The following is a 60,948-nucleotide window of genomic DNA, read 5'->3' on the forward strand; positions in this document are numbered from 1 at the left end:
TATCAGATCCAAGGAAGCACCCTCACAATCCTCCAAGGATGCCACCTGAGATATTTCTGACCTTCTGACAAACTCTCCCACCTCCACAATCCAACCAAGATCCCTCCCAGAAACAGACTGGAGTCTTTTCAACTCTGCTTTAGGGAGGCCTAATCCTGGGTAGCAGCCCCAGACTCCTCCAAGGAAGATACCCAGACCGATTTTCTCCCTGAAGAATGGTCTATTCTCTGGGATCTGACCAAGATTCCTCCCAGACATGTCCCAGACTGTCCTAAGAGCTGCTGCAGAGCCCTCAGACCCCAGCTTGCAGCCCCAGACTACTCCAAGGATGATACTCAGATGTATTTGTCTCGCTCTTAGCACATGCTCTTCTCAGGGATCTGACAAAGATTCCACCCAGACATGTCACACACTGACCTGACAAGGACACAGGGCTCTGAGATCCCAGGTACAGCCCAAGAAGTCTCCAAGGAGGCCACAGGAAATGGTTTTTACCTTCTGGAGACACCTCCTCTCCAGCTTCCACCCAGATCTTCTGACAGGCATCTCCTGCTCTCTTCTCTCTTTGGTTTAGGGCCATCACATTGCAGGCAGCAGCCCCTGACACCTCCAAAGGAGACAACCGAGATCTGTTTTCTCCTGTAAAGAAAGATTTTGGCTTCAGCATTATCCCACGCTTCCTCACAGGCACATTCTGGTGTCTTTTCGCGGGGATTTCGCAAGCCTAATCCTGGGTAGCAACCCCAGACTCCTCCAAGGAAGGAACCCAGATGATTTTTCTCCCTGATAATTCACTCTCCTCTCTGGGATGTGACCAGGATTCCTCCCAGACATGCCCCAGACTCTCCTGCACCCTGTTGCAGGGGTATCAGATCCAATGAAGCACCCTCACACTCCTCCAAGGATGCCACCTGAGATACCTCTGACCTTCTGACAAACTCTCCCACCTCCACAATCCAACCAAGATCCCTCCCAGGAACAGCCTGGAGTCTTTTCAACTCTGCTTTAGGGAGGCCTAATCCTGGGTAGCAGCCCCAGACTCCTCCAAGGAAGATACCCAGACCGATTTTCTCCCTGAAGAATGCTCTATTCTCTGGGATCTGACCAAGATTCCTCCCAGACATGTCACACACTGTCCTAAGAGCCGCTTTAGTGGCCTGAGACGCCAGGTAGCAGCCCCAGACTCCTCCAAGGAAGATACCCAGACCGATTTTCTCCCTGAAGAATGGTCTATTTTCTGGGATCTGACCAAGATTCCTCCCAGACATGTCCCAGGCTGTCCTAAGAGCCGCTGCAGTGGCCTGAGACGCCAGGTAGCAGCCCCAGACTCCTCCAAGGAAGATACCCAGACGTTTTTTTCTCCCTCATAGCACAAGCTCTTCTCAGGGATCTAACCAACCTTCCTCCCAGACATGTCACACACTGACCTGACAAGGACACAGGGCCCTGAGATCCGAAGTACAGCCCAAGAAGTCTCCAAGGAGGCCACAGGAAATGTTTTTTACCTTCTGGAGACACCTCCTCTCCAGCTTCCACCCAGATCTTCTGACAGGCATCTCCTGATCTCTTCTCTCTTTGGTTTAGGGCCATCACATTGCAGGCAGCAGCCCCTGACACCTCCAAAGGAGACAACCGAGATCTGTTTTCTCCTGTAAAGAAAGATTTTGGCTTCAGCATCATCCCACGCTTCCTCACAGCACATTCTGGTGTTATTTCGCGGCGATTTCGCCAGCCTAATCCTGGGTAGCAACCCCAGACTCCTCCAAGGAAGGTACCCAGATGATTTTTCTCCCTGATAATTCACACTCATCTCTGGGATGTGACCAGGATTCCTCCCAGACATGCCCCAGACTATCCTGCACCCTGCTGCAGGGATATCAGATCCAAGGAAGCACCCTCACACTCCTCCAAGGATGCCACCTGAGATATTTCTTACCTTCTGACAAACTCTCCCACCTCCACAATCCAACCAAGATCCCTCCCAGGAACGGCCTGGAGTCTTTTCAACTCTACTTTAGGGAGGCCTAATCCGGGGTAGCAGCCCCAGACTCCTCCAAGGAAGATACCCAGACCGAGTTTCTCCCTGAAGAATGCTCTATTCTCTGGGATCTGACCAAGATTCCTCCCAGACATGTCACAGACTGTCCTAAGAGCTGCTGCAGTGCCCTCAGACCCCAGGTAGCAGCCCCAGACTCCTCCAAGGATGATACCCAGACGTTTTTTTCTCCCTCATAACACACGGTCTTCTCAGGGATGTGACAAACCTTCCTCCCAGACACGTCACACACTGACCTGACAAGGACACAGGGCTCTGAGATCCCAAGTACACCCCAAGAAGTCTCCAAGGAGGCCACAGGAAATGTTTTTTACCTTCTGGAGACACGTCATCTCCAGCTTCCACCCAGATCTTCTGACAGGCATCTCCTGCTATCTTCTCTCTTTGGTTTAGGGCCATCACATCGCAGGCAGCAGCCCCTGACACCTCCAAAGGAGACAACCGAGATCTGTTTTCTCCTGTAAAGAAAGATTTTGGCTTCAGCATCATCCCACGCTTCCTCACAGGCACGTTCTGGTGTCTTTTCGCGGGGATTTCGCAAGCCTAATCCTGGGTAGCAAACCCAGACTCCTCCAAGGAAGGAACCCAGATGATTTTTCTCCCTGATAATTCACTCTCCTCTCTGGGAGGTGACCAGGATTCCTCCCAGACATGCCCCAGACTCTCCTGCACCCTGCTGCAGGGATATCAGATCCAAGGAAGCACCCTCACACGCCTCCAAGGATGCCACCTGAGATATTTCTGACCTTCTGACAAACTCTCCCACCTCCACAATCCAATCATGATCCCTCCCAGGAAAGGCCTGGAGTCTTTTCAACTCTGCTTTAGGGAGGCCTAATCCTGGGTAGCAGCCCCAGACTCCTCCAAGGAAGATACCCAGACCGATTTTCTCCCTGAAGAATGGTCTATTCTCTGGGATCTGACCAAGATTCCTCCCAGACATTTCCCAGACTGTCCTAAGAGCCGCTGCAGTGGCCTGAGACGCCAGGTAGCAGCCCCAGACTCCTCCAAGGATGATACCCAGACGTTTTTTTCTCCCTCATAGCACAAGCTCTTCTCAGGGATCTGACCAACCTTCCTCCCAGACATGTCACACACTGACCTGACAAGGAAACAGGGCCCAGAGTTCCCAGATACAGCCCAAGAAGTCTCCAAGGAGGCCACAGGAAATGTTTTTTACCTTCTGGAGATACCTCCTCTCCAGCTTCCACCCAGATAATCTGACAGGCATCTACTGCTCTCTTCTCCCTTTGGTTTAGGGCCAGCACATCGCAGGCAGCAGCCCCTGACACCTCCAAAGGAGACAACCGAGATCTGTTTTCTCCTGTAAAGAAAGATTTTGGCTTCAGCATCATCCCACGCTTCCTCACAGCATGTTCTGGTGTATTTTCGCGGGGATTTGGCAAGCCTAATCCTGGGTAGCAACCGCAGACTCCTCCAAGGAAAATACCCAGACCGATTTTCTCCCTGAAGAATGGTCTATTCTCTGGGATCTGACCAAGATTCCTCCCAGACATGTCACAGACTGTCCTAAGAGATGCTGCAGTGCCGTCAGACCCCAGGTAGCAGCCCCAGACTCCTCCAAGGAAGATACCCAGACCGATTTTCTCCCTGAAGAATGGTCTATTCTCTGGGATCTGACCAAGATTCCTCCCAGACATTTCCCAGACTGTGCTAAGAGCCGCTTGCAGTGGCCTGAGACGCCAGGTAGCAGCCCCAGAAACCTTCAAGGATGATACCCAGACGTTTTTTTCTCCCTCATAACACACGCTCTTCTCAGGTATCTGACCAATCTTCCTCCCAGACATTTCACACACTGACCTGACACGGATACAGGGCCCTGAGATCCCAAGTACAGCTCAAGAAGTCTCCAAGGAGGCCACAGGAAATGTTTTTTACCTTCTGGAGACACCTCCTCTCCAGCTTCCACCCAGATCTTCTGACAGGCATCTCCTGCTCTCTTCTCTCTTTGGTTTAGGGCCAGCACATCGCAGGCAGCAGCCCCTGACACCTCCAAAGGAGACAACCGAGATCTGTTTTCTCCTGTAAAGAAACATTTTGGCTTCAGCATCATCCCACGCTTCCTCACAGGCACGTTCTTGTGCCTTTTTTCGGGGATTTGGCAAGCCTAATCCTGGGTAGCAACCCCAGACTCCTCCAAGGAAGGGACCCAGATGATTTTTCTCCCTGATAATTCACTCTCATCTCTGGGATGTGACCAGGATTCCTCCCAGACATGCCCCAGACTATCCTGCACCCTGCTGCAGGGATATCAGATCCAAGGAAGCACCCTCACACTCCTCCAAGGATGCCACCTGAGATATTTCTTACCTTCTGACAAACTCTCCCACCTCCACAATCCAAACAAGATCCCTCCCAGGAACGGCCTGGAGTCTTTTCAACTCTACTTTAGGGAGGCCTAATCCTGGGTAGCAGCCATAGACTCCTCCAAGGAAGATACCCAGACCGATTTTCTCCCTGAAGAATGGTCTATTCTCTGGGATCTGACCAAGATTCCTCCCAGACATGTCACAGACTGTCCTAAGAGATGCTGCAGTGCCCTCAGACCCTAGGTAGCAGCCCCAGACTCCTCCAAGGAAGATACCCAGACCAATTTTATCCCTGAAGAGTGGTCTATTCTCTGGGATCTGACCAAGATTCCTCCCAGACATGTCACAGACTGTCCTAAGAGCCGCTGCAGTGGCCTGAGACGCCAGGTAGCAGCCCCAGAACCTTCAAGGATGATACCCAGACCGATTTTCTCCCTGAAGAATGCTCTATTCTCTGGGATCTGACCAAGATTCCTCCCAGATATTGCCCAGACTGTCCTAAGAGCTGCTGCAGTGCCCTCAGACCCCAGGTAGCAGCCCCAGACTCCTCCAAGGTAGATACCCGGGCCGATTTTCTCCCTGAAGAATGGTCTATTCTCTGGGATCTGACCAAGATTCCTCCCAGACATGTCCCAGGCTGTCCTAAGAGCCGCTGCAGTGGCCTGAGACGCCAGGTAGCAGCCCCAGACTCCTCCAAGGAAGATACCCAGACGTTTTTTTCTCCCTCATAACACACGCTCTTCTCAGGTATCTGACCAATCTTCCTCCCAGACATGTCACACACTGACCTGACACGGATACAGGGCCCTGAGATCCCAAGTACAGCTCAAGAAGTCTCCAAGGAGGCCACAGGAAATGGTTTTTACCTTCTGGAGACACCTCCTCTCCAGCTTCCACCCAGATCTTCTGACAGGCATCTCCTGCTCTCTTCTCTCTTTGGTTTAGGGCCAGCACATCGCAGGCAGCAGCCCCTGACACCTCCAAAGGAGACAACCGAGATCAGTTTTCTCCTGTAAAGAAAGATTTTGGCTTCAGCATCATCCCACGCTTCCTCACAGGAACGTTCTGGTGTCTTTTCGCGGGGATTTCGCAAGCCTAATCCTGGGTAGCAACCCCAGACTCCTCCAAGGAAAGGAACCAGATGATTTTTCTCCCTGATAATTCACTCTCATCTCTGGGATGTGACCAGGATTCCTCCCAGACATGCCCCAGACTCTCCTGCACCCTGTTGCAGGGATATCAGATCCAAGGAAGCACCCTCACACTCCTCCAAGGAGGCCACCTGAGATATTTCTGACCTTCTGACAAACTCTCCCACCTCCACAATCCAACCAAGATCCCTCCCAGGAACGGCGTGGAGTCTTTTCAACTCTACATTAGGGAGGCCTAATCCTGGGGAGCAGCCATAGACTCCTCCAAGGAAGATACCCAGACCGATTTTCTCCCTGAAGAATGGTCTATTCTCTGGGATCTGACCAAGATTCCTCCCAGACATGTCCCAGACTGTCCTAAGAGATGCTGCAGTGCCATCAGACGCCAGGTAGCAGCCCCAGAATCCTCCAAGGAAGATACCCAGACAGATTTTCTCCCTGAAAAATGCTCTATTCTCTGGAATCTGACCAAGATTCCTCCCAGACATTTCCCAGACTGTCCTAAGAGCTGCTGCAGTGCCCTCAGACCCCAGGTAGCAGCCCCAGACTCCTCCAAGGAAGATACCCAGACCGATTTTCTCCCTGAAGAATGGTGTATTCGCTGGGATCTGACCAAGATTCCTCCCAGACATGTCACACACTGTCCTAACAGCCGCTGTAGTGGCCTGAGACGCCAGGTAGCAGCCCCAGACTCCTCCAAGGAAGATACCCAGACCGATTTTCTCCCTGAAGAATGGTCTATTCTCTGGGATCTGACCAAGATTCCTCCCAGACATGTCACAGACTGTCCTAAGAGCCGCTGCAGTGGCCTGAGACGCCAGGTAGCAGCCCCAGAACCTTCAAGGATGATACCCAGACCGATTTTCTCCCTGAAGAATGGTCTATTCTCTGGGATCTGACCAAGATTCCTCCCAGATATTTCCCAGACTGTCCTAAGAGCTGCTGCAGTGCCCTCAGACCCCAGGTAGCAACCCAAGACTCCTCCAAGGAAGGGACCCAGATGATTTTTCTCCCTGATAATTCACTCTCATCTCTGGGATGTGACCAGGATTCCTCCCAGACATGCCCCAGACTATCCTGCACCCTGCTGCAGGGATATCAGATCCAAGGAAGCACCCTCACACTCCTCCAAGGATGCCACCTGAGATATTTCTTACCTTCTGACAAACTCTTCCACCTCCACAATCCAAACAAGATCCCTCCCAGGAACGGCCTGGAGTCTTTTCAACTCTACTTTAGGGAGGCCTAATCCTGGGTAGCAGCCATAGACTCCTCCAAGGAAGATACCCAGACCGATTTTCTCCCTGAAGAATGCTCTATTCTCTGGGATCTGACCAAGATTCCTCCCAGACATGTCCCAGACTGTACTAAGAGATGCTGCAGTGCCCTCAGACCACAGGTAGCAGCCCCAGACTCCTCCAAGGAAGATACCCAGACCGATTTTCTCCCTGAAGAATGGTCTATTCTCTGGGATCTGACCAAGATTCCTCCCAGACATGTTCCAGGCTGTCCTAAGAGCCGCTGCAGTGCCCTCAGACGCCAGGTAGCAGCCCCAGACTCCTCCAAGGATGATACCCAGGCGTTTTATTCTCCCTCATAGCACAAGCTCTTCTCAGGGATCTGACTAACCTTCCTCCCAGACATGTCACACACTGACCTGACAAGGAAACAGGGCCCAGAGTTCCCAGATACAGCCCAAGAAGTCTCCAAGGAGGCCACAGGAAATGTTTTTTACCTTCTGGAGAAACCTCCTCTCCACCTTCCACCCAGATCTTCTGACAGGCATCTCCTGCTCTCTTCTCTCTTTGGTTTAGGGCCAGCACATCGCAGGCAGCAGCCCCTGACACCTCCAAAGGAGACAACCGAGATCTGTTTTCTCCTGTAAAGACAGATTTTGGCTTCAGCATCATCCCACGCTTCCTCACAGCACATTCTGGTGTCTTTTCGCGGGGATTTGGCAAGCCTAATCCTGGGTAGCAACGGTAGACTCCTCCAAGGAAGGTACTCAGATGATTTTTCTCCCTGATAATTCACACTCATCTCTGGGATGTGACCAGGATTCCTCCCAGACATGCCCCAGACTCTCCTGCACCCTGCTGCAGGGATATCAGATCCAAGGAAGCACCCTCACACTTCTCCAAGGATGCCATCTGAGATATTTCTGACCTTCTGACAAACTCTCCCACCTCCACAATCCAACCAAGATCCCTCCCAGGAACGGCCTGGAGTCTTTTCATCTCTGCTTTAGGGAGGCCTAATCCTGGGTAGCAGCCCCAGAATCCTCCAAGGAAGATACCCAGACAGATTTTCTCCCTGAAAAATGGTCTATTCTCTGGGATCTGACCAAGATTCCTCCCAGACATTTCCCAGACTGTCCTAAGAGCTGCTGCAGTGCCCTCAGACCCCAGGTAGCAGCCCCAGACTCCTCCAAGGAAGATACCCAGACCGATTTTCTCCCTGAAGAATGGTGTATTCGCTGGGATCTGACCAAGATTCCTCCCAGACATGTCACACACTGTCCTAACAGCCGCTGTAGTGGCCTGAGACACCAGGTAGCAGCCCCAGACTCCTCCAAGGAAGATACCCAGACCGATGTTCTCCCTGAAGAATGGTCTATTCTCTGGGATCTGACCAAGATTCCTCCCAGACATGTCCCAGACTGTCCTAAGAGCTGCTTCAGTGCCCTCAGACCCTAGGTATCAGCCCCAGACTCCTCCAAGATACGCAGACCGATCTTCTCCCTGAAGAATGGTCTATTCTCTGGGACCTGACCAAGATTCCTCCCAGACATGTCACAAACTGTCCTAAGAGCTGCTGCAGTGCCCTCAGACGCCAGTTAGCAGTCCCAGAATCCTCCAAGGAAGATACCCAGACCAATTTTCTCCCTGAAGAATGCTCTATTCTCTGGGATCTGACCAAGATTCCTCCCAGACATGTCCCAGACTGTCATAAGAGCCGCTGCAGTGGCCTGAGACGCCAGGTAGCAGCCCCAGACTCCTCCAAGGAAGATACCCAGACGTTTTTTTCTCCCTCATAACACACGCTCTTCTCAGGTATCTGACCAATCTTCCTCCCAGACATGTCACACACTGACCTGACACGGATACAGGGCCCTGAGATCCCAAGTACAGCTCAAGAAGTCTCCAAGGAGGCCACAGGAAATGTTTTTTACCTTCTGGAGACACCTCCTCTCCAGCTTCCACCCAGATCTTCTGACAGGCATCTCCTGCTCTCTTCTCTCTTTGGTTTAGGGCCAGCACATCGCAGGCAGCAGCCCCTGACACCTCCAAAGGAGACAACCGAGATCTGTTTACTCCTGTAAAGAAAGATTTTGGCTTCAGCATCATCCCGCGCTTCCTCACAGCACATTCTGGTGTCTTTTCGCGGGGATTTGGCAAGCCTAATCCTGGGTAGCAACCGCAGACTCCTCCAAGGAAGGAACTCAGATGATTTGTCTCCCTGATAATTTACACTCATCTCTGGGATGTGACCAGGATTCCTCCCAGACATGCCCCAGACTCTCCTGCACCCTGTTGCAGGGATATCAGATCCAAAAAAGCACCCTCACACTTCTCCAAGGATGCCACCTGAGATATTTCTGACCTTCTGACAAACTCTCCCACCTCCACAATCCAACCAAGATCCCTCCCAGGAACGGCCTGGAGTCTTTTCAACTCTGCTTTAGGGAGGCTTAATCCTGGGTAGCAGCCATAGACTCCTCCAAGGAAGACACCCAGACCGATTTTCTCCCTGAAGAATGGTCTATTCTCTGGGATCTGACCAAGATTCCTCCCAGACATTTCCCAGACTGTCCTAAGAGCTGCTGCAGTGCCCTCAGACCCCAGGTAGCAGCCCCAGACTCCTCCAAGGAAGATACCCAGACGTTTTTTTCTCCCTCATAACACACGCTCTTCTCAGGGATGTGACAAACCTTCCTCCCAGACACGTCACACACTGACCTGACAAGGACACAGGGCCCTGAGATCCCAAGTACAGCCCAAGAAGTCTCCAAGGAGGCCACAGGAAATGTTTTTTACCTTCTGGAGACACCTCCTCTCCAGCTTCCACCCAGATCTTCTGACAGGCATCTCCTGCTCTCTTCTCTCTTTGGTTTAGGGCCAGCACATCGCAGGCAGCAGCCCCTGACACCTCCAAAGGAGACAACCGAGATCTGTTTTCTCCTGTAAAGAAACATTTTGGCTTCAGCATCATCCCACGCTTCCTCACAGGAACGTTCTGGTGTCTTTTAGCGGGGATTTCGCAAGCCTAATCCTGGGTAGCAACGCCAGACTCCTCCAAGGAAGGTACCCAGATGATTTTTCTCCCTGATAATTCACTCTCATCTCTGGGATGTGACCAGGATTCCTCCCAGACATGCCCCAGACTCTCCTGCACCCTGCTGCAGGGATATCAGATCCAAGGAAGCACCCTCACACTCCTCCAAGGATGCCACCTGAGATATTTCTTACCTTCTGACAAACTCTCCCGCCTCCACAATCCAACCAAGACCCCTCCCAGGAACGGCCTTGGGGTCTTTTCAACTCTACTTTAGGGAGGCCTAATCCTGGGTAGCAACCATAGACTCCTCCAAGGAAGATACCCAGACCGATTTTCTCCCTGAAGAATGCTCTATTCTCTGGGATCTGACCAAGATTCCTCCCAGACATGTCACAGACTGTCCTAATAGCCGCTGTAGTGGCCTGAGACGCCAGGTAGCAGCCCCAGACTCCACCAAGGAAGATACCCAGACCGATGTTCTCCCTGAAGAATGGTCTATTCTCTGGGATCTGACCAAGATTCCTCCCAGACATGTCACAGACTGTCCTAAGTGATGCTGCAGTGCCCTCAGACCGCAGGTAGCAGCCCCAGACTCCTCCAAGATACCCAGATCGATTTTCTCCCTGAAGAATGCTCTATTCTCTGGGATCTGACCAAGATTCCTCCCAGACATGTCCCAGGCTGTCCTAAGAGCCGCTGCAGTGGCCTGAGACGCAAGGTAGCAGCCCCAGACTCCTCCAAGGATGATACCCAGACGTTTTTTTCTCCCTCATAACACAAGCTCTTCTAAGGGATCTAACCAACCTTCCTCCCAGACATGTCACACACTGACCTGACACGGATACAGGGCCCTGAGATCCCAAGTACAGCCCAAGAAGTCTCCAAGGAGGCCACAGGAAATGTTTTTTACCTTCTGGAGACACCTCCTCTCCAGCTTCCACCCAGATCTTCTGACAGGCATCTCCTGCTCTCTTCTCTCTTTGGTTTAGGGCCAGCACATCGCAGGCAGCAGCCCCTGACACCTCCAAAGGAGACAACCGAGATCTGTTTTCTCCTGTAAAGACAGATTTTGGCTTCAGCATCATCCCACGCTTCCTCACAGCACATTCTGGTGTCATTTCGCGGGGATTTCGCAAGCCTAATCCTGGGTAGCAACCCCAGACTCCTCCAAGGAAGGGACCCAGATGATTTTTCTCCCTGATAATTCACTCTCCTCTCTGGGATGTGACCAGGATTCCTCCCAGACATGCCCCAGACTCTCCTGCACCCTGCTGCAGGGATATCAGATCCAAGGAAGCACCCTCAAACTCCTCCAAGGATGCCACCTGAGATATTTCTTACCTTCTGACAAACTCTCCCACCTCCACAATCCAACCAAGATCCCTCCCAGGAACACCCTGGAGTCTTTTCAACTCTGCTTTAGGGAGGTCTAATCCTGGGTAGCAGCCCCAGACTCCTCCAAGGAAGATACCCAGACCGATTTTCTCCCTGAAGAATGCTCTATTCTCTGGAATCTCACCAAGATTCCTCCCAGACATGTCCCAGACAGTACTAAGAGCTCCTGCAGTGCCCTCAGACCCCAGGTAGCAGCCCCAGACTCCTCCAAGGAAGATACCCAGACCGATGTTCTCCCTGAAGAATGGTCTATTCTCTGGGATCTGACCAAGATTCCTCCCAGACATGTCCCAGCCTGTCCTAAGAGCCGCTGCAGTGCCCTCAGACCCCAGGTAGCAGCCCCAGACTCCTCCAAGGAAGATACCCAGACCGATTTTCTCCCTGAAGAATGGTCTATTCTCTGGGATATGACCAAGATTCCTCCCAGACATGTCCCAGACTGTGCTAAGAGCCGCTTGCAGTGGCCTGAGACGCCAGGTAGCAGCCCCAGAAACCTTCAAGGATGATACCCAGACGTTTTTTTCTCCCTCATAACACAAGCTCTTCTCAGGGATCTGAACAATCTTCCTCCCAGGCATGTCACACACTGTCCTGACACGAATACAGGGCCCTGAGATCCCAAGTACAGCCCAAGAAGTCTCCAAGGAGGCCACAGGAAATGTTTTTTACATTCTGGAGACACCTCCTCTCCAGCTTCCACCCAGATCTTCTGACAGGCATCTCCTGCTCTCTTCTCTCTTTGGTTTAGGGCCAGCACATCGCAGGCAGCAGCCCCTGACACCTCCAAAGAAGACAACCGAGATCTGTTTTCTCCTGTAAAGACAGATTTTGGCTTCAGCATCATCCCACACTTCCTCACAGCACATTCTGGTGTCTTTTCGCGGGGATTTCGCAAGCCTAATCCTGGGTAGCAACCCCAGACTCCTCCAAGGAAGGGACCCAGATGATTTTTCTCCCTGATAATTCACTCTCATCTCTGGGATGTGACCAGGATTCCTCCCAGACATGCCCCAGACTCTCCTGCACCCTGCTGCAGGGATATCAGATCCAAGGAAGCACCCTCACACTCCTCCAAGGATGCCCCCTGAGATATTTCTGACCTTCTGACAAACTCTCCCACCTCCACAATCCAACCAAGTTCCCTCCCAGGAACGGCATGGAGTCTTTTCAACTCTGCTTTAGGGAGGCCTAATCCTGGGTAGCAGCCCCAGACTCCTCCAAGGAAGATACCCAGACCGATTTTCTCCCTGAAGAATGCTCTATTCTCTGGGATCTGACGATGATTCCTCCCAGACATGTCCCAGACTGTCCTAAGTGATGTTGCAGTGCCCTCAGACCCCAGGTAGCAGCCCCAGACTCCTCCAAGGAAGATACCCAGACCGATTTTCTCCCTGAGGAATGGTCTATTTTCTGGGATCTGACCAAGATTCCTCCCAGACATGTCACAGACTGTCCTAAGAGCTGCTGCAGTGCCCTCAGATGCCAGGTAGCAGCCCCAGACTCCTCCAAGGAAGATACCCAGACCGATTTTCTCCCTGAGGAATGGTCTATTTTCTGGGATCTGACCAAGATTCCTCCCAGACATGTCACAGACTGTCCTAAGAGCTGCTGCAGTGCCCTCAGATGCCAGGTAGCAGCCCCAGACTCCTCCAAGGAAGATACCCAGACCGATTTTCTCCCTGAGGAATGGTCTATTTTCTGGGATATGACCAAGATTCCTCCCAGACATGTCCCAGGCTGTCCTAAGAGCCGCTGCAGTGGCCTGAGAAGCCAGGTAGCAGCCCCAGACTCCTCCAAGGATGATACCCAGACCTTTTTTTCTCCCTCATAGCACAAGCTCTTCTCAGGGATCTGACCAACCTTCCTCACAGACATGTCACACACTGACCTGACACGGATACAGGGCCCTGAGATCCCAAGTACAGCTCAAGAAGTCTCCAAGGAGGCCACAGGAAATGTTTTTTACCTTCTGGAGAAACCTCCTCTCCAGCTTCCACCCAGATCTTCTGACAGGCATCTCCTGCTCTCTTCTCTCTTTGGTTTAGGGCCAGCACATCGCAGGCAGCAGCCCCTGACACCTCCAAAGGAGACAACCGAGATCTGTTTTCTCCTGTAAAGACAGATTTTGGCTTCAGCATCATCCCACGCTTCCTCACAGCACATTCTGGTGTCATTTCGCAGGGATTTCGCAAGCCAAATCCTGGGTAGCAACCCCAGACTCCTCCAAGGAAGGGACCCAGATGATTTTTCTCCCTGATAATTCACTCTCCTCTCTGGGATGTGACCAGGATTCCTCCCAGACATGCCCCAGACTCTCCTGCACCCTGCTGCAGGGATATCAGATCCAAGGAAGCACCCTCACACTCCTCCAAGGATGCCCCCTGAGATATTTCTGACCTTCTGACAAACTCTCCCACCTCCACAATCCAACCAAGTTCCCTCCCAGGAACGGCATGGAGTCTTTTCAACTCTGCTTTAGGGAGGCCTAATCCTGGGTAGCAGCCCCAGACTCCTCCAAGGAAGATACCCAGACCGATTTTCTCCCTGAAGAATGCTCTATTCTCTGGGATCTGACGATGATTCCTCCCAGACAAGTCCCAGACTGTCCTAAGTGATGCTGCAGTGCCCTCAGACGCCAGGTAGCAGCCCCAGACTCCTCCAAGGAAGATACCCAGACCGATTTTCTCCCTGAAGAATGGTCTATTCTCTGGGATCTGACCAAGATTCCTCCCAGACATGTCACAGACTGTCCTAAGTGATGTTGCAGTGCCCTCAGACCCCAGGTAGCAGCCCCAGACTCCTCCAAGGAAGATACCCAGACTGATTTTCTCCCTGAGGAATGGTCTATTTTCTGGGATCTGACCAAGATTCCTCCCAGACATGTCCCAGGCTGTCCTAAGAGCCGCTGCAGTGGCCTGAGAAGCCAGGTAGCAGCCCCAGACTCCTCCAAGGATGATACCCAGACCTTTTTTTCTCCCTCATAGCACAAGCTCTTCTCAGGGATCTGACCAACCTTCCTCCCAGACATGTCACACACTGACCTGACACGGATACAGGGCCCTGAGATCCCAAGTACAGCTCAAGAAGTCTCCAAGGAGGCCACAGGAAATGTTTTTTACCTTCTGGAGAAACCTCCTCTCCAGCTTCCACCCAGATCTTCTGACAGGCATCTCCTGCTCTCTTCTCTCTTTGGTTTAGGGCCATCACATCGCAGGCAGCAGCCCCTGACACCTCCAAAGGAGACAACCGAGATCTGTTTTATCCTGTAAAGACAGATTTTGGCTTCAGCATCATCCCACGCTTCCTCACAGCACATTCTGGTGTCATTTCGCAGGGATTTCGCAAGCCTAATCCTGGGTAGCAACCCCAGACTCCTCCAAGGAAGGGACCCAGATGATTTTTCTCCCTGATAATTCACTCTCCTCTCTGGGATGTGACCAGGATTCCTCCCAGACATGCCCCAGACTCTCCTGCACCCTGCTGCAGGGATATCAGATCCAAGGAAGCACCCTCAAACTCCTCCAAGGATGCCACCTGAGATATTTCTTACCTTCTGACAAACTCTCCCACCTCCACAATCCAACCAAGATCCCTCCCAGGAACACCCTGGAGTCTTTTCAACTCTGCTTTAGGGAGGTCTAATCCTGGGTAGCAGCCCCAGACTCCTCCAAGGAAGATACCCAGACCGATTTTCTCCCTGAAGAATGGTCTATTCTCTGGAATCTCACCAAGATTCCTCCCAGACATGTCCCAGACAGTACTAAGAGCTCCTGCAGTGCCCTCAGACCCCAGGTAGCAGCCCCAGACTCCTCCAAGGAAGATACCCAGACCGATGTTCTCCCTGAAGAATGGTCTATTCTCTGGGATCTGACCAAGATTCCTCCCAGACATGTCACAGACTGTCCTAAGAGCCGCTGCAGTGCCCTCAGACCCCAGGTAGCAGCCCCAGACTCCTCCAAGGAAGATACCCAGACCGATTTTCTCCCTGAAGAATGGTCTATTCTGTGGGATCTGACCAAGATTCCTCCCAGACATGTCCCAGGCTGTCCTAAGAGCCGCTGCAGTGGCCTGAGAAGCCAGGTAGCAGCCCCAGACTCCTCCAAGGATGATACCCAGACCTTTTTTTCTCCCTCATAGCACAAGCTCTTCTCAGGGATCTGACCAACCATCCTCCCAAACATGTCACACACTGACCTGACAAGGAAACAGGGCCCAGAGTTCCCAGGTACAGCCCAAGAAGTCTCCAAGGAGGCCACAGGAAATGTTTTTTAACTTTTGGAGACACCTCCTCTCCAGCTTCCACCCAGATCTTCTGACAGGCATCTACTGCTCTCTTCTCTCTTTGGTTTAGGGCCAGCACATCGCAGGCAGCAGCCCCTGACACCTCCAAAGAAGACAACCGAGATCTGTTTTCTCCTGTAAAGAAAGATTTTGGCTTCAGCATCATCCCACACTTCCTCACAACACATTCTGGTGTCTTTTCGTGGCAATTTTGCAAGCCTAATCCTGGGTAGCAGCCCCAGACTCCTCCAAGGAATATACCCATACCGATTTTTACCCTGAAGAATGGTCTATTCTCTGGGATCTGACCAAGATTCCTCCCAGACATGTCCCAGACTGTCCTAAGTGATGCTGCAGTGCCCTCAGTCCCCAGGTAGCAGCCCCAGACTCCTCCAAGGAAGATACCCAGACCGATTTTCTCCCTGAAGAATGGTCTATTCTCTGGGATATGACCAAGATTCCTCCCAGACATGTCCCAGACTGTGCTAAGAGCCGCTTGCAGTGGCCTGAGACGCCAGGTAGCAGCCCCAGAAACCTTCAAGGATGATACCCAGACGTTTTTTTCTCCCTCATAACACAAGCTCTTCTCAGGGATCTGAACAATCTTCCTCCCAGACATGTCACACACTGTCCTGACACGAATACAGGGCCCTGAGATCCCAAGTACAGCCCAAGAAGTCTCCAAGGAGGCCACAGGAAATGTTTTTTACATTCTGGAGACACCTCCTCTCCAGCTTCCACCCAGATCTTCTGACAGGCATCTCCTGCTCTCTTCTCTCTTTGGTTTAGGGCCAGCACATCGCAGGCAGCAGTCCCTGACACCTCCAAAGGAGACAACCGAGATCTGTTTTATCCTGTAAAGACAGATTTTGGCTTCAGCATCATCCCACACTTCCTCACAGCACATTCTGGTGTCTTTTCGCGGGGATTTCGCAAGCCTAATCCTGGGTAGCAACCCCAGACTCCTCCAAGGAAGGGACCCAGATGATTTTTCTCCCTGATAATTCACTCTCATCTCTGGGATGTGACCAGGATTCCTCCCAGACATGCCCCAGACTCTCCTGCACCCTGCTGCAGGGATATCAGATCCAAGGAAGTACCCTCACACTCCTCCAAGGATGCCCCCTGAGATATTTCTGACCTTCTGACAAACTCTCCCACCTCCACAATCCAACCAAGTTCCCTCCCAGGAACGGCATGGAGTCTTTTCAACTCTGCTTTAGGGAGGCCTAATCCTGGGTAGCAGCCCCAGACTCCTCCAAGGAAGATACCCAGACCGATTTTCTCCCTGAAGAATGCTCTATTCTCTGGGATCTGACGATGATTCCTCCCAGACAAGTCCCAGACTGTCCTAAGTGATGCTGCAGTGCCCTCAGACGCCAGGTAGCAGCCCCAGACTCCTCCAAGGAAGATACCCAGACCGATTTTCTCCCTGAAGAATGGTCTATTCTCTGGGATCTGACCAAGATTCCTCCCAGACATGTCACAGACTGTCCTAAGTGATGTTGCAGTGCCCTCAGACCCCAGGTAGCAGCCCCAGACTCCTCCAAGGAAGATACCCAGACCGATTTTCTCCCTGAGGAATGGTCTATTTTCTGGGATCTGACCAAGATTCCTCCCAGACATGTCACAGACTGTCCTAAGAGCTGCTGCAGTGCCCTCAGATGCCAGGTAGCAGCCCCAGACTCCTCCAAGGAAGATACCCAGACCGATTTTCTCCCTGAGGAATGGTCTATTTTCTGGGATCTGACCAAGATTCCTCCCAGACATGTCACAGACTGTCCTAAGAGCTGCTGCAGTGCCCTCAGATGCCAGGTAGCAGCCCCAGACTCCTCCAAGGAAGATACCCAGACCGATTTTCTCCCTGAGGAATGGTCTATTTTCTGGGATATGACCAAGATTCCTCCCAGACATGTCCCAGGCTGTCCTAAGAGCCGCTGCAGTGGCCTGAGAAGCCAGGTAGCAGCCCCAGACTCCTCCAAGGATGATACCCAGACCTTTTTTTCTCCCTCATAGCACAAGCTCTTCTCAGGGATCTGACCAACCTTCCTCACAGACATGTCACACACTGACCTGACACGGATACAGGGCCCTGAGATCCCAAGTACAGCTCAAGAAGTCTCCAAGGAGGCCACAGGAAATGTTTTTTACCTTCTGGAGAAACCTCCTCTCCAGCTTCCACCCAGATCTTCTGACAGGCATCTCCTGCTCTCTTCTCTCTTTGGTTTAGGGCCAGCACATCGCAGGCAGCAGCCCCTGACACCTCCAAAGGAGACAACCGAGATCTGTTTTCTCCTGTAAAGACAGATTTTGGCTTCAGCATCATCCCACGCTTCCTCACAGCACATTCTGGTGTCATTTCGCAGGGATTTCGCAAGCCAAATCCTGGGTAGCAACCCCAGACTCCTCCAAGGAAGGGACCCAGATGATTTTTCTCCCTGATAATTCACTCTCCTCTCTGGGATGTGACCAGGATTCCTCCCAGACATGCCCCAGACTCTCCTGCACCCTGCTGCAGGGATATCAGATCCAAGGAAGCACCCTCACACTCCTCCAAGGATGCCCCCTGAGATATTTCTGACCTTCTGACAAACTCTCCCACCTCCACAATCCAACCAAGTTCCCTCCCAGGAACGGCATGGAGTCTTTTCAACTCTGCTTTAGGGAGGCCTAATCCTGGGTAGCAGCCCCAGACTCCTCCAAGGAAGATACCCAGACCGATTTTCTCCCTGAAGAATGCTCTATTCTCTGGGATCTGACGATGATTCCTCCCAGACAAGTCCCAGACTGTCCTAAGTGATGCTGCAGTGCCCTCAGACGCCAGGTAGCAGCCCCAGACTCCTCCAAGGAAGATACCCAGACCGATTTTCTCCCTGAAGAATGGTCTATTCTCTGGGATCTGACCAAGATTCCTCCCAGACATGTCACAGACTGTCCTAAGAGCTGCTGCAGTGCCCTCAGATGCCAGGTAGCAGCCCCAGACTCCTCCAAGGAAGATACCCAGACCGATTTTCTCCCTGAGGAATGGTCTATTTTCTGGGATCTGACCAAGATTCCTCCCAGACATGTCCCAGGCTGTCCTAAGAGCCGCTGCAGTGGCCTGAGAAGCCAGGTAGCAGCCCCAGACTCCTCCAAGGATGATACCCAGACCTTTTTTTCTCCCTCATAGCACAAGCTCTTCTCAGGGATCTGACCAACCTTCCTCACAGACATGTCACACACTGACCTGACACGGATACAGGGCCCTGAGATCCCAAGTACAGCTCAAGAAGTCTCCAAGGAGGCCACAGGAAATGTTTTTTACCTTCTGGAGAAACCTCCTCTCCAGCTTCCACCCAGATCTTCTGACAGGCATCTCCTGCTCTCTTCTCTCTTTGGTTTAGGGCCATCACATCGCAGGCAGCAGCCCCTGACACCTCCAAAGGAGACAACCGAGATCTGTTTTATCCTGTAAAGACAGATTTTGGCTTCAGCATCATCCCACGCTTCCTCACAGCACATTCTGGTGTCATTTCGCAGGGATTTCGCAAGCCTAATCCTGGGTAGCAACCCCAGACTCCTCCAAGGAAGGGACCCAGATGATTTTTCTCCCTGATAATTCACTCTCCTCTCTGGGATGTGACCAGGATTCCTCCCAGACATGCCCCAGACTCTCCTGCACCCTGCTGCAGGGATATCAGATCCAAGGAAGCACCCTCAAACTCCTCCAAGGATGCCACCTGAGATATTTCTTACCTTCTGACAAACTCTCCCACCTCCACAATCCAACCAAGATCCCTCCCAGGAACACCCTGGAGTCTTTTCAACTCTGCTTTAGGGAGGTCTAATCCTGGGTAGCAGCCCCAGACTCCTCCAAGGAAGATACCCAGACCGATTTTCTCCCTGAAGAATGCTCTATTCTCTGGAATCTCACCAAGATTCCTCCCAGACATGTCCCAGACAGTACTAAGAGCTCCTGCAGTGCCCTCAGACCCCAGGTAGCAGCCCCAGACTCCTCCAAGGAAGATACCCAGACCGATGTTCTCCCTGAAGAATGGTCTATTCTCTGGGATCTGACCAAGATTCCTCCCAGACATGTCACAGACTGTCCTAAGAGCCGCTGCAGTGCCCTCAGACCCCAGGTAGCAGCCCCAGACTCCTCCAAGGAAGATACCCAGACCGATTTTCTCCCTGAAGAATGGTCTATTCTGTGGGATCTGACCAAGATTCCTCCCAGACATGTCCCAGGCTGTCCTAAGAGCCGCTGCAGTGGCCTGAGAAGCCAGGTAGCAGCCCCAGACTCCTCCAAGGATGATACCCAGACCTTTTTTTCTCCCTCATAGCACAAGCTCTTCTCAGGGATCTGACCAACCATCCTCCCAAACATGTCACACACTGACCTGACAAGGAAACAGGGCCCAGAGTTCCCAGGTACAGCCCAAGAAGTCTCCAAGGAGGCCACAGGAAATGTTTTTTAACTTTTGGAGACACCTCCTCTCCAGCTTCCACCCAGATCTTCTGACAGGCATCTACTGCTCTCTTCTCTCTTTGGTTTAGGGCCATCACATCGCAGGCAGCAGCCCCTGACACCTCCAAAGGAGACAACCGAGATCTGTTTTCTCCTGTAAAGAAAGATTTTGGCTTCAGCATCATCCCACACTTCCTCACAACACATTCTGGTGTCTTTTCGTGGCAATTTTGCAAGCCTAATCCTGGGTAGCAGCCCCAGACTCCTCCAAGGAATATACCCATACCGATTTTTACCCTGAAGAATGGTCTATTCTCTGGGATCTGACCAAGATTCCTCCCAGACATGTCCCAGACTGTCCTAAGTGATGCTGCAGTGCCCTCAGTCCCCAGGTAGCAGCCCCAGACTCCTCCAAGGAAGATACCCAGACCGATTTTCTCCCTGAAGAATGGTCTATTCTCTGGGATATGACCAAGATTCCTCCCAGACATGTCCCAGACTGTGCTAAGAGCCGCTTGCAGTGGCCTGAGACGCCAGGTAGCAGCCCCAGAAACCTTCAAGGATGATACCCAGACGTTTTTTTCTCCCTCATAACACAAGCTCTTCTCAGGGATCTGAACAATCTTCCTCCCAGACATGTCACACACTGTCCTGACACGAATACAGGGCCCTGAGATCCCAAGTACAGCCCAAGAAGTCTCCAAGGAGGCCACAGGAAATGTTTTTTACATTCTGGAGACACCTCCTCTCCAGCTTCCACCCAGATCTTCTGACAGGCATCTCCTGCTCTCTTCTCTCTTTGGTTTAGGGCCAGCACATCGCAGGCAGCAGTCCCTGACACCTCCAAAGGAGACAACCGAGATCTGTTTTATCCTGTAAAGACAGATTTTGGCTTCAGCATCATCCCACACTTCCTCACAGCACATTCTGGTGTCTTTTCGCGGGGATTTCGCAAGCCTAATCCTGGGTAGCAACCCCAGACTCCTCCAAGGAAGGGACCCAGATGATTTTTCTCCCTGATAATTCACTCTCATCTCTGGGATGTGACCAGGATTCCTCCCAGACATGCCCCAGACTCTCCTGCACCCTGCTGCAGGGATATCAGATCCAAGGAAGTACCCTCACACTCCTCCAAGGATGCCCCCTGAGATATTTCTGACCTTCTGACAAACTCTCCCACCTCCACAATCCAACCAAGTTCCCTCCCAGGAACGGCATGGAGTCTTTTCAACTCTGCTTTAGGGAGGCCTAATCCTGGGTAGCAGCCCCAGACTCCTCCAAGGAAGATACCCAGACCGATTTTCTCCCTGAAGAATGGTCTATTCTCTGGGATCTGACGATGATTCCTCCCAGACAAGTCCCAGACTGTCCTAAGTGATGCTGCAGTGCCCTCAGACGCCAGGTAGCAGCCCCAGACTCCTCCAAGGAAGATACCCAGACCGATTTTCTCCCTGAAGAATGGTCTATTCTCTGGGATCTGACCAAGATTCCTCCCAGACATGTCACAGACTGTCCTAAGTGATGTTGCAGTGCCCTCAGACCCCAGGCAGCAGCCCCAGACTCCTCCAAGGAAGATACCCAGACCGATTTTCTCCCTGAGGAATGGTCTATTTTCTGGGATCTGACCAAGATTCCTCCCAGACATGTCACAGACTGTCCTAAGAGCTGCTGCAGTGCCCTCAGATGCCAGGTAGCAGCCCCAGACTCCTCCAAGGAAGATACCCAGACCGATTTTCTCCCTGAAGAATGGTCTATTCTCTGGGATCTGACCAAGATTCCTCCCAGACATGTCACAGACTGTCCTAAGAGCTGCTGCAGTGCCCTCAGATGCCAGGTAGCAGCCCCAGACTCCTCCAAGGAAGATACCCAGACCGATTTTCTCCCTGAGGAATGGTCTATTTTCTGGGATCTGACCAAGATTCCTCCCAGACATGTCCCAGGCTGTCCTAAGAGCCGCTGCAGTGGCCTGAGAAGCCAGGTAGCAGCCCCAGACTCCTCCAAGGATGATACCCAGACCTTTTTTTCTCCCTCATAGCACAAGCTCTTCTCAGGGATCTGACCAACCTTCCTCACAGACATGTCACACACTGACCTGACACGGATACAGGGCCCTGAGATCCCAAGTACAGCTCAAGAAGTCTCCAAGGAGGCCACAGGAAATGTTTTTTACCTTCTGGAGAAACCTCCTCTCCAGCTTCCACCCAGATCTTCTGACAGGCATCTCCTGCTCTCTTCTCTCTTTGGTTTAGGGCCATCACATCGCAGGCAGCAGCCCCTGACACCTCCAAAGGAGACAACCGAGATCTGTTTTATCCTGTAAAGACAGATTTTGGCTTCAGCATCATCCCACGCTTCCTCACAGCACATTCTGGTGTCATTTCGCAGGGATTTCGCAAGCCTAATCCTGGGTAGCAACCCCAGACTCCTCCAAGGAAGGGACCCAGATGATTTTTCTCCCTGATAATTCACTCTCCTCTCTGGGATGTGACCAGGATTCCTCCCAGACATGCCCCAGACTCTCCTGCACCCTGCTGCAGGGATATCAGATCCAAGGAAGCACCCTCAAACTCCTCCAAGGATGCCACCTGAGATATTTCTTACCTTCTGACAAACTCTCCCACCTCCACAATCCAACCAAGATCCCTCCCAGGAACACCCTGGAGTCTTTTCAACTCTGCTTTAGGGAGGTCTAATCCTGGGTAGCAGCCCCAGACTCCTCCAAGGAAGATACCCAGACCGATTTTCTCCCTGAAGAATGCTCTATTCTCTGGAATCTCACCAAGATTCCTCCCAGACATGTCCCAGACAGTACTAAGAGCTCCTGCAGTGCCCTCAGACCCCAGGTAGCAGCCCCAGACTCCTCCAAGGAAGATACCCAGACCGATGTTCTCCCTGAAGAATGGTCTATTCTCTGGGATCTGACCAAGATTCCTCCCAGACATGTCACAGACTGTCCTAAGAGCCGCTGCAGTGCCCTCAGACCCCAGGTAGCAGCCCCAGACTCCTCCAAGGAAGATACCCAGACCGATTTTCTCCCTGAAGAATGGTCTATTCTGTGGGATCTGACCAAGATTCCTCCCAGACATGTCCCAGGCTGTCCTAAGAGCCGCTGCAGTGGCCTGAGAAGCCAGGTAGCAGCCCCAGACTCCTCCAAGGATGATACCCAGACCTTTTTTTCTCCCTCATAGCACAAGCTCTTCTCAGGGATCTGACCAACCATCCTCCCAAACATGTCACACACTGACCTGACAAGGAAACAGGGCCCAGAGTTCCCAGGTACAGCCCAAGAAGTCTCCAAGGAGGCCACAGGAAATGTTTTTTAACTTTTGGAGACACCTCCTCTCCAGCTTCCACCCAGATCTTCTGACAGGCATCTACTGCTCTCTTCTCTCTTTGGTTTAGGGCCATCACATCGCAGGCAGCAGCCCCTGACACCTCCAAAGGAGACAACCGAGATCTGTTTTCTCCTGTAAAGAAAGATTTTGGCTTCAGCATCATCCCACACTTCCTCACAACACATTCTGGTGTCTTTTCGTGGCAATTTTGCAAGCCTAATCCTGGGTAGCAGCCCCAGACTCCTCCAAGGAATATACCCATACCGATTTTTACCCTGAAGAATGGTCTATTCTCTGGGATCTGACCAAGATTCCTCCCAGACATGTCCCAGACTGTCCTAAGTGATGCTGCAGTGCCCTCAGTCCCCAGGTAGCAGCCCCAGACTCCTCCAAGGAAGATACCCAGACCGATTTTCTCCCTGAAGAATGGTCTATTCTCTGGGATATGACCAAGATTCCTCCCAGACATGTCCCAGACTGTGCTAAGAGCCGCTTGCAGTGGCCTGAGACGCCAGGTAGCAGCCCCAGAAACCTTCAAGGATGATACCCAGACGTTTTTTTCTCCCTCATAACACAAGCTCTTCTCAGGGATCTGAACAATCTTCCTCCCAGACATGTCACACACTGTCCTGACACGAATACAGGGCCCTGAGATCCCAAGTACAGCCCAAGAAGTCTCCAAGGAGGCCACAGGAAATGTTTTTTACATTCTGGAGACACCTCCTCTCCAGCTTCCACCCAGATCTTCTGACAGGCATCTCCTGCTCTCTTCTCTCTTTGGTTTAGGGCCAGCACATCGCAGGCAGCAGTCCCTGACACCTCCAAAGGAGACAACCGAGATCTGTTTTATCCTGTAAAGACAGATTTTGGCTTCAGCATCATCCCACACTTCCTCACAGCACATTCTGGTGTCTTTTCGCGGGGATTTCGCAAGCCTAATCCTGGGTAGCAACCCCAGACTCCTCCAAGGAAGGGACCCAGATGATTTTTCTCCCTGATAATTCACTCTCATCTCTGGGATGTGACCAGGATTCCTCCCAGACATGCCCCAGACTCTCCTGCACCCTGCTGCAGGGATATCAGATCCAAGGAAGTACCCTCACACTCCTCCAAGGATGCCCCCTGAGATATTTCTGACCTTCTGACAAACTCTCCCACCTCCACAATCCAACCAAGTTCCCTCCCAGGAACGGCATGGAGTCTTTTCAACTCTGCTTTAGGGAGGCCTAATCCTGGGTAGCAGCCCCAGACTCCTCCAAGGAAGATACCCAGACCGATTTTCTCCCTGAAGAATGGTCTATTCTCTGGGATCTGACGATGATTCCTCCCAGACAAGTCCCAGACTGTCCTAAGTGATGCTGCAGTGCCCTCAGACGCCAGGTAGCAGCCCCAGACTCCTCCAAGGAAGATACCCAGACCGATTTTCTCCCTGAAGAATGGTCTATTCTCTGGGATCTGACCAAGATTCCTCCCAGACATGTCACAGACTGTCCTAAGTGATGTTGCAGTGCCCTCAGACCCCAGGCAGCAGCCCCAGACTCCTCCAAGGAAGATACCCAGACCGATTTTCTCCCTGAGGAATGGTCTATTTTCTGGGATCTGACCAAGATTCCTCCCAGACATGTCACAGACTGTCCTAAGAGCTGCTGCAGTGCCCTCAGATGCCAGGTAGCAGCCCCAGACTCCTCCAAGGAAGATACCCAGACCGATTTTCTCCCTGAGGAATGGTCTATTTTCTGGGATCTGACCAAGATTCCTCCCAGACATGTCCCAGGCTGTCCTAAGAGCCGCTGCAGTGGCCTGAGAAGCCAGGTAGCAGCCCCAGACTCCTCCAAGGATGATACCCAGACCATTTTTTCTCCCTCATAACACAAGCTCTTCTCAGGGATCTGACCAACCTTCCTCCCAGACATGTCACACACTGACCTGACACGGATACAGGGCCCTGAGATCCCAAGTACAGCCCAAGAAGTCTCCAAGGAGGCCACAGGAAATGTTTTTTACCTTCTGGAGAAACCTCCTCTCCAGCTTCCACCCAGATCTTCTGACAGGCATCTCCTGCTCTCTTCTCTCTTTGGTTTAGGGCCATCACATCGCAGGCAGCAGCCCCTGACACCTCCAAAGGAGACAACCGAGATCTGTTTTCTCCTGTAAAGAAAGATTTTGGGTTCAGCATCATCCCACACTTCCTCACAACACATTCTGGTGTCTTTTCGTGGCAATTTTGCAAGCCTAATCCTGGGTAGCAGCCCCAGACTCCTCCAAGGAATATACCCATACCGATTTTTACCCTGAAGAATGGTCTATTCTCTGGGATCTGACCAAGATTCCTCCCAGACATGTCCCAGACTGTCCTAAGTGATGCTGCAGTGCCCTCAGTCCCCAGGTAGCAGCCCCAGACTCCTCCAAGGAAGATACCCAGACCGATTTTCTCCCTGAAGAATGGTCTATTCTCTGGGATATGACCAAGATTCCTCCCAGACATGTCCCAGACTGTGCTAAGAGCCGCTTGCAGTGGCCTGAGACGCCAGGTAGCAGCCCCAGAAACCTTCAAGGATGATACCCAGACGTTTTTTTCTCCCTCATAACACAAGCTCTTCTCAGGGATCTGAACAATCTTCCTCCCAGACATGTCACACACTGTCCTGACACGAATACAGGGCCCTGAGATCCCAAGTACAGCCCAAGAAGTCTCCAAGGAGGCCACAGGAAATGTTTTTTACATTCTGGAGACACCTCCTCTCCAGCTTCCACCCAGATCTTCTGACAGGCATCTCCTGCTCTCTTCTCTCTTTGGTTTAGGGCCAGCACATCGCAGGCAGCAGTCCCTGACACCTCCAAAGGAGACAACCGAGATCTGTTTTATCCTGTAAAGACAGATTTTGGCTTCAGCATCATCCCACACTTCCTCACAGCACATTCTGGTGTCTTTTCGCGGGGATTTCGCAAGCCTAATCCTGGGTAGCAACCCCAGACTCCTCCAAGGAAGGGACCCAGATGATTTTTCTCCCTGATAATTCACTCTCATCTCTGGGATGTGACCAGGATTCCTCCCAGACATGCCCCAGACTCTCCTGCACCCTGCTGCAGGGATATCAGATCCAAGGAAGCACCCTCACACTCCTCCAAGGATGCCCCCTGAGATATTTCTGACCTTCTGACAAACTCTCCCACCTCCACAATCCAACCAAGTTCCCTCCCAGGAACGGCATGGAGTCTTTTCAACTCTGCTTTAGGGAGGCCTAATCCTGGGTAGCAGCCCCAGACTCCTCCAAGGAAGATACCCAGACCGATTTTCTCCCTGAAGAATGCTCTATTCTCTGGGATCTGACGATGATTCCTCCCAGACATGTCCCAGACTGTCCTAAGTGATGCTGCAGTGCCCTCAGATGCCAGGTAGCAGCCCCAGACTCCTCCAAGGAAGATACCCAGACCGATTTTCTCCCTGAAGAATGGTCTATTCTCTGGGATCTGACCAAGATTCCTCCCAGACATGTCACAGACTGTCCTAAGTGATGTTGCAGTGCCCTCAGACCCCAGGTAGCAGCCCCAGACTCCTCCAAGGAAGATACCCAGACCGATTTTCTCCCTGAGGAATGGTCTATTTTCTGGGATATGACCAAGATTCCTCCCAGACATGTCACAGACTGTCCTAAGAGCTGCTGCAGTGCCCTCAGATGCCAGGTAGCAGCCCCAGACTCCTCCAAGGAAGATACCCAGACCGATTTTCTCCCTGAGGAATGGTCTATTTTCTGGGATCTGACCAAGATTCCTCCCAGACATGTCCCAGGCTGTCCTAAGAGCCGCTGCAGTGGCCTGAGAAGCCAGGTAGCAGCCCCAGACTCCTCCAAGGATGATACCCAGACCTTTTTTTCTCCCTCATAACACAAGCTCTTCTCAGGGATCTGACCAACCTTCCTCCCAGACATGTCACACACTGACCTGACACGGATACAGGGCCCTGAGATCCCAAGTACAGCCCAAGAAGTCTCCAAGGAGGCCACAGGAAATGTTTTTTACCTTCTGGAGAAACCTCCTCTCCAGCTTCCACCCAGATCTTCTGACAGGCATCTCCTGCTCTCTTCTCTCTTTGGTTTAGGGCCATCACATCGCAGGCAGCAGCCCCTGACACCTCCAAAGGAGACAACCGAGATCTGTTTTATCCTGTAAAGACAGATTTTGGCTTCAGCATCATCCCACGCTTCCTCACAGCACATTCTGGTGTCATTTCGCGGGGATTTCGCAAGCCTAATCCTGGGTAGCAACCCCAGACTCCTCCAAGGAAGGGACCCAGATGATTTTTCTCCCTGATAATTCACTCTCCTCTCTGGGATGTGACCAGGATTCCTCCCAGACATGCCCCAGACTCTCCTGCACCCTGCTGCAGGGATATCAGATCCAAGGAAGCACCCTCAAACTCCTCCAAGGATGCCACCTGAGATATTTCTTACCTTCTGACAAACTCTCCCACCTCCACAATCCAACCAAGATCCCTCCCAGGAACACCCTGGAGTCTTTTCAACTCTGCTTTAGGGAGGTCTAATCCTGGGTAGCAGCCCCAGACTCCTCCAAGGAAGATACCCAGACCGATTTTCTCCCTGAAGAATGCTCTATTCTCTGGAATCTCACCAAGATTCCTCCCAGACATGTCCCAGACAGTACTAAGAGCTCCTGCAGTGCCCTCAGACCCCAGGTAGCAGCCCCAGACTCCTCCAAGGAAGATACCCAGACCGATGTTCTCCCTGAAGAATGGACTATTCTCTGGGATCTGACCAAGATTCCTCCCAGACATGTCACAGACTGTCCTAAGAGCCGCTGCAGTGCCCTCAGACCCCAGGTAGCAGCCCCAGACTCCTCCAAGGAAGATACCCAGACCGATTTTCTCCCTGAAGAATGGTCTATTCTGTGGGATCTGACCAAGATTCCTCCCAGACATGTCCCAGGCTGTCCTAAGAGCCGCTGCAGTGGCCTGAGAAGCCAGGTAGCAGCCCCAGACTCCTCCAAGGATGATACCCTGAACTTTTTTTCTCCCTCATAGCACAAGCTCTTCTCAGGGATCTGACCAACCATCCTCCCAAACATGTCACACACTGACCTGACAAGGAAACAGGGCCCAGAGTTCCCAGGTACAGCCCAAGAAGTCTCCAAGGAGGCCACAGGAAATGTTTTTTAACTTTTGGAGACACCTCCTCTCCAGCTTCCACCCAGATCTTCTGACAGGCATCTACTGCTCTCTTCTCTCTTTGGTTTAGGGCCAGCACATCGCAGGCAGCAGCCCCTGACACCTCCAAAGAAGACAACCGAGATCTGTTTTCTCCTGTAAAGAAAGATTTTGGCTTCAGCATCATCCCACACTTCCTCACAACACATTCTGGTGTCTTTTCGTGGCAATTTTGCAAGCCTAATCCTGGGTAGCAGCCCCAGACTCCTCCAAGGAATATACCCATACCGATTTTTACCCTGAAGAATGGTCTATTCTCTGGGATCTGACCAAGATTCCTCCCAGACATGTCCCAGACTGTCCTAAGTGATGCTGCAGTGCCCTCAGTCCCCAGGTAGCAGCCCCAGACTCCTCCAAGGAAGATACCCAGACCGATTTTCTCCCTGAAGAATGGTCTATTCTCTGGGATATGACCAAGATTCCTCCCAGACATGTCCCAGACTGTGCTAAGAGCCGCTTGCAGTGGCCTGAGACGCCAGGTAGCAGCCCCAGAAACCTTCAAGGATGATACCCAGACGTTTTTTTCTCCCTCATAACACAAGCTCTTCTCAGGGATCTGACCAATCTTCCTCCCAGACATGTCACACACTGTCCTGACACGAATACAGGGCCCTGAGATCCCAAGTACAGCCCAAGAAGTCTCCAAGGAGGCCACAGGAAATGTTTTTTACCTTCTGGAGAAACCTCCTCTCCAGCTTCCACCCAGATCTTCTGACAGGCATCTCCTGCTCTCTTCTCTCTTTGGTTTAGGGCCATCACATCGCAGGCAGCAGCCCCTGACACCTCCAAAGGAGACAACCGAGATCTGTTTTATCCTGTAAAGACAGATTTTGGCTTCAGCATCATCCCACACTTCCTCACAGCACATTCTGGTGTCTTTTCGCGGGGATTTCGCAAGCCTAATCCTGGGTAGCAACCCCAGACTCCTCCAAGGAAGGGACCCAGATGATTTTTCTCCCTGATAATTCACTCTCATCTCTGGGATGTGACCAGGATTCCTCCCAGACATGCCCCAGACTCTCCTGCACCCTGCTGCAGGGATATCAGATCCAAAAAAGCACCCTCACACTTCTCCAAGGATGCCCCCTGAGATATTTCTGACCTTCTGACAAACTCTCCCACCTCCACAATCCAACCAAGTTCCCTCCCAGGAACGGCATGGAGTCTTTTCAACTCTGCTTTAGGGAGGCCTAATCCTGGGTAGCAGCCCCAGACTCCTCCAAGGAAGATACCCAGACCGATTTTCTCCCTGAAGAATGGTCTATTCTCTGGGATCTGACCAAGATTCCTCCCAGACATGTCACAGACTGTCCTAAGTGATGTTGCAGTGCCCTCAGACCCCAGGTAGCAGCCCCAGACTCCTCCAAGGAAGATACCCAGACCGATTTTCTCACTGAGGAATGGTCTATTTTCTGGGATCTGACCAAGATTCCTCCCAGACATGTCACAGACTGTCCTAAGAGCTGCTGCAGTGCCCTCAGATGCCAGGTAGCAGCCCCAGACTCCTCCAAGGAAGATACCCAGACCGATTTTCTCCCTGAAGAATGGTCTATTCTCTGGAATCTGACCAAGATTCCTCCCAGACATGTCCCAGGCTGTCCTAAGAGCCGCTGCAGTGGCCTGAGAAGCCAGGTAGCAGCCCCAGACTCCTCCAAGGATGATACCCAGACCTTTTTTTCTCCCTCATAGCACAAGCTCTTCTCAGGGATCTGACCAACCATCCTCCCAGACATGTCACACACTGACCTGACAAGGAAACAGGGCCCAGAGTTCCCAGGTACAGCGCAAGAAGTCTCCAAGGAGGCCAGAGGAAATGTTTTTTAACTTTTGGAGACACCTCCTCTCCAGCTTCCACCCAGATCTTCTGACAGGCATCTACTGCTCTCTTCTCTCTTTGGTTTAGGGCCATCACATCGCAGGCAGCAGCCCCTGACACCTCCAAAGGAGACAACCGAGATCTGTTTTCTCCTGTAAAGAAAGATTTTGGCTTCAGCATCATCATACACTTCCTCACAACACATTCTGGTGTCTTTTCGTGGCGATTTTGCAAGCCTAATCCTGGGTAGCAGCCCCAGACTCCTCCAAGGAAGATACCCAGACCGATTTTCTCCCTGAAGAATGGTTTGTTCTCTGGGATCTGACCAAGATTCCTCCCAGACATGTCCCAGACTGTCCTAAGAGCTGCTTCAGTGCCCTCAGTCCCCAGGTAGCAGCCCCAGACTCCTCCAAGGAAGATATCCAGACCGATTTTCTCCCTGAAGAATGGTCTATTCTCTGGGATCTGACCAAGATTCCTCCCAGACATGTCCCAGGCTGTCCTAAGAGCTGCTGCAGTGGCCTGAGACGCCAGGTAGCAGCCCCAGACTCCTCCAAGGATGATACCCAGACGGTTTTTTCTCCCTCATAACACAAGCTCTTCTCAGGGATCTGACCAACCTTCCTCCCAGACATGTCACACACTGACCTGACACGGATACAGGGCCCTGAGATCCCAGGTACAGCCCAAGAAGTCTCCAAGGAGGCCACAGGAAATGTTTTTTACCTTCTGGTGAAACCTCCTCTCCAGCTTCCACCCAGATCTTTTGACAGGCATCTCCTGCTCTCTTCTCTCTTTGGTTTAGGGCCATCACATCGCAGGCAGCAGCCCCTGACACCTCCAAAGGAGACAACCGAGATCTGTTTTCTCCTGTAAATAAAGATTTTGGCTTCAGCATCATCCCACACTTCCTCACAGCACATTCTGGTGTCTTTTAGCGGGGATTTTGCAAGTCTAATCCTGGGTAGCAACCCCAGACTCCTCCAAGGAAGGTACCCAGATGATTTTTCACTCAATTGAAAGCTTGTCACGTAATTCCTCAGTAGAGGGTGACAGAAATAATTTGTTTTCTGGGACAAATACTTCTCGTACACATCACTACCTCCGTACTGATACAACGATTCAACAGTGTAATAGTGAATTCAGGGTTCCTGGTAGAATTCTACAAGTACACATTGACTGGTAGTTTTTTTGACAGGTTTTTTCACACAGTTTCAGCTTCAAGACTTCCCTTCCCACACTGACAAAGGTAGCAACCCCAAGCAGAAATTCTCTCCCCATCCCTTTCACTGATTTGCCACCAATCAGAACTAATAATGTTTGATTCCAGTACGAATACAGAAATATTTTAGTAGGGTTACATGTTTACATTTATCTTGCATTTTGCACATCTAACCAGCAACCAATGCTACTACAAACGCCTCTGTATAGCCCTGTACCAAGGCCGAAGAATTGGTCAGTAATCATTTACTAGGTTCACCTAGATACTGCTTAGGGAATTAGATTTAGAATTGAAAATAATACTGTTTGAAGTCGTTAGAGATGTCTAGACACAGAAGTAATTTATTACCTAGAATACATTGGATAATGTCTCAGATGTACCACAACTCGAGATTAATGAGAACTGGGGAGAATGAACTGTCACAGTTTACAGATCTCTGCCAAGGAACAGTGGAACTAGGTAATGGGTAATTCCGGCAGGGGGAGATCGCGACCACCGACTCATGGGCCACCGACCCAAATCACACCCCAGACTCATTTCTAGAGATTTCTAAGCTTTAGTGCGCAGAATCGGAAGTAGGAGGGAAGTATGATAAAGATTTCCAGGAATTCTTGTGTTTACGTATGAATACTTAATGAATATGTATGGGTGAATAATACATAAACTGTATGATTCTTGTGACTGGTGTGCGTTGTTGGTGAGAGCACTCACCCGCGCACCCGGCCGTCAATAAAGAAGTGTCTGCTTATCTGCATCACATTGGTGTCGATAAGTTTCTATCCCGGCTCTTCGGTGACATCCTCACGCTCCCAACCTCTCTCTCTGAACTACGTCCTCCTGCAGAAGCTGCACTCTCAGGGCACTGAACCCAAAGGCACATTGGCTCCTGTTCTACTCACTGAGGAGGGCCGGCTGGGGGGATTTCACCTCCAGACTGAACTGTGTCCTCCCATGTCCCTGCCCTCTGCTGCTCGGGCACAAGCAGGAGGGGAGGCCTCACCCTGACAGCCCGGCAGGCGCTGACCCCAGGGCCACACAGGGAGGTGCCCCACACCTCCCCCTGCCCCACACTCCCCGGCTTCCCCCTACGCCACCCCCTCTGCCACGCACAGCCCCAGCTTCCCCCGCCCCACGGCACCTCCCCGCAGACCTGTCACACTGTACACATAACTGCCACAGCTTCCCCCGCCACGCACAGGGACCCTCGGAGCTGCCCCTGCACATCCCCGCTGTCACACGCAGACAGCCTCCCCAGCTCCACCCAGCCAGCACCCCCACACCGCCCCGGGGGGGTCTCCACAGCTCCCCCCACGCCCCCCCCCACTGTCAGAGGAGCTACCTCAGCGCTGCCCCCGACCAGACCTCACCGTTACACACTGGCAGCCCCACAGCTCACACCCCCCTCACACGGAAAAGGCCCCACACCTCCCCCATCCCGACCCTGTCACACACAGGTGCCCCCACACCCCCCAGCCCTGACCCCCACACGCCGTCAGCCCCACGTCCTCCCTCAGACCCCCCGGCCCTGCGCAGGAGCCGGGCGGTCGGGGCGGGGGGCAGCCACAGTACCTGCGGCAGAGCTGGGGCTCCGCAGAGGTGAGGAGACTCCCCCCGCCCTCAGGCCGCGCAGGGGCTCCCCTTTGTCCAGCCGGGAGCGGGCGGGGGCGCCCGGCAGCCGCGGCCCCCCCACACCCGGGAGCCAACGGCCGCGCCGCGCGGGGGGGGCGGCGCCTGTTGCCGTGGCGGCACGGCGGGGGCGGGGCACGGCGGGGGCGGGGCACGGCGGGGGCGGGGCACGGCGGGGGCGGGGCCGGCCTGGGTAGACCTGGCCTCCCCGCGCTGCGCCGGGGCAGCCCCGGAGGAGCGGCTGCCGCTGCCAGGACCGGCCTCTGCCGCCGGGACCGGAGCCCGCGGAGACTCCGCTGGGTCCTACAGGCTCCCGCCTGCCTCCCCCGGGCGGCAAAGCTGCTGCGGGCGGAAAGCGGGGAGGGGGGGGGTGTCGGTGTCATCCAGAACCACGAGGCAGGGGGGATAAACAAAATAAAACACACACACCCCCACCAAGAGAAAATCTGAACCCACCCGCGAAACCAACAGCTGAAGCCGTGCAGCGCCCGGCAGCGCCTGGGGGGGACAGGGAGGGTCGGGGTAGCCCCCAAACCCCCACCACACCCCCACATCCCACCACTCCCCCTCCCACTGCCCCCATACCCAATTCCCCCATATTTTAAGTGCCCCCGCTCACGCTGTCATTGTTCCTCCCGCCCCCATTTTGGGTGTCTTCCTCTTGCATTTTGGGGTCCCCCCCACCGTACCAAGCACAGGTTGCCACGCTGCAGCCGGGCTCTGTCCAGGTGCTGACACTTGTCTTGGGGGGGGGGCAGGTGATACAGAGAAATTATTAGTTGTTTTGAGATTTATTTACTTACAGAAAACTGCTTAGCAACTTATTTACTTGCTTATAGCTAGTTATAGTATTTTTTTCAATATTGCTAAGAATCCTGCTTGCCCAGACTGTTCTGTGGAATTTTACCAAGGACTACTGTGTTCATCAAAACAAAGCAGTTCACTGTGAAAATCTACCAAGGACTACAATGTTCAGCAAAATATTATACTTTTGGCCTTGAGGAAGAGGTGGCTCTAACTAGTCGGAATTTTGCTAATGAGTAAAGATAGCCATATATGGATGGTAGAAGTTCTATTGGTTCTCTTAGATAAGACGGAAAGTAAATCGTCTGAAAAACACTCTTGTTATTCAAGAAATTGGCCAAGAGAATCTGCGCATGTTCCGGGGAAAAAACAAAGTGAGAAAGACTACGAGCCTTCCTCCCAAAGCCCCTCGGAAACGCCCACCAGGAGGCAATGCGCAGGTGCAAAGATGACATGAACTGTTGACATCGGCCTTTCTAACTAACGCAGCCTTACTCATGCATATGTATGTGTGTGTTATGTAATCCAATGAATATGGATATCCACACTCTATCAGTTTTTGGTAAAATGTGCGGTGGGTGTGCAAGCTTTGTGGAGAAATCCCCCTGCACCCCAGCGCCGGAGTAAACAGACCTCCTGGGTAACTCTGTTTGAGTTGTAGAGTCTTTTTTCCACGAATCACTGCCTTGGGCAGGTGTGGGGGGGCTCTCTGGGGGCTGCCCCGACCCCCCTGCCGCCCCCCAGGGACGCTGGGCAACATTCCACAAATCAGTCCGGGCAAGCAGGATTCTTAGCAATATTAAAAAAAATACTATAAGTAATACTATAACTTGCTATAAATAAGTAAATAAATCTCAAAACAATAATCATTTCTCAGTATCACTTTGTGGAGAAATCCCCTTGCACCCCGGCCAGAGTAAACACACCTGCTTTATAACTCTATTTGAGTTGTAGAGTCTTTTTTCTTCTAATCAACACACCATGGAGGCCACAGTCCAGCGGAAAGGTAGAAAGAACGATTCCGACTCTAAAAAGGCAAATTAGCAAAATAAGTCAAGAAACTACTTTAAAATGGTCTCAGGCACTTCCATTGGCACTGTTGCAAATCAGGCTAAAACCAAAAAGTGGCAGATTATGTCCCGATATTTGGGGTGCCATCCCTTTCTGGGGGTTACATGGCCAGGGCCCTGGTCCTGAGCCCTTCTCGCAGCCCCGTTTCTGCTTCAGTCCTGCCCTGAGCAGTAAGGCTGGCAGTCATAAACTGGGGCACAGCCCAGCCCCGCAGCAACAGCGGTGTTTGTCTGGGCTGGTGTTGGACACCCGCATCTGTCACCCCCTGGGCGAGGCGCTGGCCGACAGGCTGTGAGCTGGGTGGCCCCGAGCCCCAGGCTGAAAGCCAGGGTGCAGCCGGGGAGCAGCAGAGCTCACAGCCTGGCCTCCCTGATGTCTCTAGGAAATTGTCTTCTCTGCTCATTCTGACCTTGTAAATAGAAGAATGACAGGGGCAGTTTCTGATTTAAGACTCTTGCCATGAAAAGAAGGAACCAGGAGATAAGGGAGTGAGTTTCCCCAACTTTGCATGAACAGTGGGTGCCTGCCTAACAGCTCTACCTTTGAAGAACAGCTAAAGGAGTGTTAAGAGGGGAACATCCTGTCCCAGAAGATGCCAGATGCTTGGATGATTGTCTGAGAAGCATGAATTCAGCAAGAATCAGCAATAACTGGGGGGAAAGGCTAAGGTGGCGGGGGGGGGCGGGGGGGAGACTGTGACTACTCACTCAATTCAAGACCAGAGAGAATTGCCCCCCCCCACGACTGTAAGGAGCATGTGTGCTAATTTACACAGCAAGCGATGGTAATTTAACTATAACTAACCAACAGCAGATGGAATAGTAATTACGGACCCATGAGTGTAATCTTAGGCAGGTTTTTACTAATCATGTAACAAGATAAATACGCAGCAGTTCCTTTGTGTAGCATGCCAGCTTTGTGGAATTGAACCTAGCCCCCATCTTTGCACAAATACGGATTAAACTGATTCAGCTCCGTGTGTAAGATTCCCTTTTTTGCACACAGGGGAATGAACACTGCTTGAAGGACAACAAAGGCCCTGTAAGAGTTAACAGAAAAACACACTACTCCTATGAGTGTAGTAACTCAAGGTGCTGGGGGTCTCCCGGGGGCTCTGGGGGCGGGGCTGCCCAGTGCCTGTGCCCAGGGGGTCTGTCTCCTCCCCCTCCCCTCCCCAGCTCTCACATTACTCCTGGGCCTGCGCTGGCCGGGCCTGGCTCCAGCTGACCGGGAGCGCACACACACACCCCCCAGGCATCCAGCGGGCAGGAGAAACCCCGACCCCTGCCCAGGGGCCTCACTCCTCACGGGTGACCCCAGTACTGACCTCAGCCGGGCCGCAGCTGGAGCAGAGGCTGCACCTCCCGGGAGCCAACATGGCCGCCCGGCAGCCCAGGACTGCAGCTCCCAGCATGCCCCGGGAGCCAAGATGGCCGCCCGGCAGCCCAGGACTGCAGCTCCCAGCATGCCCCGGGAGCCAACATGGCCGCCCGGCAGCCCCGTGCCCAGGACTGCAGCTCCCAGCATGCCCCGGGGCGCCGGTTCCCGCGGTCTGACCCTGCGGGGACACCGTCCCCCGGCCCGGCCCCGCCCCCCAGCCCCATGGCCACCTCCCCGGGCTGCTCCGGCCGGTGGAGCAGGGGAGAGGCGGGGGAAGAGTTGAAGGACAAGAAGAAGGAGAAGAAGAAGAAGAAGGAGGGACAGAGCGGCGGAGAGAGGTGGGACGGGCGTTGGGCTGGCTGGAGAGGGACGGGCGGCGGGCAGAGGGATGGGAACGGGCAGTGGGATGAGGAGAGTGGGGGGAGCTGGGCAGGGAGTGGGGGAAGGAGAAATACTGGTGAGGAGCCGGGCAGAGGGGCAGAGCGGGAGGAGGGTGGAGGGGAAGGGGACAGTGAGTGCAGGAAGAAAGAGAGTGATGAGCCTCAGGACGGAGGGTCAGCGAGAGCAGAAGGGCAGGAAGGAGGACAGAGGGACGGACAGACACAGGCTGGGCGAGTGAGCGGGCCGGGGGGCGAGAGACAGCAAAGGAACCAGGAGAGTGGAGTGACAGAGACGTGGGACGGGGAGCAGAAGAGAGGGATGGAGGGGAAAGGGTGAGAGGGAAGAGCAAGGGAGAGGCAGGGACACAGAGCACTGCACGGAGCAAGAGAAGATGGAAACTGTCCCTAGAGACTGAGAAACAGGGTGTGGGTCAGGACAAGGGGCAGAGAAGGACAGAACAGCGATGGCCTCCGGGATGGAGATGGAGGAAGAGCAGAAGGGGATGGGGAGCAGGACAGAGGCCCAGAGAGAAGGCCCAGGCAGCTGAGCAGGGGAGACAGGCAAGAGAGAGGGGCCAGGCTGCAGGAGAGCAGGACATGGAGACAGAAAAAAAGAGGAGAGGGAGAAGGAGGTGTGGAGAAATGAAAAAGTAGCAACAGGCTATAGGACAGACAGGGAGGAATGAGAAACTGCAGACAGGGAGTCAGACAGAGAAAGAAAGAGAAAGACAAAATAGCGATGGGCTAAAGACTGAGAGGGAGGGACTAAAAAATGGGGGCAGGGATCCAGACAGACAGCGATGGGGAGAGACCAGAAAGAGCAATTATGGGTGAGTGCCCCCATTTCTCGAGCGCTCCCCCTGAACTGCATTACTGGGAGCCTCAGGAAGGTGCTGCCTGCCAAAGCCCTGCCCTGGGCCCAGTCCTGTGCACTAATATTGGTGCCAATCATGCTGCAAAGTGGCCAGGGCCAGGGAAAAAAAGCCCAGCTGGGGGAAGAAAAATTGCCTATTTTTTTTTTCTTTGTCTGCTTGTTTGTTTTGCTTTTTAAAAAGTATGATGTAAGCTCTAAATACAGTCTGAAAAGGAAAAAGGAACCAGGCGTACCAGGCTGGTCACATTTAAAGGCCGAACCCACTGAACAGCTGCACAAACCATCGCTCGCTCTCGCTGCGCACATTCCACCCCCTGCCTGCGTCTTGAGCGTTCCCCGGCAACAGCACCACCAGGCAGCTCAAAAAACCATACTGCCTGCAAAAACTTGAGCACAGCTTAATTCTGTGAAATTTGCCCTCTTTCTAGGCCGCTGGTTAGAGACTCCTCTGTCAAGAGACGGCTCAGGTCCACACCAGGGCTGGCGGTGCTGCTTTCCGGGTCCCGTGATGGTGATGGGCGGAGGGGCAGGTTGCCGTGTCCCAGGACCGGGTACATGGGTGGGACTCCAGGGTCACCCCTGCCTTTTTCTCACAGCAGAGCCCCAGCTGGTGCCAGCCCTATGCTGCAGCCCCGGAAAAGAGCTCTGGAGGAAGGAAAGAGCTCTTTCCCCGGAGGCAAGAGCTCTGGCTGGATGCCATCCTCAGGTGAGCCCCGCTGCAGTAGCAAGCCTCTGGCGCCAGCGTGGCCGTCAGTGGGATGCTCCAGCTGAGCTGAAAGGGAGCTCGAGAGCTGGGGGAGAGGTACCCCCACTGCTGGGGCAGCTGCGGGGCAGCGCTGGCCGACTTACTCAGCTTTACTTGTTGGTAAAGTGACACCGAGCCAATCCTGCTGCAACCACTTGCTCCTTTTGTGCCTGGATTTCTTCTGATGTAAATGGTGCTGGAGGGGCTGCAGGGGAGACAGCAAAGCCAGGTTCAGTGATACAGAGCTCCTCCTTTGTCCATTCCCTGTGCACGGGCAAAGGAGTAGAGCCCAGGAGATGCAGGTGATCCCACTGCCCTCGACTGGTCTACTCATGGAAGTCTTGGGCCTCAGTGGATCTGGAAGTGTTTTTGTTGTTCCAGCTGGGTCAAGGCAGTGACTCTGCTTTCTAGCATGGACCATCAGAGGAGTTTCTCCCACTTGGCCTTTGTTCTCTTCTCTAGCCGGTGATGTTAACTGCCTCGACCGTCAAGGCTTTGCTTCAGTGCCAGGCAAAAGTAAGCAGTGGCTGCATTTCTCCTCCTTGGCATTGTGTATGGGCGGGAGGGTCGGCCTTTCTGGGATGGGAAGCCATCAAGACACAGGCCTCTTCCTCCCTGGAGGAGTTGGGGCGGAAACCTCCAGTGCCGGGGTGAGAGCACAGAGGGGCAGGCTGTGTTCCCTGTGCTCACGCCGGTGCCCTGTGCCCGGCTGTGGCTGTTCTGGCCCACGCGGCAGCCGAGAAGGGTGCTGGGGCAGGGCCCTGTGGGGCCGGTCCTGAGGAGCTGGGTGCAGCACAGGCCTGGGGAGCAAACACCCCCGTGGTGCACGGAGCCCACGACTCCCTGCTGGGGGTCAGGGCCCTGAACTGCACGTCTGTGGGGTGAGAGGCGATCATCTTCGTTTACCTGTGGGCAGAAGGAGTACCACTTTCATACAGAAAGTAATCTGGGATGGATTTATTTTTTTTCTTCCCACCTGGCCAGAGTATCCCACATCACTGTCCTCAGACTCCAAGGCACGGAGAAGATCTCAGGAAAGCCCTGGCCGAGGAGCAAGTGCGGGAGCAGCTGGAGCCAAAAGCACCTGAGCCTGAGGAGGTCAGAGCACACACTGCTGTGCAGACAGGTGGAATGCTGTAAAGGTCTTAATTTCATGGCCAACTCAAAGCCCATCGATCCAGATACACCTGGAACAGGCAGTTCATGGTGCAGTTGGGAGCATCCCCTTGGGTGGTGGTTCTCTAGCCATTGCCCTTATAACATCTTGGAATTTACTGCTTTGAATGTTAACAAACAGGGTGAATTAGGGTGGCCTTTCCAGAGGTTAACTGACCTTTCTTCAGGTTTCAGTGCACAACCTGGCACACAAGCCAGGGCTTCTTTCTTTGTTTTTTCCAGATGCTCATCAGATGTGGCCTGAGGTTTGTGACCGGTGCCACTGCTGGGCCCTGCTGAGCCTGCTGCCCAGCGACACTGAGGCTCCTCTCCGTTGGCACAGAACTAGGTGGTCTGTGGTGGGAGTTTTGTTCTCTTACCACCTGACTAATGTAGATTGTGTTGTGTTCTCTGTAGCCCTTCTTTTCTGAGCAAGGTCTCTTAGCTGTCTTGTAGGGGACAGGTACCATTCAGACCAAGTGCCCGCATTTCAGATGTGGTGTCACCTCCAGGGCAGTTCTGACAGGGGGAGGAAGAGAGCTGCGTGTTCTTCACGGTGAGACCCGGTGCTCTGGGCTGCAGTGTCTGACATCTGCTCAGTGACGCCTGCTGCCAGGAGTCCTTCCGAGGAGGGCAGCAGGGCTGGCAGAGCACACGGTGTCAGAGGGTCAGCAATCGCGACCATGTCCCTCGTCAGTTGGGCTGTAGGTTTTTGCCATCTTACTTCACAGGAGTCACTCTGCAGCACGGTGTTGGGATATGTAGTTTGTCCTACTGAATCAAAAGGCAGAGTCATGACTTCTGAAGCTCAACAGACCCCAACACGTGTCTTTCCTTATGCTTTTGCTTTCCAGAGTTGTGTTCTGATGAGCCTGGGGACCACAGAATAAAGGTGGAGATGGTGTGTCAGGCAGACGTGCTCCTTGAGCAACCACCCGCTTTGCAGCCTGGCAGAAGAAGGAGGAGCCATGGCCTGGCAAGCTGAAGGAGGAGAGGCAAAGCCAGGCTCACAAACCCTGTAGCAAAACAACCCATATCTGCAGTTTCTGGGGCAAACCAAGGCAGTAGACTGTTTCTTTGAAGCAGCTGTGCTCTGGGACTTTGCCTTGTTAGATGGCTCATCAAGAGGACAAGCCTGAGAGCAAGCTTTTTCCATACCTCATACAGTTGTAAGTCAAGCAGTTAGCTTAGCTGTGTTCATGATGGTAACACCCTAAACAAATACTTGCAAGGCTCTGAAATTCAAAAATTCATCCTCCTACCTTATAACCTAAGTGGCAGCGCAATGCAGCCGTGATTTCCAGGTAGTCAATGGATGATAGGAGTAATTCCCCATCAGCAGTAAGCTGGAAAGGTATACGTGTATTATTCACTGTAACTCAACCTTACACATTTTTTTTTCACTCTTGCCTTATAAGGATATACAGAATATCCTGTTTGTTACAACAAACAGGGTAGAAAATAGGAATGCTGGAAAGTGCAGAAAATCCTGGAGCACTTTCCGCTTGCCCCATGCTAACTGTCATCTTTATTTGCAGTCCCAGTAACGCCATGTGTCTGGGGATCACGGCATGCTGAGGCAGCAGGAAAGGCTTAGTCTGGCCAGTCGCAAGGCACTTGCCTTTCAGATCTACCACAAAGAAAGCCAGTACCTCGAGGAGGAAGTTCCCCTCCAGCCTGTGGGGGTTTTGCTGCTGCCCAGGCTGAACGCACGCCTGCTCTCCAGCACTTCCTCCTGGGAATGCTTTTTGCAGAAGTAGAGGCTGGAGGGACCAGATGCTGCACAGACTCGTGTCCTCGGTCGTTCTGTTGTTTGAGTTGTTCTTCCAGGTCAGAGAAGTGGCGGCTGGAGTCTGAATGTTTGACAGGTGGCATTCTCTTGGCAGGAACCGTGCAAAGGCCGGCAGACACCGCCGCTGCAGGCCCAGGAGGAGCCCTCCGCGCCGTCGGCACCGTGGGCATTTGATGAGCAGGTCTCGGCCGAGCTGTTTGACTCGGCCTTGCACATCGCTAGTGAGAGCGACTCTTCTAATTGACCCCACTGAGAGAGGTTTGTGTTATTTTTTCTTTCTCATATGTGCATATAGCAATGTAGCAGGCAGAACAGACACAAACCAGACTTGACAGTCCCATTCTATGGTATTATGTGCTCAAAGGAACCTTTTTTTATTCCTTTACAATTTTAGCTAGGTGTGGGAGAGAGGCAAGTCGACATCGGCCTGTCAGCTCTGCGCAGCCCCTGAGAAGCAGCAAGGCTTTGATGAGAAACAGGCCTTGGGAGAAAGATCAGAAACTGCTGAGTTGTGCCCGGGTGTCAGGGAAAAACAACAGACAGCGGCAACACTGAGCTGTGGGAAAATCCTGAACTGTGGGAAGTTCCCGCCGCGTGAACAGCGCCTGAGCGAGCAGGCGATTGGTCTGCACAGCCCCTGTGAGAGTGGTCCTGTGCTGATAGGAGAAAAGGCTGAGAGCTGTCGAATTGTTGATTTGCTAATTGTGGAGTAAAAGCTTTAACCATAGCATAAATATGTCCTATTGTAATAATAAAGGGTCTTTGCTTTTGCACTTCATGGAGAGTCTGTGTCTCAGTTGCCACAGCTAGGAGAAGGGAGAAATGCATGTCCAGTCCCTGTTCCAATAAATAAACCACAATGAAGAAAATAAACCCGAAACCAGCATCTGGACGAGCAGCTAGATCGACTTTGCCCAAAACTTTAGGTCGTAGAGCTTAGTTTTCTCAGGTGCGTTGGCTGCAGGGGTTGGGTAGGGGTCTCCTGATGGAGGCGGGAGCTGTGGGAAATTCAGGCCTGTTGGGATGCCACCATGTAGCAGCGGGTAGTGACGACAGGCAGGTGTCCTAAAGGGGGTGGATTTACGGAGGAGCTGGGCAGGGCCACAATAAGCTGAGAGGCTGGGAACCCCGTTTCTTCCTCCGGTTCTTACTGCTGGATGCGTGTCCCAGGTGGTGCGATGGGGAGATGATGTGCAGCCTCCTCCCAGTTCAAAGTTAAATGTGGTCCTGCAAATCCCAGGTGGATCTCTTCCCCAGTGAAGCAGAGAGCAGAAGGGAGCTTTCCTTGGGCTGCTTCTGCGTGGACCCTGATGCCCTTGGTGTAGTGTGAAACACTCACCCCGGTCCCTGGAGAGGAGCCAGGCGCCGAGCTGTTCAGCACTTTTAAAGCCGGCCTGCTCCTAGGGCAAGGCCAGGAACAAGCGTTTCCCACAGCTGAGAAGCTTTGCTGGTTGAGACAGGGATTGCCCAAGTGAGCTGGCAGACAGGGGGAGTGCTGCTTCCAAAATGCTCCATTTGGAGCCGTGGGCCTGGCATCCATTCATAAATCCAGCCTCCAGCCACTGCAAGGTGAACATCGCTTCCCCAAGGCGCTTGAAATGTATTGCCATCCATTTCTCTTCAAGCAGAACACCCAGTAGTGCCAGGTATAGGAAAAGTCTTCTGAGGTGACCCTACGTGCTTCCTTAGAAAAGATAAGTGTCTGTTCTGCGTAAGAGAAGTCTGTAGGTGGATTTACGCATCAGTTTTCTAAAGCTCTTACGCAGGTTGAGTATCATGTTATACGACTATTTCTTGAACCTCCAGATTCAATGTTCCTGATGAGGTTGGTGTAGCAAAGTAGCATCTTTCCACCTCTTATTGAAAGAGCCTTTTTGTTTGAAGAGGAAGATATGTTGCCCAGACTGTTCCCTTCTACTCTGTGAACATCCGTTCCCCCTGACAAAGGTCATTTCAGGCTGAGGAGAGACAATTGATGGGAGCCAGTTTTAAGGTGGTGTTAGAACAGCTCAAACTGCGTATAGAAGCACAGAAAAATATTTAGGTTGAGCTGATTTCTGTATGAAGAATCTCCTAAAGGTCTATAAAGCAGGAAACAAAAATTCCTGTAATGCTCTTTGTCTGTTCCAGCATCTGCCTGTGGCTGCTCTATAAATCCATGCATTGAAAACAATTAAGAAACACCAAAGCTGAGAGAATCGTGATATACAGAATCTACATGACGGCTCTCAGCCACTCTCGGGAATTAGTTTGTAATGTCTGTGTTTAGAGAAGAGCTTGAATCGTTGATTTCACAGCAAACACAAGTCACATTCTGTATTTATTTTGGGATCTGCATATATAATTTGCATTAATGCAGTTCCCATTACTACCAAAACAACAGTACTTAGATGGGATCAGAAAACTGCTTCATGAGCTAAATTTTGACTATTTGATAACAAACCTTCTTCCAAAGTGAGAAGAGTAAGCAAGCTAGATGAGCGAAAATCAAGAGAAAGAATTAGTTTAGATCAGACAACCAGCAGTATGAACTGAGGGGCAAGAGTAAAATCAGGTTTAGATCTAAAGGCAGGGAAGCAGGATCCACACTGCAGTTCTTTGCCGAAGTTGTCTGTCTGGTTTTGAGCTGGAAGTCTCCTCGCCCAGCAGGTTTGAACCACTGATGGAGACTCACACTGGAAGTTTTGCTCCACGTCTGCCCTGACGGCATCTTTGCCAGCTGCCCGAGTTCCCCGCTCTTACCATGCTGTGCAACCCGCTGAGCTGTGATTAACCGCTCTGTCTGATGAGGGAGCACAGGCAGGCGGTGAGGGGGCGTCTGCCCACGAGTGGGGAGCGACAGCTTCACCGGGCAGCGCGGAGGGACGGGGAGGGGCTGCCTGTTGGTACCCTCAGGGTTGGCGATGCCAGGCATTGCTGTGCTCCGTTTCTCACCGTCATTCTGGGAGCGCAGCTCCCGCCGCAGCGCTTGATGGCTGAAGAGTATCGAAAATAAGAGGGGGCGGTTGGGTGCTGCAATCCGAGATCCACAGCAGAGAGCGTGCCAGGCAGGAGCACAGCCTGTCCCGTCCCCAGGAGATGCAGAGGAGTGCCTGTCTCCCAGACTGGGCACCTGCTTGTCGTCCTGGGTGTGCCCACGTGCGGCCATCGGCTTCACTCTGAACAGGAGCCAGACCTTCTCTGTCAGTGCAGGCAACCTGCACATCTCATTCCTTGGAAATATGGCCTCTGCTAGTGCTACCCCCTGTTTTGTGTCACAGCTGAGCAGTTAGAGCTTGGGGGAAATATCCAAGTTCAGTGCCCTCCTTAGACCCAAGGAGTTCAAATCCACCCCTCTCCTAAGAGTTCCTGAACCACAGACCCGCGGAGCATCCTCAGCTTCCTCCACTGACTGCAGACCTCATGGTACTGGAGAGTAGGAGACATGGGCAGAGGGAGAGCGTGTGGGAGCAGCTCCTGCCACCCAAGGAGCAGAGCAGTCCGTGTGGAGGAGAGGGCTGGGTCCTGTTCCTTGCTCCCGGGATTATATTCGCCTTTACCCAGTTACTGTTTGATGCAAAATAGCGACATAGCGCTGAGGGATCTGGGGTAGTTGGGATCTGTCAGTGCTAGGTTAACGGTTGGACTGGATGATCTTCAAGGGCTTTTCCAACCTAGCTGATTCTGTGAAAATATATAGTAAATCCAAGGCAAGAGTCTCATGGATAGTCATAGTAAATGAGTAATAAGTCATAGGCCAGGAACTAGAGCCCAAACCCAGCTGTGGGCATGACACTGTGGATCGAGTATGCTTCCCACTGGGAGACTTTGCCCTCAGAATGGGTAATTTTTAGGGGTATTAGCTGAAGAAAAGCCTGAAATGCTAAAGCAAGACTTCATCACTTCTTTGCAGCTTCTTTTTCTTACCTTTGTCAGTGCACGTGAGCAGCGTGGTTTTCTCTCCTAGTGTAGAAAACCCATCTTGCAGGAACAACCCCATATTAAATAGAAGAGAAGCGGCAGTAGTGATTCCTGGAAATATACAGCTTATGCTGGTAAAGACTGGAACTGGAGATGTAGCTGTGAGTTAAAGGTTTTAAGAGGAATTAAGATAAATCTCTTAAAAATACAGGTCCTTTCAATAGTGGGCATTACAACTTACAATTACTTTGCCAGCTGCTTCTAATGGCTTTGCTGGAACATTTAGAGACCCCTGGGGTCTCTAAATAAAGCCATCTGCAGAGACAGCGTGCCACTTACTCCTCTGGTTGCTGCACTGGAGTGGTGAAGATACATGTTCGTATTTCAGTCTCTTTGCCATATGCCAGGATGCTTTTGAAGGCGAGGAAGCTTAACAAATCAAGCGCTTTATGTTTTTAGGACAAGCTGTCTGTGTCAGCACTGGTTCACTTACAGCTCTGTTTCAGTGCGTGACTCTATGCAAAACCTAGCATCAAGACTGACATGTAGGTATGTCTATATAGAAAGATGTTTGTGCACGAAGAAGATGAGTAAGTTAAATTCTGTGTTTTCTGTACCTTGGTGGTTAGGAAACAATGGTGAAGTTGCAAATAAGGAAGACTTACAGAAAAAAGATCAAATTTTAATAAGCTCGCATGCATCTTGAGTTTTGGGAATCCAGTTGTGCTGCTGCCGGCGCTGGGGCTGTCGGCTCCAACTGACCAACAGCCCGACCCCAGCGGACAGTGGAGGGGCCCTGGGCTGGGGGTTCTCTCCAGCATGGCCCCTCCTCTCCTGCCCTGGGGAGCCCAGCGCAGGACGGAGCGGAGGGAAGGACCCCCCCTCTCTCCACCTGCTGGCAATGCCTCTTGCCTTGGGCTTCCCCGCTGGCTCCAGCTGGACTTGGTGCCGCTGCTCACCACCCCTGGGCTTGGCTCTTCAGGCACTTTCTACCCACCTCCCCCTCTCCTCAGCCAGCCCACGCTGCTTCAGCGTCTCCACGGGGCTGTTCTGGCAAACGCTGCGGAAAGCCTTCCTCACGGCGGGGTGGACAGTGGCCACCACGCTCCTCTTGTCTCCCCAGCTGGTCATTTCACCATGGAAGGTTATTAGGTGGGGCGAGCAGGCTTTCTCCTGCTGGACCCCTGCTGACTCCTAGTGCCAATGACCATCGTTCCTCCGTGTTTCCAGGCCATGCTGTGGCATTCCCAGCACCTCCATGAACACAGGATCCCCTTTTCTTATCCGATATAATAATACGTTCAGGGTACCTGGTCCTATCTAAAACTGCTATGGAAATGCTTGTGTGCTCGGCCTTAACTCAGGTGTGGTTTTTTCCAAGCCTCTCCAAGAACGTGACTGTGAACACTATAGTAACTATTGAACAAGATGGGCGGGCTTTGTCCTCGTCAGTCTGTACGAGAGGGGAGAAGCAGCTGTGGTAATTCCCCCCCATGCTTGCTGGGCCGCCTGGCGCTTGGTGTGATTCCAACCCCTCTCCTGGGCCACACACCAGCCGAGGGTGGTGTGGATTGTAAATGGCAGGGGACTAAAGCCTGCAGCTCATCGAGGATGGACTGGAGTTCACTGCCCATTGGCCAGGATCCTGCAGCCACTCGTCATGATGGTGCCGGGGACACACACACAGAATGTCAGAGGGGGGTGTCTTGGGAGGAACCAGGCACCTGGGGAGTCCCCAGCTGAAGTGCTAAGGCTTGGACAACCGGCCCAAGCCAGAGTCAACCTATAGATGAATCCTGTACATTTTATAACTGAAACCATTGCGCTAGTAGGTGTTGAACTCAGTTATAACAACGCACTTATGCTGATGTAAAAAGTAATAAAGCATGGAAGTACTGAAGCCTGAACAACAGGCCCCAAGCTGAAGCTGCTTAGTGTGTAGTCATGAACACAGTATGTAAACTCGCTAGTGAGAGACGCAGCTTAGACAGAATATAGTCAGCAGTGAGGGGAGAATGTTTCCCATTTTCCTTTCTCAGCCTTCTGCAAGAACCCAGGTATCTGGCCTTGTAAAAACTCCCTTGGTTTCCCCCCCTGAGCCCTGGCCAGGCTTTGGGTGGAATCCAACAGGAGGATGAAACCAGAAATTTCCCGCTCAGAACAGAGGTGCCAGCTGTTCTGGCCTGTCGATCTCTGGTATCTAAGGCCGGGCCCGTTTGCAGCGACTCTGGCAGCCTCAGCTACGGGTGGAGGCACCGCGTAGGATTTCCCCCTTGCCGGGACAGGCTCTGCCAACCCTCGCTGTGAGCGGGGCTGCCCAGCCACTGCAAGGCTGGGGGATGGTAACGTGTGCGAGGGGTGATGTGTTTTTCTTAATCTCCATTCTCTCTCTCCTGTAGTAATGATTTAATGCATTACCCTGTTTTTTCCTGTTTGCTGCTTTAAGTGCACTATTCTGCTTTTTCTCACTGCGTGTTTTCTGTATTACACTGTTATCACCAGTAAAATACGCCTGCTCTTTTCACCCTGGTGTCGGAGTATAATTGGTATCCGTAATCAGCAGAACACCAGCCCCACTCTGAGGGGACCCAGGTGTCTGGGGGGGTATCCTGGTGTGTGTGTGGGTCACTGGAGTGGAGGTTGGTCACAGTGGTGAGGTATTTGAGGCTGTTGGGGTTGTGTGCCATCACCCCCATCTCAATGGAGCCTGGCCATTTGTCCACCAGCTTGTCAATACAGACCCGGGGCAGGTCATGGGGGGGTGTAAGGGGACCCCCCCAAAACCCCCCAGGAGCCCCTGCTGGCTCCCAAGATCCGCACCCCCTGTGTGCTCTACAGCAACCCCATTATCCTGTGGGGCACCCAGTTGCCCCCAGGACACCCAGTATGTCCCCAGGGCACTCTCAGTGTCACCGAAGAGCCGGGATAGAAACTTATCGACACCAATGTGATGCAGATAAGCAGACACTTCTTTATTGACGGCCGGGTGCGCGGGTGAGTGCTCTCACCAACAACGCACACCAGTCACAAGAATCATACAGTTTATGTATTATTCACCCATACATATTCATTAAGTATTCATACATAAACACAAGAATTCCTGGAAATCATTATCATACTTCCCTCCTACTTCCGATTCTGCGCACTAAAGCTTAGAAATCTCTAGAAATGAGTCTGGGGTGTGATTTGGGTCGGTGGCCCATGAGTCGGTGGTCGCGATCTCCCCCTGCCGGAATTACCCATTACCTAGTTCCACTGTTCCTTGGCAGAGATCTGTAAACTGTGACAGTTCATTCTCCCCAGTTCTCATTAATCTCGAGTTGTGGTACATCTGAGACATTATCCAATGTATTCTAGGTAATAAATTACTTCTGTGTCTAGACATCTCTAACGACTTCAAACAGAATTATTTTCAATTCTAAATCTAATTCCCTAAGCAGTATCTAGGTGAACCTAGTAAATGATTACTGACCAATTCTTCGGCCTTGGTACAGGGCTATACAGCGGCGTTTGTAGTAGCATTGGTTGCTGGTTAGATGTGCAAAATGCAAGATAAATGTAAACGTGTAACCCTACTAAAATATTTCTGTATTCATACTGGAATCAAACATTATTAGTTCTGATTGGTGGCAAATCAGTGACATCAGGTCCTCAGTGTTCTCCCCAAGCCCTGCCCCCAACCCTGGGTGCCTCCTAAGACCCCTACAATTCACAAAGACACCCCCAGAACCCCTGTGATGCCCCTCAGGACATCTATGAAACACCAGGAGCACTCAGGACCCCCATCTGACCTCCCAGAACCACTCTAAGTTCCCCTCGGGAGCACATAACACCCCCAGGACCCTTCTAAGGCCCCCAGGACCCCCATAACACCGCCAGGATCCTTTCAAGGGCCCCCAGGACACCTCTAAAGACCCTCCCAGCACCCCTTGACACCGTCTATGACCCGCCCAGGAACCCTGGGATGCTGCCGAAGACCCCCATAAGTGCCCACATGAACCCCCCCAAGCTTGGCTGTCTTGCGCCCATTGCTCAGCTTGGCAAGGGCCCCGCACATCTCATGGAACAGCAGCGCCCCTGGACCCGCCCACACCACTCCTGAATAGGCCACGCCCCCTCCTGGGCCACACCCCCGAAGGTGCCACACCCTCACGAGAACTCCCTTTCTCGTCACTATGGCAAGGGAGAGTGGGGAAAGCCCCGCCCCGAGGTGGGACACACCCCTGGAGAGGCCACACCCCTACAGGGGAAAGCCACGCCCCCCTCAGAGGCCCCCTCAGCCACAGCTCAGTAATAATGGGCGGGGCTCTGGGGATGGCCCCACCCACCAACAGGCCACGCCCTCTGAGCCACTCCACCCACCGGGGAGAGATCCCACAGCTGCAGGTGGAGACAGGCCACGCCCCAGCACAGCAGACCCCGCCCCGGGAAGGCTCCACCCAGGAGGCTTTAACCCATGAGGGGTTAAGGGAGAAATGGGGCAGAAATGGGGGGAATGGGGGTCCCGGGTCACCGGGGCTGTAGTCGAGCAAAGGCCGAGGGCAGCCATGGAGCCAGGGCCCGGCAGGACCAGGACCCCATCACCGCGGAGGGGCTCACGGCCGGCCCCGCTCCCCCGTGTCCGTGACGTTGTGAGGGGGTGACATCATACTGGGGTGGTTCCAGAACCACCGGGCAGGGTTTCCAGGGTGATGCTGGGGGGCCACAACAACGCTCCGCAGCACCACAGGGAGAAGCACCTGGCACTGCCTTGGGCTGCAGCAGGGGTGACAGCTCAGCGCCCGCCGGCTCTTCGTCCTCACGCCCGGAGAGGCAGGCGAGGGGGATGGCTTCCCCCAGCTTCAGCGATCGCTGCCTGGAGGGGAAGGGCTGTGACGTGGTCATCAGCGTGGACGGTGTCGAGTTTGAGGCTCACGAGACCATCCTATGTAGCTGCAGCGACTATTTCAGGTCGGTGCTGGACGCAGGAGGGGATGGGGACAGACGGCAGCTCCTGGCCTGGCTCACAGCACCTGGGGGTATCTCCAGCGCTCCCACCAGCACTAAACTCTCACCCAGCAGTTCCCCTGGTCCTGGTCCCTCCCTGAGCACCAGAACTCACCCCCAGCCCAGCACCTACCAGCAGCTCCGGGGCGGTGCCTGACGAGCCCCGAGGCGGTGCAGGGCTGGCAGCGTGGCTGGCCGGGCTCACCTGCCCTCGGTGCCAGGAGGTTTTCCTGCCCCACAGGATGTTACTCGCTGCTGCTCTTGCTGAAGCGAGGGGACCCTCGCCCTGTCGCTCTCTGGCCGCAGCTCGAGGCTGTGGCTCCTTTTTACAGCCCCAGCTCCTCAAACGGGCACTAACCCCCTGCCCGGCCTCCCGGCATGGCTACTGCGGGTGCCCACGCTGGTGCCCAGGGAAGGCAGCCCAGGGGATCAAGGGGCCTGGGCTTAACCCAGCAAAGCTGGTTTTCACCCCCTTCCCCCCCGCTGCTTTGGTTTTGCAGGGCTTTGTTCAGCAGCGGGTGGAACAGCGCCGAGAAGCCAGTATATAAAATCTCCGGCACTTCACCTGACATGATGAGCCTCATCATCAACTATGCCTACACCGGGACAGCGCCGGTCACGGTCGACAACGTGGAGAGTTTGCTCATCGCAGCAGAGCAGTTCAATGTCATGGGCATCGTTGGGCTGTGCTGCGAGTTCCTCAAATCCCAGCTCTGCTTGGAAAACTGCATTGGCATCTGGAGGCTCACAGGGTATTACTTCTGTCCCGACCTGCGAGACGCAGCCGACGCGTTCATCCTCCGACACTTCGCAGAGGTGACCCGGGTGTCCACGGAGCTGCTCGACCTCTCCATCCCCGAGCTCAGTCTCCTCGTCGAGCAGGCCGAGCGCGGCGGGACACGAGACGGCGCCGTCTGCGAGGCTGTCGACAGATGGGTCGCTCACAACCTGCCCAGACGCCAGCAGCACCACGCAGCCTGGCAGCAGCCACAGCGCGGCTACCCCGCGCGTGGGTGACGCGGCAGCAAGCCCAGACAACATCTTCCCTCCTGTTTCTTCTCTACTTTGATAAATTTCACCTCTTCAACCTACACTTAAACATGACATGATAAGTCCGTATGGTGGTTTCTGTTGTGTGGGGTTTTTTTCCCTTCTACAAATCAGCTAGAACACACCCCACGAGAGGAATAATTGCTTGGAGGTTTGGTAGGCTGTTCTTGTGTATGAAGCCAATTTGTGCCGTGACGAGCCGCCCCTTCCACTAACAGCCATTTCTCCAGGGGTGCCTCCGGTAGCAATCGCAGCAATCCTCACTGCACACAGCCTGCGCTTTCTCCTGAAAAGCCCATGGAGTAACACAGGGAAAACACGGTGATAGGGGCTTGAACGCTCCTCACTGGCTGAGAATCTGGTTGCAGTTTCAAGAGATCGCCTGTATTGCCTTTTTTTGGAGTATTTACAAACCCATGAATCTCCAGTGTCACCGTCATTCCAACCCAGCGAGAGGCCCCACTGCCGGCCCTTGGAGAAAGCCGGAGCCGGGACCAAACCCAGCTCCAGTCAGCCCAGGAGATCACAACAGACCCAGATGCAGAATTACACGCAGACCTGGCAAACCCATCACCGCCCCCCTTCAGAGAACTGCAGGATGGTTTGTGTTGGAAGGGACCTTAAAGATCATCCAGTCCCACACCCTGCCCCGGGCAGGGACACCTTCCACTAGCCCAGGTTGCCCAAAGCCCCGTTTAACCTGGCCTTGAACCCTGCCAGGGAGGGGGCAGCCACAGCTGCTCTGGGCAGCCTCTGCCAGGGCCTCACCGCCCTCACAGGGAAGAATTTCTTCCTCAGATCTAATCTAAATCTCCCCTCTCTCAGTTTAAAACCATTACCCTTATCCTATCCCTACCCCCTCACCAAGAGTCCCTCCCCCCTTTCCTGCAGCCCCTTTCAGCCCTGGGAGGCCGCTCTAGGGTCTCCCCGGAGCCTTCTCTTCTCCAGCTGAACCCCCCCTCTCTCAGCCTGTCCTCACAGGGGGGTGCTCCAGCCCCCTGAGCATCTTTGAGGCCTCCTCTGGACCCTCTTGAGCTGCGGGACCCCTTCTGGGGGCCCAGAGCTGGACACAGCACTGCAGGGGGGTCTCACCAGAGCTGAGCAGGGGAGAGAATCCCCTCTCTTGACCTACTGGCCACAATTCTCTTGATGCAGCTCAGGACACAGTTGGCTTTCTGGGCTGCAAGTGCACCGTGCTGGCTCATAGTCACTGTCTATGCCAAGCTCAGTTTCTTACATGAAATGTGTCTTTAAGTCATTTCATCTTTCTCTAGTCATTTCCCCATAAAAAACCTTACTGTCCTTTATAAAGTGCTTTGAATTCTATGGATGAGAAGGACTGTATGAAAAGAATCAGATTTTAACCACGATTGTTACTATTAACCTAACATGATGATTTGTCAAATTATGAGTTTAATGACACATACTTTTCAAAAGTAATTAGTGATGCTGGCAGAAAAGCCCTATATACTACTTTCTACAGTTGGTCATATTGACAAAAACAAGGCTTGTTTAATACAGAAATGTTCCTGATAAATTCTGGAACTTCCTGACAGAGCAAAAGCTGTGTATAATCCCTTCATGAGGAGCAGAAGAGCAACCCAGGACGGACTCTACCCAATTTAAAAGCTGATACGATTCAGGGGTCACCCATCACGAGCGTGGAAACACGTCTGACACGTTTTCCCTGCAGGAGCTCCATGAGCACAGACGGCACCAAGAACCTCTTCCACTGCTTTCAGCACGTGGAGAAAGAAATACCCAGATTCGGATAAACCCCATCAGCAGCCCGGCTGTTCAGGAAAAACCCGGCGGCTAAACTTGATGTCAAGAGAAACAATGGGCTGAGGCAGCCAGAGGGTGAGTGTGGACGTTAAAAACTGCTGCTATGAACCGCTCCGGTGTGAAATCCAGTCGATGGACAGCCTGGGACTGGTTTCATCACGCTGTGCTTGTGCCACGTCGAAGAAAGTAGCTGAGACTTGGTAAAACCAAGGGAGGAGGTGTTGCTGTCACAGTTAAGTTGCTGAATTTGGTAAGATACATGGACCTTCAGTCCCCTTAATACGTGAGCAGACCAAATTTTTACCCTTACTGAATCAAACTGTACACACCACACTGCTTTATCCCTCGAGCTCAGTTTCTGACTAAGTCATGTTCACCACGAAGTGCAGCCCACTTTTTCATTCACATTTGCAGTGGGATATAGCAAATATGAATTCTGGCCACACTTGGTTGCCCTTTTCATGTCTAAAACCTCACTGAAATGCACAGCATGACTGCAAGGTGTTCTGCTTTTAACAATGTATATTTTGTTGTACGAAAATTGAATCACAGAGGTAGACAATATTTGGGAAAAAAATGGAGTACACGATCAACGCTGTAGAAAAAAATTCAGAAGAGCTGTAAAAGTCAAAAGCGACAACATCTTCCTCTTTCTGGTAAGGATATTTAATTATTAATCCACATAACAAATAAAAATAGTGAATGTTAAAGAACCTTCTGCTTTGGCAAACTTTAGTTTATACTTGGTTAAAATCCCTATTTCTCACTCCTGTAATATTTCCTTTGAGAGGTTCTCAAGGTACCTCATAACATGCCTGTGAAATACATCACTTCTCTCCCTTACAGATGAGAAAATCAAGCAAAGCGTAATTAATTCATCCTTCTAAAGCTGCAGTCATCCCTAACACAGAGATCAAAGATTCTGGGAGCGAGGGAGCGAAACAGAAGCGATGTTAACCCCGGTCTCCAAATCTCCTGGTGAATCAGGGATAAACCTCCTTGCAGGGTGCTAAGGAACCGATTTCAGATTAATCTCTCAAACACGGCCACCCCTCGCCAGGCTGCAGGCAGAAGGATGTGCCACCAAGACAGACGAGGCGCTGCCATCCGATGGTGTCACTGGCCCTGCCACTTGCAGTCCACTGACAAAATGGTACTGAACTGCTGACCTAAGTCTGCAGAGAGGGAACGGAGATTGTATGGGGCAGAGCTGGGACTGAGAAAAAGATCGGATCACAGTGTGAAAAATCTGTTCCTTCCCAATTACTGAGCTTCTCCGATAAGCTGGAGGTTAAAAACAATCCTGCCAAATCACTGATGATTTCATCAAATATACAGAGAACTCGAGGCTGAAGTGTCTATTTTGCTTGACAAGCAAAGCAGACACACTGAGAGGGAGGGAGTAAAATACATTAACTACAGACTGAGTGAGAGGGCATCAGAAAACATTCTGATTTTTCAGAAAACCTTCTTTATGATCCCCAAAGTGTATGCAAGGCAGTTAGGGGGAATCTTTGGAATTATGGGGAATCTTTGGCTGGCTTCTCTTGCCAAAAACAACTGGAGGTTGACAAAAAGTCAGCACTATGGTGGGCCTGCCCCATCAGCACACACACAAACGTTTATTACCCCAAGGAAACAAGTCCCCCGCCCTCAGAAACCTGAAGGATGTGGGTTTAGCAGCCACTACATCCAAAGGCTGTGGTTAGGAACTGTAACCAAGGCATAGCCAAGACACCAACCAAATGCAATAAAATCACAGAGCAGTAAAAATTCAGCTTTGGTCTAGAAAAAAGCCCACCACTATTCTGCATGGTATCACTAATGTTCAAAATAATGTCTGAAGGCTTCACCAGATGCCAGATTTCTTTATCATCACGCACGATGCACAACACTTCCCATCTTAAAAGCCCACACCGACGTGAAGGGATGTCGCCTGCAGGAAATGCGACCAGGGACCCAGCACATTGCCTGCAACGCCAAAAAGCAGCAGTAACACGGGATGGGAACAGCTGGCCCAGGAGCGGCCCTGCAGGAACAGCCTGGGAGCTGCAGGGAATCAGAAGCTGGATGCACACCATGTCTCATTAAATGACAGCAAAGGTCCCCGGGGCGTCCGAGCCGGAGCAGAGCCTCCGAGGCACGAGCGGCCGCCCCTCCGCTCTGCCCAGCACTGAGGAGGCTGCTGGGCACTCGGCTCCACGGGAGCCAGCTCACGGGCTGATCCACCAGCAACTGAGAAAGTGCGATGGGCACTTAGGAGAAGTTTGGAGCCAACGGAGCCGTCCAGTCTTGGGAGGAGCTGCGGTCTGCATTTCTGCAGCAGAGGACCAAAGCGGCGGAACACAGCACAAAGCCAGGAAGCTGAGGAGCAGCAGCTCTGCTGAACGTCGGCCGTGGGCAAAGTGGGAAACAGCAGATTTCAACAGCAGCAGGGATGCTCCGGGTTAGAGCTCAGGGAAAACTGTCCAGTGTAAAGGCTGATAAAGCGCTGGCAGAGGGTGCTTACAGGAGAGGTGGGGACTTTTTAAGAAGATTGAACAAACACCTTGTAAGAAGAACACGAGCAGATCTGACCCTGCCTGAGGCCAGGAGGCCAGACGAGGCGAGAGCCCACGGCCCCGGCCGAGCCCACGGAGCTGCGTGTGTCAGCCCTGAGCCTCCCCACGGGGCCCTGCAGAGACACTGCACAAGGACAGAGCTCACCCCGCTGCCCTGGGACAGTACAGCAGACACACGCCCAGGAGACCGCCGCGTACAAGGACAAAATTCTACGGCCACTGAACAAATCTCAAAGCTGAATGAACCGTTTGCCTCCCTCTCCTTTTAGAATTCCTACACACACACACACACACACACACACAGAGTTTTAATATAACTCCAGGAATTTGAAATATGGGTAAAAATATCTTCTGACAGCTATTATCTCCATACTACAGGTTTGACAGTGAACTCTGTACAGTGCCTTAAAGCTCCAGAATAACTTGTCATCAGCTCCATCCACATTTCTCCTCTTATGAGCCTTCCCCACCCTGCTCCTACTTCCTTATTTTCTTTCTTCTTCTTTTTTTTTTTTTTTTTTTTTTTTCCTACACTATGGAATTATCGCAAAAAGCAAGATGAACAAAGATGATTAGATGAAGGTCACAAGCTGAAGTATGCGAGATTTGGTATCAGCAGAGTTAAATACATCAGGGAGGAATGAGATATATTGACAGCTGAAGGGTTTGTTCATTTGCAAATTTTCTGCCAGATCCACTTTTGAGAAAGTCAGACTGTAATAAACAGTCATTCTCTGCAGGGTTATGGATGAGAAAAAAGAAGAGTTCTAAGTAGTATTGATTTGGGGTGAAGTGGCAGAACGTGACAATCAATAGAGTTTAGTCAGATATAAAATAGGAATCACACCAGTCATGACAGGATTGTTACAGGAGTCAAAATCTGGTATTAGCTGGACCTGTACTGCAGTTTTGTGTTCTTAAATAATTAACCATCAAAACAGGAAGGCAACTTTAGCCGATCTGTATATCTCTAGTAATACAAATAGGTACCAAATACCGGGTACCAGTACTTTAGCTTCTTAGAAAGAACAGTGAGAGTCTAGACAGTCTGAAGTGCAAGTTTACTTAAGTGAAAACAGTCGTCTGACAAAGAAACAACAAAACAGTCAGCAGCACAGTCCTTGGAATAGCTTCCTTTGTGGAAGCCCCAGCACTGTGTTCAGATATCTACCATACTTAGCCATGAAAGTACCAAAATACTCCATGTGTTACGTAGGCTATATTGAGTAAAAATAGTAGTAGAAATGTCACCTGAAAGCAGTTTCTAAGATTTTGTGTGATTTAGGAGCCCTGTGACAGAAAGGAAAAAAAAAAGAAAAGAAAAAAAAAAAAAACAAAAGAAAAAGGTGTTAATTGCCAGAATTTGCTTTAAGATAATCTTGAAAATGCTGCAATATTTTAGGAAATATTTATTACAGTTGAAAACTTGCTGAGGTTCCACATGCTCACTGATCTGTATCGGCATGCCACTCATCATGTCACGAATCAGACACGCAGCCACTGATACAGTTAACAAACAATCCATACTTCAAAGTGTCCCATGAGCAGGGGCAATTCAAAGGCGGCTGTGGAATTTATGGGCAAGTAGAAAGGCTCACGCTTCCCCCACCGCTAGAACACCACCAGCCCCGCGAACACAGCCGCTCCTGAGGGTGGGGAAGGCCAAGGAAACCCTTTAGATTACCACACAGTAATTTCTTCATCCATTTACCTCGAAGGACATACTACGAGGTGAGTTAGGCGTTTTTGAAGGCCCCTCCGCTGTTACAGCACACATTCCTCATTCCCAAACATCCACCTCTCTCCCCGTTGTTTCTGCAATGTTTGCAGCTGAAGGATCAGAAAGCCAATCGGCCTGGTTCATTGTCAGTGCTGGAACAGCAGTGCCATTCTTTCTTATCCCCACATGTAGGTATTCGTTTGGTCTTCGATGCTAGCAGCAGCTATCCTCTCATTTCAGGGCAGCATTACAACACGAGGAGAGGCTGCCATCCAACCAGAAACAGAGGGTGCAGTGACAAGACAGCACTAAGCAGACATATCTAAATCAACCCCCCAAACAAGGACATGCTTATAAGCACAACGCAGGGGCGTACAGAATTCCTAGGCTGTTGCCTGAAATCTCCGCAGCAATTCCTGCAGTAATACGCCCAAAGTTTGCATGCAGAGCCACATAAATTCAGGGGGTTTGGCTTGCAAATGCTTCAGTGGGTACCAGGATGCTGCTGCACTGTTAGTTCAAGATGCTCTGTAGCTCATCGGTCTGCAGGGAGAGGCGCTTGGAAGACCTCGCGATATACGGGAATAGGGAACCAATCAAACATGCCAAAGAAGAATGCTACCAAAACACAGCCATGCTTAAGGTGGATGCCTTTAAGGAGCATATATAAAGCAATTGCGCAGCTAATAAGTTGAACAAGTAGTCAACCCACATATTGGCATCTGTGCTTTTGTTCCCGCGAAGGTTTTAACCTCCTGCAAGGGTTAGCTGTGATCTGAGCGCCACATGTCTGTGGATTGGCAGGTAGAAAAAGACAGCTGATGCCTTACCACAACAAATGGTGACCCCGACGTGATGGCAGTGGTGATTTCAGTGTGCGGACCGGTGGCGGTCGGCGGCACACGGCAGGAGGTGACGGAGCTCCACGCAGGACGGGAGACTCCACGGCGCGCCATGGAGGCCACAATCAAGGTACTTAAAACATGGGGGATGCAATATAAGACTTCCATGAAGTCAAGCGCTTTAAGAGCTATGCTACAAAGATTATTAAAGCTCGGCATTTTGGCCGAGCCGATGGATTGCATGAAGTCAGAGCTCTGGCCTCTAATCAAAGCTGATTTAACAGAGCAGGCAAAATTGGGAAATCCAGAGCACTTGGTGACTTGGGATAAGGCAAATGCATTGATGAAAGCCACCCAAGCCGAACAACGTGCATCTAAGGATGCACACAGGGGACTGCAACGCTTCTCAGAGGAGACTACTCAGTCGGAGGAGTCCGCGGGGTCCAGCAGCGGTCGGGGTGCGCAGTATGGAGATGGCAACGGCGGCCCGGGGCCCCCCCGAGCCCCCTGCGCCGCGGAGCGGCCGCCTGCGGCTGAGCCCGGCACCGCGCGCTGGGCCCGCCCCCCCCCTCCTCGCGACAAAAGCAACGAGTTTTTCACAGAGCAGGTGCTGACGCTGTCATGCAGCACAGGCTTTATATGTTCTTAATGGAGTCTTCGTATTTGTAATGTTTGTCATTCTCTGTTGTGTCAGTAAGGAGTGTGAGGGACTTCCTGGTGTGGTTGTGTGATTGTTCTGCGTGTGTGAGACGCAGCCCAGCTGCAGCTGCGGAGTCATCGGTGCTGCTGTCTGTTCGGGCTCAGTGTTCTCAGTGTTACAGGTGAAATACCTCCTCTAGCAGGAGGCAGTCATTCTGTGTTGGTTGTTGTCTTGAATTTAGGTGCGTGCTCTGCGGGGAGAGTGCACCTCTGAACCACCTGCCTAATGGAAATATTCTTGAAAGATCATCTACCACCTGACAGGGGTTGGTTTCTTTACCAGGGGTCGTAGATGCTGGTTATAAAGAGAAAAATCAAAACTATGGTCTGTACCCCTGTGCTCTGTAACAAAACGGTCAAAAATTGTTCAGCTTGTTAATTTTACTGTGGCTCCCCCTACTACTATGCCGAGAAGCCGCGATGACTCAGGATTTGGATCAGCAGGTACCCCTTAAATATTTCTGGACTCAGACAGTGACACAAGGTTGACTTCTGGTAAAATGTACTCTCGTTAAAGCTAAAAAATCTGTCGAGCTGACAGGCATTTTAGATACTGGCGCAGATGTGACCATATCTGTGAGCAGACTGGCTGTTGGCTCCGGTACCTCAAATGCTTTTCAGGGTTGGTGTCATGCTGTAACAATTCAAAGCAAGGATCTCATTCATGTAAGAGGCCCAGAAAGCTGGGTAGCAAATATTCATCCATTTATATTGGAAACCCCTATTACGTTTTGGGGTTGTGACTGTGTGGCTCAATGGGGAACTCCAACTGGATCAAATTTGTCTTAATCACCACTGCAGCACAACCCCCCCTGAAACCCACCCTGAAACTCACCTGGAAAATGGAATCACCGGTGTGGGTGGGTCAGTGGCCCTTGCCAGGGAAAAAGTCATGCCACCTTAATGACTTAATTCAGGGATGATTAAGTTTCTTATTTTAAAGAAAAGTGGTAAATAGTGACTTTTACATGATCTCCAGCATATTAATGATACCACACAGGATAAAAATACTTTACAACCATGAATGCCCTCCCCAACAATGATTACCTGAAACTGGCATCTTGTAGTAATTGATCTAAAGGATTGATTTCTTTTATCATTCCCTTGCATCCGAACGATGCACCTACAATTACCTTTTCTATTCCCACTATTGATGTTAGTGAACCTGCAAAACAATACCACTGCATTATTTTACCATAAGACATAAAAGTCCCACCAGGTCCCCCAAGCTGTTACATATCATTATATGGATGACATCCTTACAGCAGCAGTAACACAGGAGATCATGGAAAAGGCTCTGGCTTTAACCAAGCACTCACTATCTCAAATGGTGTTGCAAATACCACTTGAAAAGGTACAGATATCATCACCAGGCAGTACCTGGGCTGAAGGATTTGTGAACAGACTATTGTCCTGCAACAGCTTGAACTTAAAACTGATGTTAAGACTTTAAAAAAGATTTACAGAAACTGTTAGGAACCATAAATTGGATACAGCTGTGTGGGCCTAACTCATGATGATCTGCATAGCTTGTTTGATATTTTATGAAAAGATCCTTCACTGACATCACCCAGAGTACTTACAGAGAAAGCAAAACAAGATCTCCACCGTATAGCTAACGCCATCTCAAACAGACAAGCATCACAGGTACACTGCATTCCCCCACGGGACAAGCCATCGTAGAAAGAGCACGCCAAACCTTGAAAGCACTTTTGCAAAAACAAAAAGGGAGAGAGATCTTGGCTCCAGGTCAGCCATATGCTCCGCTGTTTCAGTGGGATGAAAAACACATGCCTTTTTTCCACCAGAATGCCAGAGCAAAATCAAAACCAGTTTTCTTTGTCAAGGCATCAGGCTAAAGACATCACTGCAACTTGCCCTGAATACCAGACAGACTCCATCTCCTCAGCAGGGAAGTGGTGTCGACCCTTGGGGACTCACCTCCTCAGAATTATGCCAATCTGATGTCACTCACTCCGCTGCATTTGAAATGTTAAAATATGTACATGTGTCTGCTGATGCCTGTTCTGGAGCACTGTTTGCATC

At 52.0% G+C, this 60,948-nt stretch overlaps 1 long non-coding RNA gene across 1 annotated transcript; it reads left to right on the top strand.

The window, feature by feature from the left end:
• The first annotated feature begins 38,261 nt into the window (after nucleotides 1-38,261).
• LOC141955371 (uncharacterized) lies at nucleotides 38,262-39,504 on the top strand. The gene is made up of 3 exons (XR_012632517.1): nucleotides 38,262-38,373; nucleotides 38,794-38,928; nucleotides 39,397-39,504. It is a non-coding gene; the product is annotated as an uncharacterized LOC141955371 (long non-coding RNA).
• The last annotated feature ends 21,444 nt before the right edge of the window (nucleotides 39,505-60,948 follow it).

This window comes from Athene noctua, unplaced genomic scaffold (genome assembly GCF_965140245.1).
Source record: "Athene noctua unplaced genomic scaffold, bAthNoc1.hap1.1 HAP1_HAP1_scaffold_162, whole genome shotgun sequence".
Classification (NCBI taxonomy): domain Eukaryota; kingdom Metazoa; phylum Chordata; class Aves; order Strigiformes; family Strigidae; genus Athene; species Athene noctua.